This window comes from Sprattus sprattus (genome assembly GCF_963457725.1).
Source record: "Sprattus sprattus genome assembly, chromosome: 4".
Lineage (NCBI taxonomy): Eukaryota > Metazoa > Chordata > Actinopteri > Clupeiformes > Clupeidae > Sprattus > Sprattus sprattus.
In genome coordinates, this window is record NC_137923.1 from 40,040,159 (window position 1) to 40,112,247 (window position 72,089).

General features: G+C 43.0%; 2 protein-coding genes across 4 annotated transcripts; one reads left to right on the top strand and one right to left on the bottom strand.

The window, feature by feature from the left end:
- The first annotated feature begins 5,340 nt into the window (after positions 1-5,340).
- Positions 5,341-34,141, top strand: LOC308364836 (protein tyrosine phosphatase type IVA 3). 2 transcript variants are annotated; one of them, XM_080838101.1, is made up of 6 exons: positions 5,341-5,457; positions 23,471-24,047; positions 25,128-25,220; positions 30,084-30,214; positions 32,438-32,512; positions 32,724-34,141. In XM_080838101.1, exons 2-6 carry the CDS (start codon positions 23,943-23,945, stop codon positions 32,839-32,841), a joined length of 522 nt encoding a protein of 173 aa, XP_080694227.1. In that variant the 5' UTR covers positions 5,341-5,457; positions 23,471-23,942; the 3' UTR covers positions 32,842-34,141. The 2 variants fall into 2 exon arrangements, with proteins under 2 accessions (XP_080694227.1, XP_080694226.1); XM_080838100.1 differs by lacking the exon at positions 5,341-5,457 and adding an exon at positions 22,281-22,749.
- Positions 34,142-35,330: 1,189 nt separating this feature from the next.
- Positions 35,331-57,798, bottom strand: LOC308364835 (casein kinase II subunit alpha). 2 transcript variants are annotated; one of them, XM_080838099.1, is made up of 13 exons: positions 57,603-57,798; positions 48,300-48,433; positions 47,259-47,370; positions 43,766-43,867; positions 43,577-43,627; positions 43,417-43,476; positions 40,585-40,668; positions 39,297-39,407; positions 37,839-37,940; positions 37,460-37,560; positions 36,952-37,100; positions 36,106-36,195; positions 35,331-35,767 (listed from the first exon to the last, which is right to left on the bottom strand). In XM_080838099.1, the coding sequence occupies exons 2-13, from the start codon at positions 48,398-48,400 to the stop codon at positions 35,649-35,651; spliced, it is 1,182 nt and encodes a 393-aa protein (XP_080694225.1). In that variant the 5' UTR covers positions 48,401-48,433; positions 57,603-57,798; the 3' UTR covers positions 35,331-35,648. The 2 variants fall into 2 exon arrangements, with proteins under 2 accessions (XP_080694225.1, XP_080694224.1); XM_080838098.1 differs by lacking the exon at positions 57,603-57,798 and adding an exon at positions 52,025-52,111.
- Between the last annotated feature and the right edge of the window lie 14,291 nt (positions 57,799-72,089).

Genomic DNA, 72,089 nt, shown 5'->3' on the forward strand with positions numbered 1-72,089 from the left:
CCTTTCAGCAATTACTTTCTGTGGCTAACCTTCTTCATGGAGTGTCTTTTGGACAGTTGTCAAGTCAGCAGTCTTCTCCATGATTGTGGTTTTGTGTACTGAACCAGACTGAGACATTGAAGCCTGTGGAAACCTTTGCAGGTATTTTGAGTTAATTAGCTGATAAGAGCTCCTCTCAGGTTGACATTTCTGTATTTTAAATTCTTTATTCTAATATTTTGAGACACTAGGTTTTTGATTTCCATGAGCTGCAAGCCCTAATCATCAAGATTAAAACAAAAAAGGCTTGAAACATGCCACTTTATGTGCAATGATTCTAGAATACAGGTGTCACTTTTTGAATTTGATTTCAGAAATGTCTATACGATATTCTTATTTTTTGAGATGCACATGAACACACAATTTCTGACCATTCAAGACTTTATGTCTGAGTGACATATTTCTTGAAGGTTTTGTGGGGCCCTGATAACATACCCAGAAATGTATTTGGAATGATATATATGGAAAAGGTGTGCATATATGTTAATTTGATTTGATATGTTCAACAAACAAGATGTCTGTGATTTAACACAAACAAATTGAAAAAATCTCCTAAAGTTGGCACATAAGCGCAGCATTTTTTTTTAATGCATTACCAATTCTGACACCACAACACATTACAAGAGCATGTTCATACATTTGTTTTTCTTGTGTTTTGTCCATGAGAATATTAAGAAACACTAGCTTAGCTAACTTTACAATTAATTAATTATTGCTATTACAAGGAACATAGAACATTTCTAACCTTTCATTTTGCTGATCCGCCCCTATTATATCTAGGCAAACTGGCATTTTAAGAGGTGGATTGATCAAATCTTTGGGACGGGTGAACCTAAAGCTGTGAATTCCTAACATTCCACAGCAATTGTCTTTTGAATTGCAAACACAACTTTAATGTAAATGTAAATGTCAAAGTGAACTTTGCGTGAAGTGATAATGAGTGATGCAGCTTGTTGAAAGGAAGAGGGCAGTCTTATCATGAGTACAAGCCTTGGGACCGCTCTTTACAATTACAGAAAGACCTTCCATCATTGTTAATAGCTGTTTAAATCTCAAACAATGAATGGATGGTAGGGAACATAAGGAATCTGAGTTGTACCAGTTTGTGGTTTAAAAAAACGAAACACATAATTTACAAATGCCATTCAATTGCTTTTATAAAAATAAGATAAGTCATATGTAATGCATTATAAGATGATACTAGTTTCCAAGTATGACCTCCAGGATAATTGTATAGTGCTAAAACATTGAATCAGCTGCTCCTGTTCATCTCAGACCAACTCGCATCACTTACTCCCTCTCTTCTAGTCCTTACAGAAAAAGAGGATAGAAAAAGGACCAGATGGAACAAAATGTAGCAGGAAAAAAAAAAAAATCTATATTTGGCAGCAAAATACTCACATCAAAACAACTCACACATATATCTATTAATTCATTCATTCAGACACTGAAGAACAGTTATGGGTGTCAAGCGCATGCAGACACAAATACAATTTGCTGGTATCACACAAGGTCTTGCATCATTTAGATTAATTTGCCCGTGCAAAAACATACAAGGCTCAGAGATAAGGGGTGTTTCTCGTGTTCATCTAACTGTTCTTACTATTTGACTTGATCAGCACCATACAAGAAGTCATTTTCGTAAATGTTCTTGTTCTGTATCGTGGGACACAGCAATTGATCAACATTTTGAAATATGAATAACTAAAAATCAATGACCAAGACACACGGCAGTACGACGAAGGAAGGGTTACATTTGCGTTGCGACAAAATCACACAAAAAAAAGCACAAAAAAAGTGTAAGGTTCATTCAAGCTAAATTCGACAAGTTATGATTACGCAATTGAAGTTAATGTCGTAGCATTGGACCTAGAAATGAATTTGCTGCGGAGTGCATTGTTATACATAGATACAAAGCTCAATCAAAAATTCCTGGAATCAAATGTATTCGCACTGAGAGACCATCTCTTCAGGGCAAACATGTGCTCATGATTAAAATAGGGAGATATACCTGCCCTGGGATACACAACGATAGGAGGAGAGAGGCGCGCCCTTTTGCAGAGTTGGTCGGCGTCCTGTGTGTATCCATCACGTTTCGTGTCGTATGGGTCGTCGTGGTACGTCAGACAACCACGCTGTGGGTAACTGTGAATGTCATTCTCTGGAAAGTCTCCAAATGAAGCCGTGGGGTTGATACCCCATCTAAACTTCTCTTTCAGAGAATGGACACATCCCTTGCGTAAAAAGTTGACATCTTCGGTTGTATCAGTGTCTAGAGTGCCCGTAGATCGAATGTCAGGGTCTTTCCTAAGAAGCGACTCAATAGAAAACGAGCTGTTGAACTTTGCAGAGCGTTTGTCCTCCAATACAGGCGGCGTTTCTGTCGACTTGACGCTGGTCTCCACAGCATCTGACTCGGCTCGAATTCTGGAAGACAATCCTGTCCAAATGTCCCGCGTACCGCTGAAATGGCGGCGAAGCATCTTCGGCGTGATCCGACTTTCGTCGACTTTCCAGAAGTTCCGTCTTGCATTTGGGTATTCAGGGTTCACCGGAACCTGCATCAGATAATATATTAGGCACGGTAGATTACGTTATTTGAAGTAACCCAATTTTAATTGTAATAAAAAATGTGATGAAGTCAGTCAAGTAGCCTACATACCTTCACAAAGCAGTCGTTGGATGACAAACAAACACGAACGTTATTTTCCAGACCCTTTCTTTCACCGGCAACAAATGCGGTCAAACTCTCCATCAGCTGTTTAAATAAAGACAATCTTTTTAAGATTAAAATACAGCAAATTGTAAGTATCAGTGTGAGGGAGGGAAACATGTTTCCATTTTACCAGTTTGCGAACATCGTAAACTTACCTGGCCAAATGTCAGCATCTTGTTCGGAGAGTTTTGAATGACATGCGCAATTAAACCAAGATAGGTGCTATACTTCTTTGAATAGCGTTTATATTTCCTCTGTGGTGTCCAGGTGGATTCCTTTTTCAGAACTGGTGGTCTGTATGTCTGTTCCATGTCGTGGTGGATCCAACAAACAGCGGCAGATGCAGTGTCACAAGTTTGAACCTCGTCAAAAAGTGGACTGAATCAGTGTGTAACCTTTGGGTTTATATTCAGCCCATATAGCCTAGATCAGACCAATCAAAGGTGTGCATTCCATCCCAAGCGAGAGCTTTTCAGGCAACAAAAGGTGTTAAACGTCGGTGGCCAGGTGGGCATGCCCAATAGGTAAGCTATATAGTTATTTTGCGTATAAGTGCTCTTTAAGGAACACCTTAGTCAACATTTGCATGCGCAGAAGTAACGTTAATGTTTTACTCTGGAAATATTTGAATTTGAAATTATTGCATTTAGCCTAGTGCGAACCAGTGCATATACGAGAGCATGATTAAAGTACCATCTACTACCCCTTGTGGTTGCGTAAAGTGAGGTTCTATGGCGCCTGGTGCTTCCAATTAACACTTTTACATGATTCAGTTTACTATGAAGCATAGACTGCATAAAACTGAAACGGTTCATGAGAATTGAGCAAGGTCTGCCATATCAGTTGCAGTTTTAGACAAATATACAACAGTAACCTGCGACAATGTGTTATTTTGTTAACACGTAAATTCAACATATATTTACATTTAAAAAAAAAAAAAAAAAGTAAAACCAATTATACAACCTTCAGAAGTTTTTAGTCCTTGGTTGGTAATCTTGCAAATGTAAATGTCCAACACTCCACATAAATTGTCGTTGCTAATTGCTAATAGGTATTTAGGGGTGAGTTTGCTATTGTCCGCTGTATAAAGGGGGATAATGAGCAGTCTATCGTGTTGAACAATAAGGCTTTAAGGTTGCACAAGTTGGTAATAAAGCTGATATCACATTCAGTCAGATTAAACAGAAATCAACATTACATTATCTTGAAGGAATAAAAGTAGTAGGCAAAAGTATACGATGTTTATCTGGTATCATTTTGAAGAAATGTTACCTGATGCTGAGCATAATTTCAGATTATATCACTCCTGTGTTACCAGTACTCTTGGTTGTTTCGAGATAATAACATTGGACTGCACTGCAGCAGCCATAGTGTCATGCCAATGAAGCCTCGTGAAAGGTTTTCACTATTGGAAGAAAACAACTGACAAGCTGGATATGTGTATCTTAGAAGTGTGTAATTAACTTGCTCTTACAGTAGTTACATTCCTGCACTTTTTTTGTATTTCTTATAGTATTTATTGTTACACTAGGTCTCTATTGCTTATACGTCGACTGTTCTCTCCCTTGTACATCACTTTGGATAAAACTGTCTGCTAAATTACTAAATGTAAATCTTTGAGGACAATCATCTGACAGAGAATCAGGGGAACCCAAAATGTAATATTATAATAAAAATGCCCTCATCAGCAGGCGATTTTCAGAATTATACACTAAGAAATAATTCAACCACATGAATAAGCCTAATACATTTAGAATCTATTTCCTGTTTATGCACTTTTACATGCCATTTTGATTAAATTACTGCATGCTGTTAGTTCCTAACATTCCTCACTAATTGCCATGAGAGGTCCTATTTAGTGTATGCACTGTCCGCTCTAAAGAGGTGAAAATGGACACCATTGAAGGTCTGTCTGAATACCTTTAAGAGTTGATGGGGCTAGCATGTCTATACCTCACTGGGGGCAGGGGCTGGAGCTCAAACTGGCTTACATTTCACTGCAGCTACCCCTACTGGTGGTTCTGTTTGGCACTAATTAGTGCAAGTTTACAAGCCTTCTGAGGACAGTGATGAACTGATAGTTATTCTTGCTCCAGAACAGCTAATCAGCTTTAGGACATCAAGTTCAGATGCTCACAAACATTAAAAGTACAAGCACAATGTTCCACAGGGTGATCATCCTCTGGGCTTCTACTGTAGTGACAGTAACCTATCCTATAAAAAGCAACATCTCTTGTAACACATTCACATTCATTGACTGGTTAACGTGTAGGTGATGATGCTGGATGACGTAGGGCCTACTTCATTTGGTGTAAATTTCCTTAAAAATCATAAGATCATCAAACCCCATTAGAAATGGAGCTTCTTGACATCCATCAGTAAGGCTACATGGTAGGGCTCTCACGACTACCATAAGCATGCATTACAAATTAATTAAACCTGAAACATCGATTTTATATATTTTAAATAATTGTAATATAATGTTTTGTTATAAAAGTTTGCACTGTCTTGTAATTTTGAGGTTCAACCAGTGTCAGCGTTCTCTCGATCCCCACAAGGCGACGCTCCAACGTAGAATAGTCTTTCAGGGGGAGGAACCACATTTTCACCAAGACTAGTCTGCCAGAGCAATCACATGGGAAGAAGCTTAGATATTGTATTTGACAGCCGTTGTTTCAGTTGTCTGAGGAAACACATTGCCGGTAAGTTCTGTTTTTTTTTTCAGAATGGCATCAAAGTGAAGATATGTCACTATCTTGTAGTGTTATCCTAAATGTAACATGTACCTTGTGCTAGACTATTCTTAGATGAGCGTCTGTCGTAGGAGTTTGCTGTCTCGCTGAAACCGGTTTCACTAAGAATTTCATCGACAGTTGTGTCGTTAATCTGAGATGTCTCACCCGTGGGAAGGCTTTATTCCAAGCAGTCGACTGAAAGAGGTATCTTAGCTCTTTTGGTTGGCCATCAAAAAATAGGCCTGACGACAAAAGTAGCCAGATTGTTGTCAAAATCAAAAAGTAAGCTTATTCTGCTTTCTGTCTGACATTTCCCCTCTGGTACAAGGCTGCGCGAAACCTTGCTTGATGCAGATACGTACAATAGCCAGGTCTAATGAGGGGATTAGGAATGTCTGGGAAATGATATTTCTCAACAGGAAACGTTACTGGGTTAGTGTCTCAAGCAGGGTTTCCTTTGCTGAAATACTGCAAAGATTTTCACAACTTTTCATGAACATAACAACAGTGGTTACAAACGTCAGATTCCGGGTTTGTTTGCAGCGTCAGGTTTTTAGAGTCTGTATTCATGCTCACTTCAGTGTGATGGGGTATTTGAAGTGTGGCCAGGACATTTAAGGTCATGGACCCTTATGGCAGCTCAATTCAAGGACTTCGTTTTTTTTTTTTTTTAAAGGTTTGTGATTTTACACATGCAGTGCCGTTCCTCTGGTTAAAGAGCACCCTTCTGTGTACATTTGAGAACACTTGAAATCTGTTTTGCAGCAACAGTGGGCGGTGGCGTTCGGAAAAGTGTGATGTGTACATTTGGAGTAAAATAGAGGTGATGAATGTGGTATGTAACATAAATTGCATGTTTTTTGTGTGTAAACATGGGGATAGGTTCTCAAATGCACAGTTATTCTGAGCAAAATGACATACTGGTCATACTTAATTTGCTAGGTTTAGACAATTAAAAAAAGTAAATGAGTTTTGATGAAAATATGACTAACGGTTTGTGTCCACTGCCGTGAATACTGATTGGTTAGAGGTGCTGAAAGAAAAAACATTATTAGTGTGCTTGCCCGAAGGGAAGCACAGTATTGTTGTTGTCAAGTTTTCTTTATTCTCTCCGTTTTTTGTAACGCTAACTACTCCTCGCCCGTTCGAGGTACAGACGCCGTTCAAACACCGAAACGTCCGGCCCGATCCGGTGCAACCTGCTATGACTTTTCGTGGCGGTACTCCTTGCCACTCCTTTTTTATTCCTCTTTTTCCATCACCTTTTTTCTCCATAGACTTTTTTTTATTTGTTTTTTTATTGATGCTTAGTGACAATACAACAACATAAAGAATATCATACATTAAAATAATATAGCAGTACATTACAACATTCATATACAAATGATAATGAACAATGACAACAGGGAAAAAAAGCACATCACAAAACAAGGAGGAAAGAAATAATTATCCTTTAATAACCGTGTGGAGGAGACATAAGAGTCTATCATTTTTTTTGTTATTTTTGACCAAATGAAGAGATTTAAGAAGTGAGTCCATTTCCAGTTTAAAGACATGTAAGAATGGCTGTCCTTGTAGCCATTTTTGTTTGTGGAGGAAACATTTTGAATGCAAAGTAAAAAAGTTTACAACAAATTCCAAAGGGTAGTTCACAGGGTTATCATAATAAAAGAGAAAATCCTTTGCTGTAAGGGAATATGACAATTCAAAAAGATGATTATTTAGGTCATTAAGAAACTTTTCTCCATAGACTTGCATGGCAGAACTCTGCCATTATGACATCATAATAGGGTCATTAAACTGGCTTGCACCTGTGCTTCACTGACACAGAGCAAGCACACTCTCGCAGTTCGTTCACGAAACGCATTCTAGTTATTATATTCAGAAGCTTTTTTAAGGAACAGAAACCATTATACTTTAAAAATGGTCCGGCAGATGTTTGAGATCTACAAAGCCTGAGTGTGCTGACTGATTGCTTTGGCGTATTGTGTGCAGTGTCATACCTGCAAAAGCAGCATCTTGCATGATGGCAATACTAACTTCATGTCAAGACTGCATATAGTTGCTATTACAGTGTTTGTTTGTGACAGCCTTTTGGAAAACACTGTCTCAAAAGAGGTTAATTTGGGCTGCCGCTTGCAGTGTTGGAGCCCATTTTCCCCCTTTGTTGACACACAGCAGTTTATGAGAAGGCTTGCATGAAAAATATGATATTTCACCACAAGTGGGGTCTTTGAGCATTCCTCCTTTTTTTGTGGGGAACTGGAGGAAAAAAGCTAGTGCATTCTCAGGGCTGATGTGAATTCGAAAGAGCTTCCCTCAAGAGGACCCCCAAATAAATACTTCCACATGACCTCCTGTTCCTGTGCCAGAAAAAGCTCCCTCTCCCTCTCTCTCTCTCTCTCTCTCTCTCTCTCTCTCTCTGTCTCTCTCTCTCCCGCTTCCCTCTCTCTGTGCTCAGAGTGATGTGCTGGACTTTGACACAACTTGCGATGGTTCAGTTTGCAGACTGACCCTGAATTTGGGTCTCCCCCTTGGTCAAACAGGTCTGTCATTTGGCCTCCCCGTAATGAAAGAATCATGGCTAGCATGAAGATTAGGATTTGAAACGAGAAAATGAAAGCGCCAGTGCTAGACATGACAGCAAGAGGTAATTTCAAAACATATACTGCCCGCTGCGCCACTCTCATAGCAACATCCGCAGTTCTGTTCCCCCAATGACTCAGAACCAGCTAAGTAGCATCCTTCTTTCAACGCTTTAAAGCTCTCCATCACAGAAGTGACTTTACGTTTGGGAAACATTTGAATATGTTTAATAACATCTCCAAAGTTATTTTAGATTTACTGTGCCTCATTGTGCATTCTGTCAACATTCAATGATACTATTTCAGACACATACAATCTGTACTTCCCTGTATTGTGTGAATGGCATATGTAGACAGAACATTGAGTGAGTTCCTCCATTTCCTTATTACGGCACAGTTCATTACTTGTCAGCACATTAAATGTGGAATGGCTGTTTAATTAGAGTTGATATAGGCTATATAGTTTGCAGAGTAAAAACAACATTACTGAATAGGATAATGTCAACATCTGAAAAGAATAGTCTGTCTAATTAGGCTCAATATATTCCTACTGATAAGGTCACCGTAGGCCCTGCAATGAAATTAAGTATTATCAAATGACTGCCTATGGAGAACGATGACAGTGCTGTATAGTGTGGAGTTTTGGTTTGGACAAATCTTTTTTTAGGAAGCCACTGGAGATGTAAAATTGTGTAAACATGAGTAATGGCATCCCCCTTTCCCCCTCCTCCTCCACCTCTCCTCTCCTTCCCACTGTTCTTCGTGCCCAGGATCCTTATCCACCTCCATGGAGAGAGATTAAATAAACACACTCCCATCACCGCCTTTTGAAGGCCTTGCCAGAACTGATGAGCATCTCAACAACACTTGACCCGAGTCTGGTTTGAGGTCACATGATGGGATGTTGATAAACAGTTGTTAGCCACACACAGAGAGTGATGGGGTAGGTAGCTGCGGTGGTAGTGGTGGTTCTTTGCCCCTTGAATGTGCTTTGATCAAACTGCCAGTGCGGAGTTGCACGTAGTCCATAACCCACCGTGCGTTAATGAGGGATTTGGTGAAATGCATTCTCCATGTTCTTTCCTCAGACTCATAGATGTGTTTATAAATCAATAGTCCTGAAGGGACATGGTGGTTAAACAGACAAACAAACAAACAAACTTGAAAAACATACAAGCCCAGCAGATTGAGACAGTCTATGATTAATGCTACTCTGATTTGAGTTTGGTCCCTGCATAAGAAGGCCCCAATGCAAACTCCTATTTGTTGGGATAGTATCCAAGTGATGCAAGAAAATAACTTTCTATTTTGCTGCTGTTTTTAGATACCCTTGGGCAGGAAGTGAAATGTTAATGAAACATTACTTGATGCATATAGCTTGAAAAAGGTTTCTTACATGCATTTGGCTAAATGTATAGCCAGAAGGCATCCTGATGTGAGTATACTGAAAGGACGGCAGAGTAGTGAACAAATTTGTCCACACTCATACAAAAACATTAATGTCAGTATGAGGCAGGCTATTCAGATATAATGCATTTTGTATGAAAAATCTGCAATGGCTTTATGAATGTCCATTGATTCTGCCGTCGATATTTCCCACTTAACTGACGGGTTGGATAGGATGAACTGAGGGGATTGGTGTAGGTTTTTCTTGCATTGTCTATCCAACTGGCATTTATGTTTCTGTTCTGGGAGACAAACATGGTATTTCCGTATGGACATGAAAGAGTTAATCCCTCACACACTTGTATAAGACAGCGATTATTCCCCCTTCCCAGCACTGTTTAGGCGAATGTCTCAAGGCGGTAGTGTTCATAGTAACCGCGCTGGCTCTTGAGGTTTAGCTTCAGTCATACACCAGTGGGCTGAACAGTGGTTGCTGTTCACAGAGAAGAATCCACCCCAGCAACCCTAATTTGCTCAAATCTTACCGATGACAATTCTGGGTATCGTCTCCCTGAGAGAGTGCCTCTTTCTTCAGGAGAAAAGCAATTTTTTGAGAGGAACATATTCGAATAAGCAACTATCCGGGAAACAATTAGCATCGTATTTTACAAACTGCAGCCCAGTGTACTGCTTCTTATCAACAGCATCCACCAGCCCCCCTTTTCTACCTCTACTGGCATTAAAACAAATAGTTTTCCTGGTGTGGTTCAAAGGATGTGTGCACGCAGATATGCATGCCACAGAGCAGTCTCTTCGAGTAAAATGTGTTGCTGATTTTTGTTCCTTTTTTTAATATGGTGGGGTCCGTGTTAAGCTCTACTCCCTGATCCTGTGCTAATCATTTCCACCAGGGTAGATGTTTAATCTGTGCCCCACCTCAGCCAGTTGATGTGATGTAGGCTACTTTGTTGAAGCTGGGTGGTCTTTGCCCGTAAAGGGCAACAGGTGCGAGAAGATACCTCACTTCAATGCTTCTCCAAGGTACATATGGAAATGACTACTGAGTTGTCTCAGTACACTTGCACAGAAATCCCTGGGAATATGTGTGCAACTGGTCGATCCAGATAGAAGTATTAAGAGCAGGAGATCAAGTAAGTAGGTCAGAATTTTTTCCCTTTTGTTTCTTAGCAGAGGTAAGAACCTACAGTGTCAGCTCCATTGCTAATTTTTTTACTGGAGATATCTGATCAGGCCTTGGCTGTGTTTGCGACTGTCAAAACAGGTTACGTAGGAGTGGGGGGGCCTACAGGGAACATGCATGGTGTCAAAGTTGGAGAAGTAGTCAGGGCGATGAGACTTGTGGGTTAGGTAAGAGGCTGTTATGTAAAAGAGGGTCCCCCTGGAGAATGAGGCATCAACTCCCCCAACTACATTTAACCCCTTCACCTGCCTTTCCAACTGCAGAGCTGTAACAGTTCAGTTAAGCGTGGTGGTTGTTCTCTAATGCGGCCACAGTATTGAAATGAGAATGACACACGGATGTGGTTATGTTGGCCTGCTTAGGGGAATCAACACAGACTGCTCATGCTGAAAAACAAGCAATCCAATGTTGCCAAGAGGGAAAAAGTGATCTTGCTTTTGTTTTCGGATTTATTGAGGAACACGTCAAGAACTTTGGCAGCCGTAACAGAAAACTGCTCCCTTTGTTGAGTTTTCCAGATTAAAGAAGGGAGAATGCGTTTTTCGCTGCACTCTGTACACTGTTGCTTGGATACTGTAGCATCATAAGAAGTAGCAAACAATGAATGGCTAGTATGTTATATCCTGTCAATTCGGACGTTATTTAGACAGGTTTTGAATAGGAGACTGTTTGCAAAACAATTGGCTACTCGAAGACCCTCGAGATGTTGTGTTTTATGTGGCTGTTCAATGTTCCCGTCTCATGAAGTGTTTATAATAAAAATCCTTCTAATTAATCCATTTGGGGGCCATGGCTGGCTGCCCGATCTTTCTGTGACGCAAGTATGTGATTAAATCATTAGGAGAAAAAGGGGGGAAAATGGGTGGAAGCGTTCAAGGAGGCTGGATTAATTTACTGTACCCCCCCCCCCCCCAGCCCCTCATTCTCTAATTCTCTCCTCTCTGCTGAATCTCATTGGTAAAGTTGTCAATTATATAGTCATGGGTTCCGGTTCCAATTGATCAAGCACTAATATGTCGTAGAAAAATGTCTGCTGTCCGCAGTCAAATTGCAGCAGTTCTTTCCTTATTTTGGACTCGCCATCTGAAATGGCCAGCATCAGATCACCCCATTGAGATATTGAGATTTGTTCTGCTAAAGCTGTAAAGGTTTCTACAGCTACCCTGTTAAAAGGGAGTTTTGCACACCCACCATCACTTATGTGCTTGCTCTACGGGGTGCAGGCTTCATACTCTGTAAAGCAAAACCATGCTCATTAAAACAAACCAGATTGAAATTGAATGAAGTGTAACTATCTAACGGACCTTTTAGCCTTTGTTTGCCTTACCTCTTCAGGGTATGAACGTGTGCCCAATGAGAAAGTGGCTGATGGAGCAAATTGTGTTTAAGTTTATGAGGAAGGGGGTTCTGCGAAAATGTCACAAAGCTGTAAAGTCATTTGGCTCTGCAGGGGGTGTTAAACAACAACAGTGAAGATAGCATGCGTTGAGCGGAAAAGTCCTGCTAAAGCGAAGATTCAAGATTTGAGCTGCGGCCAATTAAACTACCCCAGCACAGAGTCCCTGTGGAGGACATCTTTTATTTTTTTTCACGCTGGCCTTCTAGGTCACTAATTGAACACAGACATGATTGTGGCAGTGGAGTTCGCTGTGGCAGTCCTGGAGAGATGCACAGACTCTCACCCCGAAGCTGGGTTCACTGGGGAGAATAGTGGCAGCGGAGAACATGAATGTTTGTGGTGAAGTGACCCACACACTCAGGGGAGACTGCGTGTTGACTGAGGAAAGGGCTTTGTGTGTGTGTGTGTGTGTGTGTGTGTGTGTGTGTGTGTCTCTGTGTGTGTTTCTCTCAGGAATCAGTATCGAGGTATACCCCACCCCCCCTTCCTCTTATTTTTTCACAAGACTGAAGGTCCAGCTGTGAGTCTTAGACAGGAAAACCTCTGACATCGGAATAACATTTGTGTGGCGTTTGAAACCTCCCAGCTGCAGATCAGGGGAATGTCCCAAAAAGCGTACGACAGGAATGCCCTACATACCACCCAGTTCCGTATCAGTTAAAATATGTGGGATTCTTTTGGGCCGGGAGTTTTATAGACTTTATAAAAGCCATGTTTGGCAAGGTTGCAAATTTAAGACAAACTTGTTTGTACACAGACACACACAACTATGTGTATGATGACTCACTGAAAGATAAAGTTGCACAAATTTGGCAATCCCCAATTCTATATGGCAATCAGGGAGAAGAGTCTGTCCTTTCACCAGTAGGTCAAAGCAAACGCTCAGGCTCTCATTCTGAGCGAATGAGCCAAGTTTTAGGGTTGATATGGAAGACCTTATTTCACAGCAGATGTTGGTCCAGCGCGGGTGACTCCTCCGGGGAACGGAGCCATTGGCCGTGACAGATGATGTGTCACTGACCCCTTCTGCTGTCAGGGCCGTCCCCACAGGTTTGAGCACGCTCAGTGAGTGTCAGCGATGGGGCCCTGGAGATCGGATACGGGATTTCCTGTGGCGGAATTCTCCATCGTCCATCCGCCACATTTCGGCATTCCTGACCTTTTGATTACTGTGGGAATTCACATTCTGTGAAGTCTGATGACGGAGAGACACAAAAGAGCAAGAAAGAGAGAGGGATAGAAAGGTTAATTTGCAGATTGTTCAGAGCAGTGGGACTGATCAGGATGTGATTTGCTCTTTACATTTGCTTGCATGCTAATGCAATTCTCTAATGGTCTCTGTGTGAAAATAAGAGAGAATGAATAAGAGCCAGTGGTGTCATCTGAGGAAGCCGTTGCTGGGCTGCTCTGCACCTGTACAGGCAGTGCTCACATCCTCCAAACACACAAAACGGTTCAGTGATCCCAAGGTTAAAAACAAATTCAGTACAAAAACAAGCTTTGTGTTATTTATTTTTCAAGGCTGACTCATGTAGTTTTTCATATTCACTTCTGCTTATCCAAAAGGCGAAGTGCAATATGAAGCGTCTGGTTAGTAATTGCTAGCTAATGGGTGTTTCTTGTGTGACCTCCTAAAAACATCTTATTTGCGTAGAGTGAAATTATATGTCTCGCACCTGGGTGTTTAAATGTTGGGCCTTGGCGTTTTTTTAATCTGCGATGGACATGACCACTCCTCTTCCATTACTGTTTCGGCTAGTCTGGAAACGCTCTCTTGACTCGACTCATGGCTTAGAGGTCATGGATTAAGACTTCTTTGATGGGAAATCTGCAGAGTTGTACGAAGGCCAAATGCAAAGTGAAGGGTTTGCAAGAGGAACCAGCCCAAAGCCATCTTGAAAGTGACCCGATTTTTTTAAACAATCAGACCTGCCCCGCTGTAAGTTTCACATCGGCCATGGCATTGTGGGATGTTTCTCGAGGACTCCCAGAAAGGAACATCTGGGAGGCCACTAAGAAGTGCACGTTTGAGGGGGCCTGGTTGGGGTACACTGTGATTGAATCTGACCGGCTTATTTCAAGTTTAGGCTGTGCCGGCAGTTTGTCATGTTGCTGAGATGGAGGAACCCAAAGTGCCCAGCTCAAAACAACCGCTCATCGTGTGGCGCTTTTCCTACCAGGTCACACCCAGGTGAAAATGCCAAGTGCAAAGCTTCAGCCCAGTTATTATGCTGACCAACAGTGAGCTGACATGAACCTTTGTATTTTCCAACTGGGGCAACACTTGTAGCTCCATGGTAATAATTTAGTGACTTGCGTTTTGCAGGGCATAATTTCTTTTAATCTGGCCCTGAGGTGTGGACCACTTATGACGTCCACAGCTGCCTTCCCAGAGTACAAACAGGGACAAACTGAATGCATTTAAATCTTGCATTGGCACCATAAACATTACGTTAGTACCAAGTCTAACCAAAAGTGAGCTGTTTCCTGTAAGGGCACATAAGATGGCCAATGTCTTTCTTCCCTTGCTCAGGGAATAATAGCCACTGTGTGACTTAAGGAAAGTGTGTGTTCAAGTTGACTGAGCCCATTGTAGTGGAGGATGTAGAGTCTACATTGTAGACTATTGCCCTGTACCGTACAAGGTAGGGGTGGGAATCTCTTGGCACCTCACGATTCGATTCCGATTCAGAGGTCAACGATTTGATTCTAAACCGATTATCGATTTTAAACCGATTATCGATTTTAAACCGATTATCGATTTTAAACCAATTATCGATTATCAATTCATTTTGACTTTTAAATCATTTGAGTTTGCAACTCAGAGTCTAAAATCACTTCCTACTTTGTGTTTGATATCTAAAGTAAATCAACAGATGAATTACCTTCTCTGTTTTCTAGAGAAAAAGCTTTTTATTGTCACAATTTTGACTTTCTATGAGCAATGCAATAATCGATGCAGCTTGCATTTCAACATAAAATGGATGTGTAAAAAAAAATATTTTCAAAATCGATTATAAACTTTTCTGAATCGAGACAGAATCGTTTTAGAGAGAATCGAGATAAATCGATTTTTCCCCCACCCCTAATACAAGGGTGTTTTTGCTTTGAACGAATAGAATGCTGTGAGTGTTAGCAGCTGCAGCTGTGAGACCTGTCATATGTACAGTATTATTTGGAAGTTAAACACCAAGCTGTTCAATAACAAAGACGGAAGAAAAACACCATTTGAGTTCCTCCCATTGGTTCGAAGTGGGGTTGCAACACTCCCTCCAAATGAGTTACTTCATCACAACAGAGCCGCATGAAACCTGAAGACCACGAGGCCTTTTAGGGAGCGCACACTTGCTCACACACGCGCGCACACACACAGACACACACACACACACACGCACACGCACACACATGCACACACGCACACTCATGCACATGCACATATAGCACCAACACAGTCCTATTTTCCACTGGCGGGAACTGAACTGAGAAGGTTATTAAAAGCTAATCTAATGTGCAGCTGTTCAACAGCCCAAGTATTTTAGGAGTAATGAGATTATGGCTTTTGGTGGCTTGTAAAGCAAGTGCACCTCCCCATTACTGCTTTTATATCTGAAGACAAGTGCTTTAAGCCACGTTGGTTGGTAAATGAGGTTGTCTTGCGCAATGATCTGTGATCAGACAGAGGAATTTCTCTTCCAAGTCGAGGTGATGAATTGCTCTGCAATTCTCAAGATCTCCATCCTTCCAAGAAACATGTTTACATGCTTTACATAAGGGGGTGCGCCCGCTTGCTAACAGCATGTCTGACGTAAACCTTGACATGCACACTGATGTCGCAGTTATGCTTGCGTTCGAAATTGCTCAGAGGCCAGCCGCATTCCGGCGGACCGGTGTGTATGTCGGGGCCTAAAAGGACAGGGTAGGACAGGGAGCTCCTCCGACGATAGCACACCGGGCCATGACCTTTCACCCCAAATGTTTCACAGTTTGCCACCACCGAGGGAGTTTGCTGTGTTTATGCAACTCTGTCTCCATGGGGATTTTCCAACTCCATTGCACCACAAAAGTGCCCTGTAGCCCTTGGTCCTAGAAATGTAGCACCTCCTTAATTGGAGCCAAGAGGACTTTTATTTTAGAATAGTGAAGACACTTTGATCAAGGTGGCAAATTATTGCTTCAACCACACTTCAAGAGTACAATACAGCCATTTTAATTTAGTTACATATTTAAGTCCATCAACTTTTGTCGGTGGGAGTGGAATGGCGAGATTAGCTGCAAACATCTTATCAGTCACAACAGCAGTAGACGTCTCATTTGAGTATCACTGGGCCTGCATGACTTCAAAACAAGACCCTCCTATGTCCCTACATCTTGACCCGGCTAAATGCATCAGAGGGCAGCTGCTGGAGCTATTTTTAGAATGCAAGTGCCAGAGAGCACACCAGGTCCACCCTCATCACCACCATGAAGTGTTTGCGAGAGCCTCCTGTCAAAACAGACTATCCAGGCCTGGCCATCATGTGCAGGGCCGAGCAACCTGACACATAGGTTAGAGGCAAGCGTCTGCCTGGATTGGACCAGTCTGCATCCAGCTAGGCTGAGCTGGGTTAGGGTCAGCACCTTGGTGTAACAGTGTTGGAACTTCATGTTCTTGTCTCTTCCTGAATTGGACTAAGTTCATAATTTTTAAGAGGACCATCAATATCAGCGAAGTCTAACATTTAAAGGTCAGTCTCAGTTTGTAGTGCAGTCAGTTGACTTGACATGAAAATAGCAACACGACCTATCGGTTCCACCATGTGGGCCAGAGGCATGCCGTTGTTGAGGTGCCAGATCCTGAGATCTTGGTGTCGTCTGGAGCATAGGAATAAACCCCAGGGGGGCCCCTTGGAACCGCTGCGCTAGGTTCCCCAACGTGACCTGAGGGGGCACGTGTACCGGGAATGGCTGTCTCAGCGCACAGGTGACCCTCTGAGACCAAGTTTGTTTTGCACACGTTGTCTTGCACACTCTTTGGCATTGGCAGCTTGTGAAGATGAGGCGGTGTGTGTGGCGAAGCAGAACCATTCCTTTGGGTGCCCTGAAGTAAACCCAACCCATCCCCATCTCTCATAATTCCTGGCTGTCAGTTAAACTCTACTGCTTCACTACTTGCTCTGCTCTTAGGCATTTATCCATGTAGGCTACTTTAATCAGTCTTATTTATTTAATGTACAACAGCACAGTAGGGAGGGCAGTGCTTTGATTTTTGATTTTGAAGATTGTCTGTGGAAATGTTCCCATTGTTTTTTGGGGGAAGAAGCTGCCTAATTGATCTTGACTTTGATGCGGTGGTATATCTGAAGACTCTGAAGAGCATATTTTGTTGACTGTAGTTGATATATGCCTGTTTACAGATCCAGTGCAACTCCAGTGTATAACCTGAGTACAGCCTCTCCAGCACAGTGTCACCCAATTAACTTCTCACAACACCTTTGTCAGCATACTATAACCTACAGGGATTTGTCCTGTCCCCCATCACCACCACCACCAAAGGATCACACTCTCTGATGATGGTGTCTTGAAGACCTCGGTGTGTTTGTTTACCTGTTTGCACTCACATGCTCATTACTGCACGGGTTGCTGAGGTATATTTTACCTCATTTTAGGTGGTGAATAACGGCTTGTCTGCTTTCTTAACAAGGCTGGGGAACAGAATGATTTGTTCGCCTTGGGGGGGGGGAATTGAGCTGCAAAGATAGAACAACCTCCATCGTGACATCCATTTAATGTGAAATACGGTTACAGGAGAGATTGGAAACCAATTGTCCATTGGCTATAATGACAAGAGTCCCACGCTTCAGGTGGCATCGGTGCTCTACAGCTGCCTTTTAACAAAGAAGTGAATAGTGGGCATTATCCCCAGTGGTGTAGTGGTCCCTGGAGAAGTGGGTATACTGCAATTTTTTTAAGCAGCCCATACAGCACATGATAAACGCCCTGTTTTGAGAAGTGGGTATACACAATGCTGGCTGAAAAATAAGTGGGTATACTCTGTATACCAGCGTATACCCTGAACTACACCACTGATTATCCCTCTCGACCTCATTAGGTTTCCTCCGGTAGGAGGTAACCTATTGTTATTAGGTTTCCTCCGGTAGGAGGTAACCTATTGTTATCGTAGGTATTATTATTATTCTTGTACCATGGGAGTCAATGGCAGCCCCTAGAACCATATGGTAACTTTTTGTGAAATTTGGCACACTCATTAAGGACAGTCCCTTCTTCATTCACACCAAGTTTCATGGCTCTCATTACACCACTCTAGCGCCACCAACAAGGCAAAGTTGGACTTTTGTAACACACACAACTTTTGAACCGTATGACCGATTTTCAAAAATGAGGCACCATTGGATTCCCTGGATCAAGACGAATTAAACCCACCCCACGGCGTCAATTTCCGGTTATATAGATTTTCTGCTATTTCCGGTTTTATCAAAAACCTTTGAAAGCCTACTCCTCCTACACTTTTTGGCAAATCTTCTTCAAAATCACCAGAGATGATCTTTAGACCTAGCCTCACAAAACTTGTAAACAGAATTTTGATCCTCACAACCGTTTGTCCGGTACAGCCACTCAAATTTAGCAGAAAAGCAGCCAAACAGGAAGTGAAGTCATATGTCAGCAAATATTTAAATGAAATTAACGCGACAGGATGTGTTTAATTCGTCTTGATCCAGGGAATCCAATGGTACCTCATTTCTGAAAATCGGTCCTGCGGTTCAAAAGTTGCGTGTGTTAACACAAGTCCAACTTTGTCCCGTTGGTGGCGCTAGAGTGGTATAATGAGAGACATGAAACTTTGCATGAATAAAGAAGGGACTGTCCTTAATGATTGTTCCAAATTTTACAAAAAGTTACCATATGGTTTGTCCGGTTCATCCACTCAAATTCAGCAGAAAAGCGGCCAAACAGGAAGTGAAGTCATATCTCAGCTAATCTTTGAGATATCAACACCAAACTGGTATGTCACTTGGAAGACACCACAACATGTTCCCATGTGCAAAGGCAACTTCATATCTTGAAAAATGATTGATATAAAGCAAATTGGATACATTGTTAACGCTAAAATAATGCTTTACACATCTGCATGTCAAAAAGTGAAACTCTGATTCAATCACAAGTTCATATGAAGACACTTGGGAATGTTTAGTACACAAATCTGAAAAAAAGTTGACTGTAAGGTGAAAAGTGGATTTTTGGTGAATATTTGAAACATGCCTGCTTGACTACTTGCTAGGGTGGTTCTCTATAGAATGTCTCTCTGTCTCCTCATCCGCGCGGCTCCTAAATCTCACACACGCAGTCTCCCCTTAACACACGCGCAGGCTTTGTTTTACGCACACACATTCTCACTGACACACAGCTTGCTGTCACACACATACATTCTCACAGACACACAGGGTAAGCGCACACACACAACCTCCACTCAGTCTAAACTTCAAGGCAAAAGCATTGTAAATGTTGGATTTGAAATGTAATATCCCATTGGCAAGTCTGCAGCATGGATTTTCTATACAGTGACAAATGTTTTTTTTTCCCCTGGTTCGCAATGTTTGAAGGAGGAAACCGCCATCGCTGCTTGCAGCTATATTTGTAGGCTTTTTTCTGTTAGTACCATGGGAGTCAATGGCAGCCCCTAGAACCATGTGGTAACTTTTTGTGAAATTTGGCACACTCATTAAGGACAGTCCCTTCTTCATTCACACCCAGTTTCATGGCTCTCATGACACCACTCTAGCGCCACCAACAGGTCAAAGTTGGACTTTTGTAACACACGCAACTTTTGAACCGTATGACCGATTTTCAAAAATGAGGTACCCTTGGATTCCCTGGATCAAGACAAATTAAACCCTACCCATGGCGTCAATTTCCGGTTATATAGATTTTCCGCTATTTCCGGTTTTATCAAAAACCTTTGAAAGCCTACTCCTCCTACAATTTTTGGCAAATCTTCATTAAAATCACCAGAGATGATCTTCAGACCTAGCCTCACAAAAGTTATGGAAAGAATTTTGATCCTCACAACCGTTTGTCCGGTACAGCCACTCAAATTTAGCAGAAAAGTCGCCAAACAGGAAGTGAGGTCATATCTTGGCAAATCTTTGACAAATCAACACCAAACTTGATATGTCACTGGAAGACACTGCAACATGTTGCCATGTGCAAAGGCAACTTCATATCTTGAAAAATGATTGATATAAAGCAAATTGGATAGATTGTTAACGCTAAAACAATGCTTTACACATCAACAGGTCAAAAAGTGATTCTCTGATTGAATCACAAGTTCATGTGAAGACACTTGAGAATGTTTAGGACACAAATCTGAAAAAAAATTGACTGTAAGATGAAAAGTAGATTTTTGGTGAATATTTGAAATACCCATGCTTGGCTAATTGCTAGGGTGTTTCTCAAGTCTGCCTCTCTGCTCCTGCCCCTCTGGTCTTGCGCGCATGTGCGCTCCAGATTCTCTCTCTCTCTCTCTCACACACACACACACACACACACACACACACACAGGGACAGGGACAGGCTTTCTTATTATGTTAGTACCATGGGAGTCAATGGCAGCCCCTAGAACCATATGGTAACTTTTTGTGAAATTTGGCACACTCATTAAGGACAGTCCCTTCTTCATTCACACCAATTTCCATGGCTCTCATTAGACCACTCTAGCGCCACCAACAGGTCAAAGTTGGACTTTTGTAACACACGCAACTTTTGAACCGTATGACCGATTTTCAAAAATGAGGTACCATTGGATTCCCTGGATCAAGACGAATTAAACCCACCCCTTGGCGTCAATTTCCGGTTATATAGATTTTCCGCTATTTCCGGTTTTATCAAAAACCTTTGAAAGCCTACTCCTCCTACAATTTTTGGCAAATCTTCTTCAAAATCACCAGAGATGATCTTCAGACCTAGCCTCACAAAAGTTACTTTTTAGAATTTTTATCCTCACAACCGTTTGTCCGGTACAGCCACTCAAATTTAGCAGAAAAGTCGCCAAACAGGAAGTGAGGTCATATCTTGGCAAATCTTTGACAAATCAACACCAAACTTGATATGTCACTGGAAGACACTACAACATGTTGCCATGTGCAAAGGCAACTTCATATCTTGAAAAATGATTGATATAAAGCAAATTGGATAGATTGTTAACGCTAAAACAATGCTTTACACATCAACAGGTCAAAAAGTGATACTCTGATTGAATCACAAGTTCATGTGAAGACACTTGAGAATGTTTAGAACACAAATCTGAAAAAAAATTGACAAGTAAGATGAAAAGTAGATTTTTGGTGAATATTTGAAATACGCATGCTTGGCTAATTGCTAGGGTGTTTCTCAAGTCTGCCTCTCTGCCCCTGCCCCTCTGGTCTTGCGCGCGTGTGCGCTCCAAATTCTCTCTCACACACACACACACACACACACACACACACACACACACACACACACACACACACACACACACACAGGGACAGGGACAGGCTCCTTTGACACGCGCAAGCACACACACACATCATTTAAGGAAATTTAGGGATGACCACACCCCTTCTCACTCTTAGCTTGAAGCCATGGCCCTTGAGGATCTTCAAAGTAATGCATTTGAAATGTAATATCCCATTGGCAAGTCTGCAGCATGGATTTTTCTATACAGTGACAAATTGTCACAAAAATACATTTTTCCCTGGTTCGCAATGTCTGGAGGAGGAAACCGCCATCGCTGCTTGCAGCTATATTTACATTTGCTACTGTGCACTGAAAATTAGTTTTTAACTTGTTTCTGTGAAATTTCTCTTTATTGTGCAGTGACTTTCTCAGGCACAGTAGACATTTTTGCAAGAAATAGGCAGTTGTTTAATTCTTCTGGGTTTTACCTAGGTATTTCGGCAAAAGGGATTAATATCCCTTACTTCCCAACTAATACGCAGAGCCAACTAGGTTACGAGATTAAAATCTAGACTATAACACCCCTTCCAGGCAAGATTTACCCCTACTGTCGTCATAACTTCTGCAGGACAAAAGAGGAACATGTATGTGGACACGTAGCCAACATAGGCTACTACATATTTATTATGGTCGCATGTAACCAGGCTACTCAATATTAAACTGCTTCAGTGAGCAATGGGTGTGCGATGGGTGGTCCTGTGCGTTCTTACAAGGTAAGGTAGACACCCCATCCATGACACCAGCGGATTCCTGTTAGCTTAGCCCCGTGTGGTGGAGCGGGCAGCCTCGACAGGATTTGTTTGTGTTAGAGACTGCTGCTGTTTAGTCCATATGGTTTCTCGTAGACAAGGCATGATCCCGCTTGGGAGGCTGCGTTACAATAGCCGAATGTAATTTACGGGAAAGGATTATCAAAAGACAGAGCACACTGCATGCAGCAAAAGAACCCTGGTTTGGTCACGTCTGCCGTAAAGCCAAGCGTGCCTTCGACCCTCCGAGCCCCGAGCCGGATGGTGTGTCTCGCCTACAGCTATGCCGCTGCACGGAGAAGAGTAGCCCGCCAAACGAAGAAGTTGTTTTATTATATCTCTGGAAATATTTTTCAGAAAGATTTGTTTTGTGTCCGTATGATTAACCAGGAGAAGAAGCCAGAGAGAAGTATCACATTTTCATGCATGATTTCTGGAAAGTCAAAAGAGGTGAGGATGTGAGTGGTGCCTGGGTTTCCGTCTGCACCGGGTTTGCTGTTGCACGGATTTCAAGTTCTATACCCAGATGGTTACCGCACCCGAAAACGCGAGTTCCATGTGGGCATTAAATTGTCTTGGCACTTAAAGCGAACCCTAAGAACGCTGAACAATGACAAATAACTTATTTAATTACATTTGGACAATTTGAACGATATGGCAACAATGTAGCCCATCCAGCCCGTTGAAAATCATAGTTCTTGCGTTAGTGACAATGACAATTTTATGAAACCGTTATTGCAACAAAATATCCTTTATTAGCAAGGCAGCCGCGTTGCCTATAAAGGATATTTTGTTGCAATAACGGTTTCATAAAATTGTCATTCTGCATTTGCAGTGTTAGCTGGATGTGTGGTAATAAAATTAGTTAACCAGTTAGTAATCAGCTATTTTGTTTGTTTTAGCCGTCTTTAGAGTATGAATTGAGAAAACAATTGAGGCATATAAATTCCATATAACGAAATACATTGTGTCTTAGTTTTAAATATATTACTGATTGCTGACAGAAATCATTGGTTTTGCCGCATTTGTTACAAAATACTTTTAAAATGTTCCTTAAAACCCCAGTGGTAAGGATTGTATTATTTGTTTCCTTGCACATCTGTACATTTTAGAACTATACCACTTATCTAATTCCCCTCCCTCTTTCCTCTACGCCCATGCCGCCCGGCAGTCCCATCCTCCTGTCAGTCTGTCGTAGATGGCGTTCCTGCAGAGGGCTGGAGACTACTGCCACGCGCAACATCCCCGGGTGTGACTCTGTGGGCTTTGTGACACGTCTGGCACCCCCCTGCACCCTGAATCTGTGGATCTAAAAACCAGCCTCAACCTCCCAGGACCCTGAGGAAGCTCTCTTCACACCCTCAGTGTCCTGCGTTCTCCCCGGATGGGGCCACTGTCCTTGCTGGCCAAAGACGTAAAAAGATAGAGGCCTTTTCAGCTGAGGGACAAGAGTCTCTATCTTAAGGACTTGGATAAGATTGTCTTTTTACCAGTCGAAGAGAACCAAAAAAAAAAAGATACTGAAGATCCAGAGGCGTGGTAAAGCCTTTTTTTTTGTCGGCCAACCGAGGACTTGCTCTGGCCAAACAGTCATCAGTGTTTTAACATTTTTTGGACGCTTTCTTGTTGCCACTGAAGCAAGCATGGCTCCAATGAACAGGCCAGCTCCCGTGGAGGTGTGCTACAAGAACATGCGCTTCCTCATCACCCATAACCCTACCAACTCCACCCTAAACAGCTTCATCGAGGTGAGGCGCTTCTCCTCGCTCTCCTTTGCCCTCTGTCCATTGCCATCTCCCTCCCCCTTCTTCCTCCTCCTCCTCCTCCTCTTCCTGCTGCCCATTGTCATTGTCATTATGATTTTTTCTCTATTTCTTCGTCCATTATGTGTTTTTTCTTCCTTCTGGTCCCCACCATTCACTCCTCTCTGCCTTGTCGTAGCTATCTCACTCTTTTTCTTTTTTTCCTTCTTCTTCATTTCTCTGTTTCAGTCTCGCCCTCCTTCTCTCTTTGTCACTGTCCTTGTCCATCCTGCTTCTTGTGCTTTGGCTTCACACTTCTCGGTTTTTGGCTGTACATCTGCGCTCACGCACCCACCAACTCCTAAGAAAAGGCGAGCTGCCGCTATCGCGTGGCCCTCTGCCTTTCCCTGTCCCTACTCCCCATACGCGTATTGCTTAGTGGAGAAGCCAGAAAGCGAGTCAATGCAGACGGCCACAGAAGGCCAGCTCTATAACAAACACGCTGCATCCACAAAGCCCAGGCTGTTGCCATGGAGACCCCTCCCAGCGCTGCCGCGGTCACATGGCACGGACAGGGAGAGGAGGGTCCAGTGGACAATGGGACCCCCACCCTCCGCCAACACACACTCTCTCACACACACACACACTCTCTCTCTCTCTATCACACACACACACACACACACACACACACATCACCCTCCTCCTCCTCCTCCTCCTCTTCACACCAGCATAGTTCAGCACAGCAGGGCAGTACAACTCGACTCTCCACAGCCAAGCACAGCAGAGGCACAATGGAGTTCAGCACAGTTCAGTCCTTTACATGGTCCTTCCCCTCTTCAGCAGTTCCCATAAAGAGCAACGCATCATAATAACCGCGCTTCCTAGAAGCACTTCACTCAGCAGTGGCCAATATCTATTTGTCTATCCGCACACGGCTATTTTCTTGCCGATATGTCAATGACGTTCTTATCCAGTCAACACTGATGTGAACTCTCATATCTCTCTTTCTCTCTCTCTTGCTCCTCTCCCTCCTTTCTTCCCCTCCTCTTCCCACTTCTCTCTCTCTCTCACTCTCACTCTCTCCAGGACCTAAAGAAGTACGGCGCCACCACGGTGGTTCGAGTGTGTGAGGTGACCTATGACAAGACCCCGCTGGAGAAGGACGGCATCACAGTGGTGGTGAGTGGCTCGCTGCTGCGCCTTGTGGCTCTCGCATGGCGCCACTGGGGACGTGCAGCTCGGGGGGGGGGGGGGCAAGGGTGCTCTTGTCAAAAACACACAGGGGGGGGGGGGGGGGGAGAGAGAAAGCGAAAGAGTGATATGGGGAGGAGGGAGGACAGAGATTGGTTGGGTTTGTTAACAGCAGTCCAGGCACGCATGTTGAAGAGCAGTAAGGAAGGAATGGAAACAGCATGAGAAGCAGGGGAATGTGTAAAGAAGGTGTTAGGGAAAGGAAAACAAGGACAACACAGACATGAGAGAGAACAACGCGAGGCCTGGTATAATAAGCCGGGGAGGAGGCACAAATGCAGCACGCGTGCTAAGTATGCCCACAGTGGGAATGCTAAAGAATTGAAATGATCAGCAGAGAGGCGAAGGCTAGGCAAACTTGGAGGTCACAGAAATGAGAGTATGTAACACCACGCCTGGAGATGCCCCCTTCATCCATCACCCTCCGTCACCTTTCTGTCGGCTTGTAACATTTCGTGAACAGATTTTGGGAGAGAAGAAAGGGACGCATGTAGACAAATACTTTTTGGTCTAAATTGTTGGCCAAATTTCGTTGTTGCAGTCCATGTGTTTGTAGTGTACCACATCACAGGAATGCTAGTGATGTCTCATCAGATGAAGACTGGTGGTGTGTGTGTGTGTGTGTGTGTGTGTGTGTGTGTGTGTGTGTGTGTGTGTGTGTGTGTGTGTGTGTGTGTGTGTGTGTGTGTGTGTGTGAGAGTGTGTGAGTCTACATACTGTCTGCTGGGTCTTCTCAATGGCTTTTGAAACTCTTTTTAACCCTTCGATGAAAACAGAAAAATAGAACTGCTTTGCAGAGAATGTAGCTATTTCCATTTGTATCAGGTAATGTGTTGCCTGAAAATGTTAAGAGGTTTTAATAAGCTGGTGGTGTCCATCTGTGAATGTTTGAGCTTAACAAACACAAGCTTCAGAGATGACATGCGGAAGGTCTGTTCTGTATTGTCTTGTGAGAGGATGAAGACTAAAAGGAGCAAACTGACAAAGAGAGACAAGGGTCTTTAAAACTCTTCAGCACATGCAAACAAACGTGTGAAAACATTTACAATGAGTGTGAGTGTGCGTGTGAGTGTGCATGTGTACGTGCGTGTGTGTGTCCTGCTCTCCCGGCCACTCTTCTTGTTTCATCACACGTTCGCAGGTTCTTGTGAGTCACATATCTGTGCTTGATGCTCCAGCATCAAGAGCCTCTTCTCTTCTCTTCTCTTCTCTTCTCTTCTCTTCTCTTGTCTTGTTTTCTCTTCTCTATTCTCCTTCCTTCCCCTTACCTAATTTCTGCTGTTTTCCTCTCCCCTCCTCTCCTCCCATCTCTTCTCCTCTCTTCTCTTCCTCTTCTCTCCTCTCTTCCCCTCTCCTCTCCTCTCCAGTCAGTCACACGTGTTACTTATTACCCCTTCGCAACGTTTCGAGGTTGCCATGGTAGCCGTGGAGCAGAGCCCGCTCTCTCCGTGTGGCCTCCACTTCAATCATTTTTTTTTCTCTCTCTCTCTCTCTCCCTTGTCCTTGCTTTTTCATCTCACTCTCTTTTCTGCAGACATGTTTTCTCCCAGTGTGTGCATGTGAAGTGTGAAAAGGACAGGGAGAGCAAATGAGAGAGAGAGAGAGAGGGCAAACGAAAGAAGGAACAAGTGAAAGGGAGGGAGATAGAAGGGCATGCTGTTGCATAAGCAACATGGAGTCACTGCCACTGTGTTTATCAGTGGAAGGGGAGAAACTGTGAAGTGCACTGGCCAGGCCTTGGCTGGCTCAATGAAGACCTCATCCTACACCCTCCCAGGGTTACGGACATATTAAAGAAACTGTGGGAAACGTCTGAGAGCTTCATTCCATTAAGACGAGGAAGGAAGTCAAACTAATCAGAATCTCCAAGAATAACTGAAAAAAGAGAGAAAAAATGCTAAAATGAGCACGACTCTGTCGTCGCTCGCCCCCCGGTAGCTTAATTGTGGGCGTGTTTTTGTTTGTTTGTGCTTCCAGTATAGCTAACCCAAACGGTGGGGTATTTCTGGACAAATTGAGACAGTCTCACAAAAACATGATATGTGGCAGAGACGGCAACTCTCAACTCACTTTTGAGACACACTTTCCGTCTCAAAACAACAGTTTCCAGCTCTTGAGAACTGACAGACGCAGACGCACACACACACACACACACACACACACACACACACACACACACACACACACACACTTTATTCCCCTCTCTCTGCCCCAACACCTGATTGAGCTCATCAGGTGGTTCTAAAGGCCCTGGTAAAGGGAATCAGGTGTTTGCAGCTGATTAAGACCATTGAGAGGGAGAGAGGTATGGAGAGAGATATGTCTCAAAAGTATTCGTAAATGCAAGTACCATGATCCACAAATGTTTCACGATTTACAAATGTGTTTTGCAATCCACAAAAACAAAATTCTTACTCGTGATTTGTAAGTTGGCATTTACATAAATGTGCTATGATTTGTACACATAGATGTCCATTCGTAAATATATCGTTTGTAATTTCTTAAAATACTTAACATTTCGTGTGTGCATTGCAGGCTTGTATTTGTGGATCAGAAAGCCATGTCTCAAAACCGAAAAATTTGTCTCAAAATTACGTCACAGGAAGAAGGATTGCACATGTGTATTGGGCGATCCACAAATGCAGATTCCACACTTCACACGCAAATTGTAGATTAACAAATGACAGACCATGAGAAATGCACACACGAAATGTTACGTATTTTAAGAAATTACAAACGATATATTTACGAATGGACATCTATTTGTACAAATCATAGCACATTTATGTAAATGCCAACTTACAATATCACAAGTAAGAATTTTGTTTGTGTGGATCGCAAAACACATTTGCAAATCGTGAAACATTTGTGGATCATGGTACTTGCATTTACGAATACTTTTGAGACATATCTCTCTCCATAGAGAGGGAGTGTGTGATCTAAAGTGTGCCGGGAGTTGGGTATGGAGAAACATGGCTCTGAGGGCTAAGACTCACAGGAAACATTTGGACACCACTTTGTTCAGTGCGTGACAGCAGTTGGTGGAGTGTGTGTGTGTGTGTGTGTGTGTGTGTGTGTGTGTGTGTGTGTGTGTGTGTGTGTGTGTGTGTGTGTGTGTGTGTGTGTCTGTGCCTAGCCCTTTCCTCGTGAGCTCCACACGTGCCTTTTAATAGTGTGCAGGATTCACGAGGCCACCAGCGCCGACGCGCCCCGCTGCTTTTGGAGGCGAATGTGACCCCCCCAACCCCCACATACATCACCCCCCCCCCCACACACACACACACACACACACACACACACACACACACACACACACACCTCTTCAGATTCCTAAGTAGGCCACGGCTGTTTTCCTGTCCCCATTTACGTCACAGCAGACACCCACCCACCCACTCCAGCATGCCCAGGGAAAGCAGAGAGGAGATGAGAGAAATCCACCTTTTGCCTCCCTGATCTCTACACGCTGTCTCCTTCCCTCCATGATCTCTACATGCTGTCTCCTTCCCTCCCTGATCTCTACACGCTGTCTGTCTGTCAGGAGCTGTCTCCTTCCCTCCATGATCTCTACATGCTGTCTCCTTCCCTCCCTGATCTCTACACGCTGTCTGTCTGTCAGGAGCTGTCTCCTTCCCTCCATGAACTCTACACGCTGTCTGTCTGTCAGGAGCTGTCTCCTTCCCTCCATGATCTCTACACGCTGTCTGTCTGTCTGTCTGGAGCTGTCTCCTTCCCTCCATGATCTCTACACGCTGTCTGTCTGTCTGTCTGTCTGTCAGGAGCTGTCTCCTTCCCTCCATGATCTCTACACGCTGTCTGTCTGTCTGGAGCTGTTTCCTTCCCTCCATGATCTCTACACGCTGTCTGTCTGTCTGCAGCTGTCTCCTTCACTCCCTGATTTCTACACGCCGTCTGTCTGTCAGGAGCTGTCTCCTTCCCTCCATGATCTCTACACGCTGTCTGTCTGTCTGTCTGGAGCTGTCTCCTTCCCTCCATGATCTCTACACGCTGTCTGTCTGTCTGTCTGTCTGTCAGGAGCTGTCTCCTTCCCTCCATGATCTCTACACGCTGTCTGTCTGTCTGGAGCTGTTTCCTTCCCTCCATGATCTCTACACGCCGTCTGTCTGTCAGGAGCTGTCTCCTTCCCACGCTGCCATCAAAGGCCCTTTGTCTAATAAGGCTCCATACACCTTCAGGAGGTGTGAATGTAGCAATTAAACTGGTTTACAGTAAATGACGCGCATCTGTTTGATGCTTGTGGCTGCTTTGGGTTGTTTGGGTATGTGTGGCTGTGTGTTTTGCCTAGCTTTCTGCTGTCCATCAGTAAGCAGCTACTGGCGATGAGTAATCTGCATGTGGCGTTATCTCTGTTGCCGGTGCCATGAGTAAGCCCCTTTAATCAGAGCAGGCCTGCGTCAGAGCTACAAGTGTTTGTGTGTGGGTGTGTGTGTGTGTGTGTGTGTGTGAGTGTTCATGTTGGTTATTGTGCGGTTTCTGTGTTATTGTGTGTGCCATGTGCCACTTCAAAGACGGTGCGGTGTAGTCTAGTGTGGTTGTGTATGTCTGTGTGGTAGGGTCAATGGTTTGGAATTCCCCCCACCTCATAAACGAAACAGCTTGACTCATCCTTCACCTTAGGGTCACAATAGCAAAGGTGTGTGTGTGTGTGTGTGTGTGTGTGTGTGTGTGTGAAATGCATGTACATATACACACAGACACAAACAAACATAGGAACACACACAACTCTATGGTGTCGTCCCCTTCCTGACTGCTGGTCTCCGTCTCCTGTGTCAGGACTGGCCCTTTGATGACGGTGCGCCCCCTCCTTCCAAGATTGTGGAGGACTGGCTGAGTCTGCTCAGGAGCCGCTTCCTGGAGGAGCCCGGCTGCTGTGTGGCAGTGCACTGCGTAGCGGGACTGGGGAGGTCAGTAACACTCTCTCACACACACAAACACACACCTGAGTCGCTCTCGTTTGACACACACATTAGGTATTGTGCACACGTAAATGTATGCGAATGCAGACAGTCACTCATGCATATGAACTGGCATAGTAACACAGTTGCACATGAAGCTCACACACTGTCACACACATGAGGGTATTGACATTCACTCAGCATGAAGAACACAATCAAAATGAGTTGCAGCTCTGCCATGCACTGTGGAACTGCTAAGTACAGAGCATTGCTGACCTGTAGTGTGGCATCTGATATCAAGGGTATAGGTGAATGAGAATGCATTTGAATGTCTACATACACACACACACACACACTCTCTCACAACTTAAACGTTTTTTTTCAGCATGTCTATGCAGTGTACTATTACCCTACATTTACACAGTATACACCCTGTCGCTGGCCACTTATGGGCGGTCCTGACTTGTGGTTACCAAGTAACGGAAGCAAACAACTAGGCTAGACATCAGTTGGCTCAGGGAAAGCTTGTCTGTAAGCTAGCTACAATGAGTGACACCATGCATATATCATTTGTTTCGGCAACATGGGTCACGCTGGCTTCTCTGTCATTGGTAGTCAGCCTGTGGCCTTGCTCAGTATTCGCATCGAATGGACCTCTAGACCCGTCCCGCTTAGTTAGCTTTGCTGCGGCCACTTGACTCTTAATTGTCGCTGCAAACCGCTAACCCCTTATTGAAGGTGAGTGGCAGCCGGGGGCTTTGTCTCTCTCCTGTGTCCTATTAAGTCTTCCAAAGGAGATTGATTTGATTATGGCCTCTACCCTGCTAGCCGCTGCCGGCGGTGACGGCCATGAGGTGCCTGCGCCGGACCCCTCGGCTGTGGCTGCCAGCGCCGTGCCAAAGTCAACAGCCCCCGAAGTGCCCCCGCTGGGGCAGTAATCCCACTGTATTATTAGCAGGAGCAAGGGGTGAGGCCTGAAGACGAAACAGGAAGAGACTTTCTTTTCTTAAAAAAATAAAAAAAGAGCGTTTGTTTTTACTGTCCCTCTTAAACACGTATGGCCTTTCTGTGACCTTTTCGCTCGGGTGCAGGGGGAGTGGGGGCAATCAGGGGTGGGCGGCAGAGGTGGGGTGGGTGGGGAATGGCCAACAGTGACTGGAGCTAATACTCTTTAATTGAATTTGGTGTTCCCAACCCATGTGTGTGTAATATATATTTGTGTGTGTATTACACACACTGACCCCTCTCCAGTCTCCTGCCAGAGTGTGGTTGTGCTTGTGCTGTGTCCTATGCATATTGTGAGGGCCATGCGAAAAACAAACGGCAATGCAGAAATCAAACTCAGCCAAGGGGAGATGAAGACCTGAAAGGCCATCTCTCTCCCCACCCCCCTCCCCCCTTCACTCGGTGTGGTATTGCATCAGAGCGCCTGTCCACACGCCTCCCACAGCTCTCAAAGAACACTCTTTTACGATCATTTTGCAACGCAGGGAAAAAGAGAGAGCGATAGAAGGAATGAGAGAGAGGGAGCGCGAGGACGGAGGGAGAGAGAAGCAGAGTGACGTTGGAAGGGGGAGGAGGCCTGCCCAGTGCTGTTCTCATCTTTTCTTCGGGGCGGTAAACCTCAGTCCTCTGACGCACTTGAGCCCCCTCCTCTGGGATTCGGGCCTCGGTTCTTGAAAGAGTGCCAATGTTTTCTTGGCCCAGCTTGTTTATTTTCATATTATTCAGATGGGAAACGCTCTGCCGTCTCTCCCCGCGTGTTGAGGTGAAGTCCTGTTTGCGAGCTTGTGAGATTCACAGAGGAGGGGGTGGGGGGAAAGAAAAGTACCCCACCCCCCAAAAAACAGCTTTTTGAGGGTTCTTAGAATTCTGTTAATTAATGTTCTTTTACGGATTCTTAGAATCTATTTGGGATCCTGTTCTTTTTTTTTTTTTTTACCTGCCCAGAACAAAAGATGATGACAAACCACCTTCGTCATCCCCCTTGGTAGATCGTGACATTAGCATATTTGTAAAAGCGAGTTAACAATGCTTCATCTAGTTTTCCAGCTCCTTTTCTATTTGCAAGCGTAAGCTGTGTCCAGAGAAAAAGAGAGAGCGAGAGTGAGTGGGTGGGAGAGGGCCAAAAACACACACACACACACACACACACACACACACATAAGAAAGAAAAGTTGGCATTCAAGTCAGCATCCCTTTTCCTCCATCTTTTCTTAAACCTTTCACCAGGGCTCCCGTCCTTGTGGCCTTGGCATTGATTGAGAGCGGAATGAAATACGAAGATGCCATCCAGTTCATTCGACAGTGAGTATTTTTTAACCCCCCGCTCCCTTTCTAGCTCCTCTCCATGGGAACAGTCCTCTGCGTCTGGTTGTGACGGGGACTTATTTGTGGGCTCCTCAGTCCACCACACTCATATCTTGAATAGTAAGTCCATATAATGACATTGACTGCTGCTGCTGTTGTTGCTGTCGCTGCCATTGAGTTTCTAAGTTGTCATTTCTTCTTATTCTAGAAAGCGCAGAGGAGCCATAAACAGCAAGCAGCTCACCTACCTGGAGAAATATCGGCCCAAACAGAGACTCCGTTATAAGCACCCACACATTTTCAAGAACAAGTGCTGTATCATGTGACCCAGTGGGCCGCAAGAACCCCCCTTCCGACAGACAATACGGATCTGAACCGATGTGGAAAAAAAAAATTGACTTGACAGCCTCCCGATGCACTTTGCTGTTCTACAATGACAACACAACTGGTATAGGATCTGGTTGAGCTTCCATGGGGTCTAAGCTTACTTCTGGAGAAAGGGGGAAGGGAGGGGATGGGGGGAGCAGTTGTGCTTGTGCTTCCCAGAAATTGGACTGCAGCCAAGAGGTTGGAGTTGATGGCGCTTCTGCCTTAAGCCATCCTGGGTCTTAGACATGCACCAACAAGTTGACCCTCCCACCCCCAACACACACAAAAACCTTACTTTGATCTTTTGTGATTGGCTGCATTTGAGTCAACCAACATCCCTCTTCCTGAACAACACAAACATAGAAGGAAAGAAAAAATGGACTTTTGCCTTTGATGAGTGACAGTAAGAGTGAGAGCTAGCTGTGTGACAACAAAATGTGAATCGTGGGACATATGGGAAATGTATTCTATTGTGCCTCTCTCGCTCTTTCCCTCACTCTCTATCTCTCATTTTGTCTATGAATTGTAAACAGTTGGTTAAAAAAAAAAAAAAAAAAAACGTTTTGCTCACCTGCTGTGGAGATGCTACGATGCTGCTTTGTGCTGGTATACTTCACAACGCTTCAGTGTTTTGTTTGTGAGCGTGTTCAGTACAGCCAGGTTAAGCACTTGAAGAGGACAAGCCCTGTGTCACATGACTGCAGCGAGGGGATTCTATGTGGGATGTAGTGCAACAATTTTTTTTTTTTTTTATGTTGATGAAACCAAATGTCAGGGTTCTCAGAGTGAGGGGTTATATATATCTATGTGTGTGTGTGTGTATGTGTGAGGGAGTTTCAGGCAGAGTGCTGACAGGTGTGCTTATCCATGTGGGGGTGCTTCTGAATTTATCCTTTCTGCTCTGAGCTTGGGTCAATGGGGAACTCTGGTTTTCTTGTTTGGTTTGTGCCTTCGTTGCATTGTGGTGTGTGAATGAAGCAAAACTTAAAAAGTAACTGCAAAGCACCCACATGGAGATACACACACACACCACACAAACACCCCCTTCATGGAGGCCTTCGCACCCATGAGCCAGCCAGTTTGAAACAGGCTGTCGCTCCTCAACAGCACAGATTTCTCCACTGGAGAAGGAGGACGTTGCTCATGTCTTCCTCTTGCTTCTGACTTGCCTCTTTTTCTGCCTTTATTTTGTTGTCCTTGAAGGATCTGCCTTCACTTGTATAGAATTAATAAAATAATAAAAGGATGCGCACCCTCCTTTTGCCAGCAGCACTCTTTTACTGTTTATGATGAGGAGGATGAGCACACCAGGAGCGGGCAAGAACTGACTCATGGGCGCGACGGTCTGCTCCACTACAGCGAAATACGCAGACATTGTCGCCCTCTGCTGGAGGAATTATTAAGGTGCCACGGAGCCATATAGGTCATAAGTGACTTGCTGAGGACAGGGAGATGTTTTCACCTACGTTCACTTTGCCAGGTCAACACATGGCGGTGGGTGTCACCATACCCCCTGCCATATGAGGAATCTAGGTCTAGTAGTATTGCGTTACCAAGTAAAGGTCTTCCATATCATATTAAGAAAATACCTCATAACGCAATCACTCTGGACAAGCTGTTACCATCGACAGAGAAATCGCCTCGGTCTGGTCAGCGACACAGCCAATTAGTCCAGTGACACAGCATTCCAAACATGTTTTGTCGCTGTTGATAAAAAGAGTTGTTCAAGTTCAGCGATGAAGGAGTGTTCTCTTCCTTTGGCCCTCCTTCAACTAGTGGTGTATCTGAGGAATGTGGACCAGAGGAAGGTTGCGATTGCTGAGCTGGTCATGACCTACCCACGTGGGTGAAAGGAGTGACAGGCGTCACTTAAACGGACATTAATTAAACGTTAGAGCTAGTTTGTCCCAATGGTTCTCACAACCCCACTGCTAGTAAAAGGTTTAAGGACCAAAGGCCTGATAAAGAATTAAACTTCCATTTAGAAAGAGCCAGTAAGGTTACACTTTTGATTGAGAAAATAGTTTCAGAAGTAAAAACACAAAACTATATTTTGAGAGCTGTAAACAAACCTTTGTGAGCTTGCTTAAAAACTATTTAATCATTTGATGTATGATACTGGACAGGTCAAGTGGTTAATGATGCAATTTCTCAATGTCCTCTGTACAACCAGCTCATTTAAAGATAAAAAATGCAACCTATTTCTTGGTTCATAGTGGCTTAAACTAAAAATGTACCAAGATGCTGCTCAAATGCCTCAGCTCAATGACAATATACCTATAGATCTTTAGAAGAGGAATATAGGACAATGATAATCCGTTATGGAGTCCCACCTCATTATAGCAACCAAAGAAACTAGCAGAGGAACCAAAACAAATGGGATCTAGTCATCCCCCCTAAACACCCAGACACGCAAGTCACAACCAAAAATGAAAAGGACTTTAGGGACATATAAAATAAATTTTATTATCCATTTTTCATTTTCTACATTGTAGTTGCATTTCTAGACACTGTCATCATCAAAGAACGCAGCTACACTCGTTTCAATCCGGACACAGACGCAACGTAATTCCATCTGCTATTTGCGCCCGAATTTCAATATATAATTATTGTATGGAAAATAAAACAAAACAAAAAAAGGAACCTAATTTTGTCTGTTCTCTTCTCTTGGTTCGGTATACTCGACGTAAAAATGTGGCCAGGGAGAGGGGGGTGGGGGTTTGGGGGGGCGGGGAGTTGACGACAGAAGCATCGAGACGGCGGCTCAGGGCTGCGCCCCCGTTGCCGCGGGAACCTGCGTGGCCAGAGCGCTGGGGGACGAGATGACCGGGGAGCCAGCCATGTTGCCCAGCGGCTGCTGAGAGGAGGACATGGACGTGATGCCTGCAACACAAACCAAGGGCAGGGGGGTTATCCAGCGGTCTTAACATTTAAAACTAGCTTACAGTCTTCCCCTCACTATGCACCTGCAAAGCTAGCAGATACTTGAGCTTGGAAATAAAGACCTATAGGCCTGAACCAATGGCTGTTTAAGAGCCTATACACAGAATGTATGGCTATCTATCAGCATGAGATCAAGTACATGTGCACCTTTCCCAGTTTCACTTTGTCAAAAACAGGAACTTAAGCTATTACTGACAAGTAACTGTAATGATGTGGCTGTGAGATTGTGTGTGTGTTTGATGTGTGTGTGTGTGTGTGAGATTGTGTGTGTGTTGTACCAGTCATCATACTGGACGAGCTGACGGGGGTGGAGCCCGTTGACAGTCCTGATGTGGAGCCCATCCTGGCCTGGTCTTTCACTATGGGATCTGATAGTAGACACACAATGCAGAACATCAGTGCGAGCAACACACAATCATCCAATGACAGCTATAGGCATGAACTAGGATAATGAAGATTAAAAGAAGTTAATGGGCTTCATCTGTTGATTTTTGAAGCGCTTCCATGGAAGATACTTTTGCCATAAACTACCAGGACTACATGAACTGCTCTTCTCCAGGCTCCACACGGAGTAGGGCAGGTACTCCAGCCAGCGGCTTTAAACACGCTGCAGAAGCCAGCATTTTAGGAATCTGGCACGACAACTTTACGTTCTTTGACATGATTGGACTGGGATGGGGGGAATTCTCAGTCCTGCTCTTAGGGCCAGCCTGCACGGAACATCTTTGAAATACTGCTCTTGAACCTCTCGCAGGAACACAAGTAGTGTTCAGCTGATTAAGATTGACCCTGAAAAGTTCAGTCAGGGGGTGGGGGGGGGAGATGGAAAGCACACAGAGTGGGGATGTGAAGGGTGGGCGACAGGAGCAAGAACTAAGAACCCTTAAGGCGCTTGAAGCAGTAAAGAGAGGTAAGGTGCTGAATCAATCACAGAGAAATAGGCCAGGCTGAATGACACAACAGGTAAACCATCACCTGTATTTTTTTATTAAACTGAACCGGATGAGTCCTAAAAGTTTCTGGTAAGTACTTCGCTCTCAACTGCATTATGGAACAGTTTTTTTTGTGTTTGTTTAGTATAGGGGGAGGTCACAGGCCAGGGGGTAGGAGAGAGGGAGACTCACAGAAGTATGGATGCTCCATGGCTTCTCTGGCTGTGAGGCGTGCCTGGTGGTCGTAGCGCAGCAGCTTGTCGAGGAAATCCAAGGCCTCAGTGCTCACCAGGTGCTGGTTCTCACTGTGCACAAAGCGCTCCCACCTCTTTCGAGAATGTCTGAAGACAGAGAGACAGAGAGAGATGAGCACACATGACAGAGAGGAGGCTATGCCAAGTTTAAACTGTTCAACTGCATTTTTGAAATTCTTCGGTACACAAAACTTCCAAATGTGAGTCACTGCAATGGTCTGATCAGAGAGACGCCTTACATTAGATTAATTTCAAGTACTGATGCAGAGTACTGGCACAAGGTGAAAAATACACTCCCATGGTAGTGACATTTATAAAGGCATCTTTATGTTACTGGCCTGGCACCCAACAAACGTTATCGGTCATCTGTGTTCTAGCAGAACTCTCACCCACAATCATTTGGGAATGTAGTTCTCACATGTGAGAAGGACTAGACACAAACCCACCTGCCCAAGATGTCATTAAAACGGGGGTCTAGTTCAATGTTGTACTTGTCAATGTAGTCGTACAAGTCTTCTGTGCCCAAGACCTTTGCGATTCGTACAAGCTGGTGGAGAAAGACATGGAAGAAGAGAAGGTGAAGGATGAGACTCAGACAGCAGGTGGCAGTAACAGACAGGTGGCAGTAACACTGGTTCTACCTGTTCCACTGAGGGAAAACGACTTGGTGGCCGTGCATGTTTGTAAGCGAAACAAACAGAACCAGCGGCGGAATACATATAACGTTCTATAGAACGTCTACAAATAAAACCAGTACAAAACAAAAGCTCTGCATGGAATAGGGTGTGTGTGCGTTTGCACCAGTGCACACGTGAATAGGCGTACCTGGTCATAGTTGTCATGTCCGTGGAAGAAGGGCTCTTTCCTGAAGATCATACTGGCCAGCATGCATCCTAAGCTCCACATGTCTAAACTATAGTCATACATCTGTACAAAAAACAAAAGAGAAACAAATTAAAATAAAAACTGAAGTGTATTCAGTGTTTCCCACACTTAAGCCTTAACTAGGGCGAGCCACCCGGGTATATTAACGGCTGTCAAAGCATATATGGCAGGACATTTTATCATTTTTTTTAATCTGTCGAAGAGAATGTAGCCTTCTGCGATAGATTAACTAGTGCACAACGTCACCTTCTCTACCACACCCACACCGGTTCGTTCTACCATCACGAGAATGGTCTACAAACAATCGCACATGCTTGGAACACAGAGAGAGGTTCTCAGGTATTACATTCGAAGTTGTGGACACGAAAGATATTTTACAAGCACGGACTAGAGAATGTTTTTCTCAAAGAAAGCTGCAACTTTGCTGCGTTGGCAGCTAAAAGACTCATGACTGTATTCTGCACACGTGACCCTTGGGCAACATGCAGCGAAGTTGTCCTGGCTAAACCCAGAAAGATTATATTTAGTTATTTTTCCTTTCGAGCAGTTAGAAAGACTAACTTTACCTAAGGCAGGTTAGCATTTAATGTGAATTGGCAATAAATAAATGCATACGCCTCAATCATTACATGTGTCAGTTAATTTAACGTGAAATTAATGGCATTCAACAGACACGAAATGAAGAGGCCAAATTGGGTTCAAGCTTCTTCTCAAATCCAGCCAGTCAGTCAGTGAAGCTGCTGGCACAAGTGGTGAGATGCTGAGGGAGAGGCAGAAGCATCATCATCATCATCATCATCATCATCATCATCAGCAGCAGCATCATCAGTAGCAGCAGCAAGCAGGTCCAAGTGCGCTAGAAACAGCAGCAGGTGACCAAGCAGCATAGTTCCAAACAGTGGCATCTTTGTTTTTATTCTTTGTCTTACTCTTCCTATGTGGGTAGATGGAAGGAGGGTTGGTTCTGTGAATTATTACGTGACATTAATGGAAATATTCGATAAATCGAAATATTGCGTCACGCATATTTGTCGTTCGTCGCATGCAGTTGACCATTTTTGAGCCAGCAGGTAATGCCGGCCCTTTCAAACAGCTTCCATCACAAGTATATTTCATACCGAGGGGGAACACTGTTATTTAGCTACATTTTGTTTTTGTTTTCTAAAGCAATGAACAATGAGCACCCCCTCGAGGCATTTTGAAGACCTCAAGGACAAAACATCCAGTGGCAAGGAAAACCATTTAGTTTACAGGAAGATATATGAGCACAACCTGGCTCAGAGAGGGGACCCATCTACCTAAGGATGAACACTGTGTAGAAGGGAAAGGTGGCAGTAAGACAGCTTTTTTTTTTTTTTTTTTAGTGCAAGTGAAAAGGAGAAGCTGTGAGTGTCTGACCTGGTAGTCTACCAGCAGTTCCGGGCCCTTGAAGTATCGAGAAGCCACTCGCACGTTGTACTCCTGGGCAGGGTGGTAGAACTCTGCAAGACCCCAATCTATCAGACGGAGCTGCGACCAAAGAACAGGGATCAGTCACGTCAATGAACCATTAAAGGAATCATTCCATTCCATCCACATATGCTTCATCAAAATTGAACCCATGGGCATGTTTAAAAAACAATTACACTGCTGCTGAAAAAGTATTACGGTCAGTGTGTTACATTCACTGTAACAGAACCATGTCAATCTTCCAATATGTGTATATCTATATGCATGTATGAGAAAGGGGACTTTAATTCAGATAAAATGAATACCAAACCAACAATTAACAATTTTATCCAGGTCATGTCATGTCATGATAAAAACCACACTGTAAGTCATGGGCAAAAACCATTTTGCCATTTTGCACCCATCAAATTAATGTGTTATTGGTTCTCTGGGTCACTTAATGATGGATTAGGGAAACAAACTGTCATTAAATTAGTCTTACCTGAATGAAACAGGATTACCCTAACAACTGAATGAAAAGTTACAACTAAACCCTCAGTAATGGTACCAATGGTTTGGTACCAAGTTTATGCCAAAATTCTAAAAACTGACTACTTGTTTTTCTACAGTACCGGAGATGCAATTCCTCCAGACCTGACGGGGGCGGCATAAACTCCTACAAGTGATGGTGCTTGCACTTAGTATAAGGAGGCGTATGTGTGTGTGTGTGTTAGTATACTGTGTATGCGGCCTATGCCGTTTCCTTAGTCAGTGATGACTGAAATGTCATTTTACCTTTGGGCCCATTTACATATTTTTTTATTAGGTACCTCAACTGACATGCTGTGCCGTCATAACACGTTGATCGTAATTAAGCCCAGTATTGTTCGTTTTAAATACATGAAGGCTACACGCCACTATCCTTTTTTGTAATGTTAGTTGTTTCTTTTTCTTTGTTACTTGAAGGCTACATGGATCTGTTGATTTTTGTGATCTTCAAATGTTTTTCATAAAGGAGTGGATGTTGAAGAACATGGTATTTATGTTTTTCTGTTTTACTGTGGTATCGAACTAGGTATTGTGTTCTTGCAGATATTGGTATCGACTACTACATTTCTGGTATTGTGACATCCCTTGTACCAACACAAAGCGCTGAACAAGAGAGGATATGTAGAGAATCTTCACCACTGACAAATCAGGGCTACAGGTTTACTGTGACACAGATACTAGACTTAAGCCAATCAGGAGAGAAAATTACCTTTCTGTGTTCGTGGTCGATCATGACGTTGTGTGGCTTAACATCTCTGTGCATGATTCCCATACTGTGGCAATAGTCCAGGGCCTATGAACACAGAGGGCAAAAAGATGGATTTCAACGGTTCTCTGCCAAAGACTGTAAACTTAGAAATGCTCCTCCCATCAACATTAAACTTTTGGTAAAAGACACTGACAAACTGCTCAAGTCACATTCTGCACAAGAGAAGTCAACTGAACACGCTAAGGGGGGCGGCGCTCCATTTGCCATCTGCCAATATGGCACATCAAGTTCCATGTCTAACCTTAGCAACCATTGCTACATCACATATTCAGGTGACAGAGTAACTGTATACCAATAGGTGTGGATGGAGGAGGGGCTGACCGACTGCCTTGACCCCGTTACCCTGGGCTTTCAGTGATCCAGCTTAACACACCTGAGTCTGGCAGAAGTCATCACCCTCCCCACCACCACCCCCCCCCCCCCCCCATTCACCGCCCACCAAACCCCCACATGACCAATTAACCAGCCTACCAATGGGGGGGGGCAATTTTGTCCCTCCCAGCCAATGACATTACAGAAAAAGCACATTGGAGCAGAGCAGGAGACTACTGGAGAAATGAGATTAGTGAGGGCCTTGTTTCCTTACACGCTGCAATACTGGAGTGTCATACAAACTGGAGCCTTTGACATGCACCAGCGAAACCAAGAAGAGTAAATGGCTAGCCAACATGAAGGCAGCTGGGGAAAAAAGGAGTGTGTGTGTGTGTGTGTGTGACCGTGACCGTGGGTGTGTGTGTGTTCGGGGGAGTATAAATATAAAGATGACCAGTGGTGCCGATTTCGAGCACTTCAAACAAAGAGCAGCTGAGGCTGGAATCACGAGCGCTGGGGCCCCAGAGTGAGGGAGAGAAAAGGGGAGGAGAGGCGAGGTTGAGGAGAAGAGGCGACCAGGCGGGCCCCTGTCCACAAATAAGTCCTCACGACTTTAACATATGTCGGCTCCATATGGGGTTAGCAGGCCTCTGCGAAGCCCTCGCCATACGGCTAAATCCCTGTGGCTAACACTAAGCTAAAGCCAGTGAGACGCCGGTCCCTTGCACCCATGCACAGCATCCAAGGCTTCTTAGCCGTAACCAGTGACCATTCATATAGGCACGCCTTCATGTGTACAAAGATCTGCAACTCTCAAGACTTTATCTTTACTCTTAACACTCTCTCAAGTAGGGCTGGGCGATTTTTCGATTTCGATTTTAATCGCGATGTAATTTTTTTCTACGGTTTTAAATGAGACGTTCGATTAGACGGCGCCTTCAAAAAAAAAAAAAATAATCAATGTTTTCACAGACCCGCGAATACAGCGCCGCACGTAGCCCATGGGCGTCGCGACAATGTAATTGGGGGGGGGGGACAAGACCCCCTCACTTTTCAAAACAAGTCGTTTCGACTCCCCCACTTTTGCAGTCAAAATAGTGCGTGCGTGACTGCTGGTCTACTAGTCCATTATTCTTTCCATTGCTTCACAATTAAATCCGTTCAACTTTATCAGTGGGGAATACCCACAGCAATATAAATCCACTCCGCGTTTTCCTGGTGTACTACGCAGCCTCATCACGCACGCAGATTCAACTGTCATTAATGTTCATTCATTCTCTGATTTGATCGGAGCGTCGCGCTAGAAGCAGACCACAGAAATGGACATACGGATTTTTTTTTTCCGAAGAAGAGGAAAGTAAGTCAGAGTTGCCCAAGTTTTACCTGTAGTGGACAATTAAGGACCACCCAACGGACATTATCTGGCTATAATCGTATTGTTATTGCCATAACAACCGTGAGCTAATCTAGCGTTAACGTTAGCTAGCTAATGGCAGTTTTTCTAACGACAGCAGCGACTAAACACACACTCACCAAAGAAGATTTTTTTTTTTTAATGTGTCACTCACTTGTATATCTCTCTTTGACTGACACACGAAAGATGCTGTCAATGCCACAAATAAAATGAACATTGGTGTGCTGGGCATGCTGTCAAGCTTTGCCATGTATGAAAACTATTTCCCCTACGTGAACCGTTTACTTCTGGCAGCTTCCATCCTTAAAGACTTTGGGTTTCAATACACATTTGGCCATTTCTGACCTGTACAGTCATACTTTAATGAGGTGGTCAGTTTGAATGTAGCCAACATAATTATCAGGCCACCAAACCTATATCAATTGTGAATTTGATATGATGATAACATGATTTACATCTCAGAGAAAAACATGGTAAAATGCACCAGAATGCGGGTATGCATGTACGTTTTTCAAAAATTTTGGGGTGATTTTGTTCATATCGTGATATAAAATCGAAATCGAAAATTTTGGGGGAAAAAAAATCGAAATATAACTTTTTCCCATATCGCCCAGCCCTACTCTCAAGTCCTTGTGCACTTCCAAGCGTGCATGAGTCTTATAACTCAGTTTAGACTCATTATAAAGAGGGGCGGGGTAGCTGTGTGGTAAGGAACAGGACAAATTTGATAAAAACATAATTTACAACTGATCGTTTTCATTGGGACTATTCGGGCCGGTATCTGATCGTATTTTGGCGTCCTGATCATCTAAGGCAGGGGTTACAAACTTAAATTACCCTGGGGCCGATGAGCGTCCAGTCTGGTCATTGGAGGGCCAGATTTTTACGGTAAACGTTGGGGTGGCCCATTAAAATCAATGGAACTTTTCTATTTTTGTTTTAAATCAATGGAACTTCGAGGGCCGGATAAAATCCTTTGGGGGGCCGGAATTGGCCCACGGGGGACAAAGAGGCTGGTAAAGCAGACACAGAAAGTCAGAACTTACCTTTAATATCTCGTACATGTAGAACCGTATGTCGTAGTCTGATAGCGTTTGATACAATTGCTGGGAGAAAAAAGGGAAAAGGTTTGGTTATTTCAGTCACGTGTTGGGAGTATAGAGTACAAAAAGAGCACAGGCACACAATAGAGAATGTAGCATTTACCTTGAAGTCTGTGTTGTTAACGTGTTCAAAAACCAGCGCTGGCGTCCGAGACTACAAAGTTCAGGCGCAGACAGGGAAGGAAGGGGGCAAGAAAGGAGGTAGATTAAATCACTCATTTCAGCCGACTGCCACCAGGTGACCTGATTACTGATAGTAATGTTTATTTGGAGGAGATCGTGGGGCACTCACCACAGGGTCCTTGACGATGTCTAAGAGTGTGATGATGTTGGGGCCCCCTCGCAGGTTTTCTAGAATTTTAATTTCTCGCTTGATTTTCTTCTTCTTTACTGGCTGCATGGCGAAAGAAACAAAACAAATTCAAATCAAAGGGACAAGCTGAGCCTATTCATTTGATGATCCTGGATAAAACAGCACATTTTTTTTCTTCAACCATAAAATTTCACCAGGGTTAGAAACAATCATTGGGCTCAAAAAAGCTCTGCCTTAAAGTGCATATGACACCTTAATACAACATTTTTCAAATAAATAAAACAAAGGAGGTATTACACAATCGATATATGCGTTTACTTAAAATATACTTGTTAAAATTAACATTTGAATTCCGCGCCACTGAGCTACCAACTTCCAAAATGTCTCACTTCCGCCCAGCGTTATAAAGTGAATATGACTGCAACGTCGGGACTCGGTCACTGTTAACAAGGTCAAAGTCGTCCTTACCATTCGGTGTTTTGCAGTCTCTGCATATCTCTCGGAATTTCGCCTACCGCGTTTCCGTGCGCCCCATCCACATGCACATTGTCAGGGGCGGAGAGGGACACAAAAATCTACCAGGACAATTTTGTCTGCACCGGCCCACCACAAGCTCACAGCGAGCCCATCTGGCCCAAGTTACGTTCACTGTACAAAGGCAGAGCGATACGCAGGTGCCATTTCCCATGAGGCTTTGCTTCGACCATTCTAAATGAATTTTTGAACAAAAAAACCTGCTGTCTAATTTATATGTGTGGTCATGAAAGTTATAGAACGTCTGAATAAAAAGAATTAGATCAAGATAACAGGTTAAACCAAAATCAGTAGGCTGGATTCATGAAAGTGAGAAGTGAGATCACAAATACCATAGGTGAGTGGATCGACAACTAGTGTTATAAATATTGGTTGGACTACCGCAGCATTCAGTTGTTGGAGAACATGGCGATTATCACGGGAATAAAATTTGATTGAAAATTATTTTAACTCAATGGGCCGCTCATGAACTTTCCACGGCTGCGTGCAGTCTTCAGGCTGCTTCTCGTGAGCTCATTGGCCTGCCGGGACCGGTCGTCCCGATGGCCACTCGGCCTCTGGACATTGTCATCGTTTTCAGACCTCGCCTCTTCTGCTGGCTTGTCATCCAGATAGGGCTCGAATCGGTACGGCTCAATGGCCACAATCTCGTGTACTAACTGATCCGGATCATAGCAGGGTTTTTCCTGCATAGAGAAAATGTGGGCGCGCGCCGAAGCCGTTTTGCCTAGCGCCTATGAAAAATCCCGACCGCCTAAAGGTAAAAAAAGTGCGCGATGGAAAAAAAAATAAAAAAAATAATGAATAAATAAATCATCTATACGTCACGCATGCAATGCCTGTCAGGGAATAAGTTCTCAATATTATATTTCAAGAGTCCTACAGCCGAATTATCGTTCTGCTTTGATCAGTAAACGAGTTGATAAGTGTGTCTTTTTCTTGGCTGATCAACACGCAACTGTGAGTTGCGCGAATGGACAGAGCGGCCAGCTGCCAATCACTCAATCTGCGTATGCATCCTGACTGTCGGTCGGCGGTGATTTTGAGCATAACATTCCATTTTCGGTATTCATGGCTTTAAATTTAATAAAATATCTGTTATGTTGAGGACCTAATGGATTTGTCTATCCGTTTGAACGAGTAACAGTAGACTCCGGGACCTCGGGAGAGGCAGACAACCGCATTTGTTTATCAATGAAAGCTCAGCTCGTTCTGAGGAGATTTGTGTTGCATCTCGAATATAATTCAGGGCTCTCAAGTGTCAAGCATTGAGCGTGACAGTCACTAATTTTGGTCTTTAATAACGCACTCCCGCCACACATCGTATTTCTCACGCTGAAAAAAACCTCTAAGCTATTTAATGTGCCGCAGCGCGCAAACATGACCTGGCCACGCTGCCCTCACCATGGAGGAATCAAGCACGTCTCCCTGAATCCACTGTAGGACTGCCGTGAGGTGCCACTTATCAGCCTATCAAAAAAAAAGAAATGGGCTTCACAATAGCCAATCAGAAAAACCGTATCTTTTTTATCTGTTGTATCTGGGTAAGATTTAATCCAGCAACCAATGAAAATAAAGCATCCTGGAATTGCGCGCAATTGAGCTTCTAAAAGCTTCGTTCACCTGAGGAAACCACTACAAGGAGTAAGTCGTCTCCTGTTTTAATGTGACGACAAATTCACAATGGTTTGACACAAGCAATGACAACTTGACTGCAGTTAGAGACTATTTCCCAGATAATTACCATCGGTTTTTAATGAGTGTTTGTAGCCAACACACTTTTAGGCTACATCCTGCCTTTTCACTATAGCTTTGACTCTGAACTTCGTTAATAAATAAAATTCGAGTAGGCCTATTAAAGATATATGTAGGCTAAAATTACCATGAACTTGTTAAATCATTTTACCAGGGCACCAAAAGGCGGAGGGTGGAATGTTCACAGGCTGGTTGTGACCTCTGTACCTGACTTTAAAATAAAATAAATAATATTTTCCCGCAATTGAGTCCTCCTTGGTTTACACACATCAGCACTTTACCATAGCCTCAATTATTTCTGAAATGGTGAAAAAAAGTACATAAATATATACATAAATATCTACTAATAAGCTGTGACGGTTAACACAGTGCAAATTTTTTTGGGGGGGAGCACCGAAGACCCATTTCGACCCAGGAAAAACCCTGCATAGTCTTCCTCAATTTCTGAATCTTCGCTCAAGTCTGTGAAAGAAGCTTGCTCAAAATCGCGGACTTCACCCTCCATCACTAGTACTAGAATGAACTTAAGTATACCGACGATGACGTCACGGGACCACCTGACAGATTTCAGGTAAGCCGGCAACTGTTTTATGATAAGAGTCGCGACAACCACACTTTGAAACTCCGTACAAACTTCATTTTTCAATCTTTGGGTTTAAACATGACTTCAAAGTACTATGTTTTATGTATAGTTTTCATACTTATATGCCCTTCACCTTTTTTTTAAGGTGTCATACGCACTTTAATTCATAGTTCTAAAAAGAAAATGAGTCAGGCGTAGACACACATCCATCACATGCTTGACTGAAACAGCTTTGAGAAAAGCAGAAACACAAAAATCTCCTCTGGCATTTAGCAAAAGGCTAAAGAAAACCCCCTTCGTCCTTAAAACGTTAAAATCAGCATGTACAATGGGGTAGATTATGCAGGAACGGGAAAAGAGCTTCATTAGGTTGCTAACAGAAGGATTTTCTCTCTGTAGACATCTACCCCCTCAAAGCCTGCAGTCACTAATAAATAAAAATAACAGTTTTTTTCTCCATTTCCTGCTCCTCCATGTCAGAAGGAATAGGAACATGATACAAAAATTCTGTTTCTGACCAGGAGGCGAGTTGAAAAGGGTATAAAAAGCCTCCAGCCATGGTCAGGCATGGAGGCCATGCAATGCTTTTGTTGTTTTTACCTTTAGTATTTTGACAACGACTTTCTCATTGTTTGTGATGTTGATGGCCTCAAACACCTCGCTGTATTTGCCTCGGCCGAGCTTTCGCACCAGCTGGTAGTCATCCTGATTCCTGAAGTCATGGAAAAAATGGGAGACACAGAAATAGAGAGAGAGAGAGAGAGAGAGAGAGAGAAAGGGACACGGAGAAACAGAAAGTGGTAGGAAAAAGAGGGGGAAATACAGATACATAGAGACATACAGATACACAGAAAAAAAGAGAGGTAGGTGGAGGACAGAAAGTGGGAGAGAAACGGAGAGAAAGTGTAAATGTTAGTGAGTGATCTGCGGCTGTTCGAATGAAAGCCCTGCTGTAGTGAAGAGGCCAGTGCATTCCACCGGATCCCTGGGTTAGAGACGGCCCATAAAACAAGCACACATGGAAGAAAATACCTGCAGCAGTCTCACTCTCAGCCTCAGTGGCAGGCAGTGGGGAGGGTGTGGGAGGGAGGACGGGCATGGCTGGGGAAAGCACTGCCTAACAGCACAGGCCAAACCACAGCCAATTCCATCTCTGCAACCGTCCCCATCAACCACTTCATCCTCTCAATTCACCAAATCAATACTGCCCTCTACACACACCACTGCCCCCCCACCCCCCTCGCCCTGCTATCCCCCAATCTCCTACTGTACAACCCCCTTCTGTTTCCATTCTGTACATCCCCAAATATGACGTGATTTCAGGGCTTTTTGGGTGTATTGGGAGAGATTGAATAGGATATGGCCCAAATCCATATCCCCCACTGCTGCGGCTGCGTTAAATGGAGGCGTGCCCCCTGTTGTGTCCCAGCTTTGGCATCAACACACCTCATACTGAATAAACACTCATAGCATTTCTGAACACACGCCACTTACTCATCCCCTCAGTCACCTTCATTCAATACCCACTCACCTCACCTCACCATACCATCCATCCATCCATCCATCCATCCATCCATCCATCCATCCATCCACTCACTCACTCACTCACTCACTCACTCACTCACTCACTCACTCACTCACCCCCATTCCACCACGTGCGACTCATAGTCCCAGTACTCGCGCGGCCTCTGTGTGTTGACGTCGGGGTAGACCCGGGATCGGCTGGTAACCGGACCAGACATGACCAGGAGGACGCGGTGACTCTGTGCTCAAGGCTGGATGCAGGAAAACAGCAAAAGAGAAAGAAAGAAAAACATCTGTTAGTTTAGAATGGTGCCTGACTATGCACGTCATCGTCCCATGGAGCGCCACGCTACGGCAACATCGCTGAAGGCATGAAACTCATGACCTACTTTGCATGCGGCCTCCTCGCACTGACAAAAGCCACCGTTGCACATGTCGTGCACAAACTAAAAATACGGGCTACAAATAAAAGACTCACTTTAAAAAGGGATGGTGAAGAAAAGAAGAAGAAAAAAAGAGAAAGAAGTATTCCACACCTCAGATGAAAGCATTTCCTGTTTTCAATAGTTCTGACACTGCAGAGGTGGAACCAATGCGAACCCTGTTCTTGTTGCTGGACCACAGGGCTCCAGCTCACACAGCTTTTTACAACTTGAACTTAAACTACACCTTGTTGCATGTTTCAGAGAATAAGCTCTCATACACTGCAGGAACTTGCTGGCCGTATTAAGGGGGCCAGCACCTTTCCACTGCGAGAACTGCCCCTGTAGGACCTCTTTCAGGGCAGTTTTCCGGGGCAATATTAGTGCCCACTGCAGGGTAGGTACTTCCATGCGGCCCTAAATCAGCTGGGTGGAGCTTGCAGTGATGGTTAATGCTTATTGGTCAAGCACAATGTGAGGGGAAGAGCAGGTGCCATTTTTAAAACCTAGCTAGATTTAACAGGTTAGACACGGCATACAGATAAATATATTGTAGCATTACGGCCACTGAATGAACACCAGCAAAACATCAGCTGAAAAATAGGCTTTAATTAATAATTGTGGTGCTGGTATATTCATTTACCAAGTAATTACAACTGCCCTGAGGCAATTTAATTGAGCTTCAGCAATTTTATAGCAGAATTAATCTCATCCACCTTGAAGTAATCCGAACGCAATCTAGAAAACGTTCCTGCAGAGGAAAAGCGCCTTATAACCTAGAGATAACCAACAGTTCCAGAGTTAGACAAGAGGTCTCCTGATCCACTTTCATACAGGCTGCAGGACTCATAAATAAATGTCACTGCCTGCTGTGATCGGTCACAAGGTCTGTGCCACCTCCAGGGAAGAGCAGCTTTATTTACCTGGAGCTTAGGGGGGATGTGAGGTGGGAGCTGGCACTCAGCACAAGAGTAGGTTACATCCAATTACTCTACATACAGGAATCAGAAGGCCTAAGAAGAGCCGTACTCAACAGCCGTATCTGAATCTGAGAGGCAGCAAAATGTTTTCCCTTCCCATTGAATCATCTTCCAAAGCGCATCAATTAAGGATGTTTCCAGAATCACAAAACAGAGATTCAACCACCCCCCCGAATCTCGTTATCTTTGGTTTGCTTGCCACTCTGAACCACTATGCTAGTGATTTTTTAGGGGGCTGAATGCTAACAATCTGGCAGCAGCATGGAATATTAGACCAAGACAGGGGAGCAGATCATCTGTGAGGGGGGTCAAGTGAAAGTAGAGCACACAACAATGGCAGGCTGGTCTGTGTATGGTGACACCCATCCTCACTTGAGAAGTAAGCACCGGCCTGCAGGTGGGGTAGGACAGATGGGAACTAACTAACTTATCAGTGTCTAAACTAACTAAATATTTATTACAGAAATTTTGAACAGGCTACATAGGCATTATATTACATAGCCTTATTCATCTTCGCTGAAACGTTGGTTTGGGGAGATTTATAATTTCTGAAAACCATCAAATCCAATGCTTTAACAGGAGACGTGAGGCAAACAGGGAAGCCAAAATAAAATCTGGTCAAGATTGGTCGTAAACGGTATGGATCGAACCTCTGGTTTATTCCCCATCCAATACCCAGAACAAGTTGTCTACAGATACGTACTCTCGTAAACAAAGCTGATTTAAGTCTAGGAAATGTGAAGACCATGACAAAAAGACAAACTACCCATTCCTTGCCCATCTTATGAGAGTTGGGTGGATCGATCGGTGCTCCTGATGTACACTCGAGTTCATGGCTGGCATGATCAATACCTGGCCTCACTCTGGGCCTCAGTGGAGTGTCATCACGTACGCCAGAGCTGAATGAGCTGGCTCAACAGGAGTCACCGGCAGAGAAACAGGGGTGGTTGATAAATCGGGTGCACAGCCCAGACAGTAAATAAATATTGCCCAAAAGCGTCACCAGAGGCAAGACTTTGTGGAGTGAACATGAACATTAGTTATATCATCCATGTGTTAGACGCAATTTACATGTGGTGGATTACATTTGCCACAAAGATAATGGCCTAGATCTTCTCCAGCCTAGTGTTTTTTTCTATCTGTTCGTTCAGAATGAGCAATGTTAGATGGTCTTAAAGAACACAAGAAGAAACCACTTATTGCGGCTCCTGGCACATAAACCTGGAGGGCAGATCGGTGGAAAAATGTCACGCAGAGTTAGAGGTAGATTTGCAATAAATTGACCAGCGTGATGAATGGTTGAACTAATTCCACCTACTACATGAAGGAGGGTAACCAAACACTCACTCTTCCACAAGTGGCTTCTTTTTTTTTTTTTTTTGCTTCAACGCAACTGGCTTGTTGGGTCACTGTACCTGCTGTTGCTTACCACCATAACCTAGCTTACTAACCAGTTACGCGTCAGCACTGCCAAAGATGCACTTGCATTTTTCGTATCGAGGAGTTAGCGCCAGCTCACACTGACTTCAAGACGATACAGCTGGCTAACGTAGTCGTCTCTTTATCGGGTTAATTGTTCGGCGTTACCTACGTTAACCAGCATAACTAAACTGCATAAAAATACACTGGAACCATCGGCAATGAGCGAGACGTTATTAACTCTCCACTTAGACCAAGCTGGCCTCAAAGCTAGGTGAGCAAGTTAGCTTGCTCAGTAAGGTGACTAGCCATCCAACAACCAAGTGAGCTACAGATAAGTTAGATAGGATAGCTAGGCTAGCTACCAGATACCTAACGTTAGCTAGTTAACGTTAATGTTACCCAGTAGTAGTCCGACCATCTCTCGTCGAACGATACGGCAATTGTAGTTAATGTTTGAAGAAATTATACGTTCAACAAAAATGAGCCACATGCCTTTAACCAACTTGTCAACATTACTGACTGACCAAGAAAAAATTGCAACGTTATCGCTGCTTGTGAAGAACATGATTGACTGGAGGATCTGGCTTTGGGGGATGCAGCCATCTTCAGATGATGAAAATCGGTTAAAGTCTAGGATAATGTGTAGGCAGTTTACTCGCCATTGCTACACAATAATCATTTGAACTAGAATTACATTAACACGATGTATAACTTTAACTAGTGCTGGTTCTTCAATAGATCGCTCGTGCTATCCGGAATGTAGAGGCACAATCTAGAAATCCCAGGCTACGAGTAAAGCTCCAACGCCTAGCTAACTGGATAGCTTGCTAAAAGCGCCACCGCGGTAGCTTGCTGGTTAGCGCATTAGCTGGATGCCCACTAATTTTAAACGTTCGGAAATTCGCACGCACCGAGTACTGATACTAGCGAAGCTTCACACACCAATAACATCATTCATATAGTGCTAGGCGGGGGGGGGGGGACATCTATTACAAGTCTGAAAGACACCGTGAATTACCTCTCGTTTCTTCAGGGATGACAATATGGCGGCTCCCGCAGACTAGACCATAGACTAGACTCCGGCAAACAAGTTTTATAATGAAAGAGATGAATGCACTTGTGTTGAATGGCCTCCCTAACTCATGGTGGCGCAAGCACAAAAAAAACACCTAAGTTGTACTTGGGTGGAGCTTTGTGTAAAATAAGCATACACATGTTGTACATCATTTTAATATATTTTTTGAACAATTCGAAATGTTTTAGAAGCTTCTTATGTTAGAAAAAAACGTTCACTTTGCAAGTTTTACACTGAAATTTGAAATATCTTAAGAACAACTCCACATTGATGGGGAAAGGGACCTCATCCTCACTACAAAAAAAACAAACTAAAAGAAAAAAAATAAAGCTTTGTAAGTCACAGCTTAGATACAACACATGCCTCTACAATGAAACAAGTAGGCCTACTCTACATGAAAATCATAATTTATTGAAAGGAATGTTTCTCAAATTGCATTGCATACTGTATAAGAGATTTATCCTATTGAATATACTTGTCTAATCAGTTTAAAGGCACCCAGTGCAACTTTCGAGGCTTACAAATAAACATTCAATTTCTAGTCTTTTTTACACTTAGTAAGTTTCAATAACTCCATACCATTACATATCGAAATTCAAGGAGCAAAGATGAGACGTTGTTGTGTGGTGTGGTGAGAACTGATAGAAAATCGATAAAAACAACAATCACCGCCATTTTCTTTATTTATTGGTGCCCACAATAAATAAAGCAGGATTCCAGTCAATGGAAAAATGGCCTCTCCCCACCGGCGATTGTTGTTGTTTACGATTTTCTATCAGTTCTCACCACACAACGACGTCTCATCTTTGCTCCTTGAATGTCGATATGTAATGGTATGGAGTTATTGAAACTTATACGTGTAAAAAATACTAGAAATTGAATGTTTATTTTTCATTGAATGTTTATATAAAGTTGCACTGGGTGCCTTTAAACTTGGCATGAAATATCAAGTGGGTTCACCTAGGTAAGAAATTGTCTCAAGACTTACAAAAGATCTTTCACTTGTTATCTTTGGGCATTGTTCAAGAATCTTGGCCAAAGAACGTTTATGTATTCAAGTCTACCAGATGTCCTGCTGTAGATTCCAAGAGTGCATGGGCTAAGAAAGCCTCTTATCTGACTTGGCAGTGCCACACTGCCTCACATGGCTGACAGAAGAGCTCCGCGGTTTGATATAGGAAGTCTCCAAAACACTGAGTTCATCAGCCAGTGAAGCTTGACAGATCAGCTGTCTAGCACCAGATCTGACAGCACTTTGAGTGCCTGTCCATAGATTATTCCTCCCACACTACTGGAAACACAAAGGCATCATGTGTGATACTTTATATTAAAAAGCCATCCAATACCATCGGTGCTTTAATAAATCCTGTCTGGTATGTGCCTGTTATGGGGTGTCATTTTTCATGATGATGGAAAGTGAGGGAAATTGCCTCTAAATTATTACGGTTAATTTACTAGGTTGGCATCAATCCTTAGATCAAGTGCTGGCTCTGACAGACTGCCTTCTTCTCAGACCTTGACAGTGTTATGCATTTATGTCATCACACTACAAAATGTAACACAACTCTGAATCGAATGTGGAATTTGAGCATGGGAGAAATAGTGATGGCTAGCTGTCTGGAAAACATCAGCCTTTAAAATGAAAATTTAGGACAAATGTATATCAGCTTTCTTTTTTTTCTTCTTCTTCAAACAAACTATTCTGGGTCTTTCTCAAGATGATATGAATCTGTACTTTTGTCATTGTAATAAGTTTCTATTCAAAGTCGGGTGCTCTGTTTACAGCAAATATTAAGAACTAGACAAGGTCAGTCTGATGTTTATAAACCCGTGAACTTTTCCCAAGTGGTTAAACGCTATGATGTACAGGATGGAGTTATGGCATTTCTTCTTATTTTTTTTTCTTCACTGAATAAGAATCCTGCCAATAACTTTGGAATTCACTTCCTTTCAAAAGTGCTGCTTAAGTTGGAACTTAAGGAGGCCAACCTACTCATGCAGATGTATATCTGACATTACCAGCTTTCAAAGGCTCTCCTCCCGACTATTTTGTGTGAAAAGACAGCTAAACGGCTCGGTTAGCCACACCACAATGTGACAGAGGGAAGGATCCTCAATGGTTAATTATCCTTTTACACTTACAGAGAGAAATCCTTTTAGTGCACAGACAGAGGGCTCCTTTGATACGAGGCAAAAAGCAAAGCCTAAATACCAGCCGCACTGGACGTGTAAGATGTAACTCTATTAGCCTACAGAGGACCACTTTCTCCTTTTATCACTACCTTCACCCTGGTCTACTCCAGAGAAGACCCCTTCATTTTTGCTCCAGGTCTCCATACAAACCAGGGAAAGGTAAAACCCAGATGGGTAGACTTCCTGTCTTGTCTGAAGACAGCCCATTCATTTTTTCCATTGGCATTTGTTCCGTCTGATAAAGAGCAAAAAGACCCGGCAGATCGGGTGACTAGTGCGGATGAGGTTGTGGAGGAGACTGTACACTACAAGGGCATTAGTCTTAGCTGCGTGAGCCTGTGAAATCGACCATGTCTACGAAGACAGGGCTGGATTTCTCCTGCCTCTTTTTCCAAATGCGAAATCGTAAAGGAGGCCGGCCACCAGGTTCAAAATTAAAGTCACATTCCCCTCCGTCTGCCAAGTTTGTTAATGAGTTCCCAAATTAGGTTCAGTGGTTTCAGATGTATACCATCACATGAATGTGATAGACTGGCAGTGCACTGCTAAAAAGTGTATAGATTATCTGACATTTACCCAAAACTTTCCAAACAACCTTTTTGGTCTTATGATCGTACTATATTGTACAAAGCCTACAATACTCAAAATGAGTTCAGGACACAACACTTTTTAGATAGCATGAGTGATGGAGTATACTCAGTTTTGTATAGCTCTTCATGCTGGCTAAGACACCTGAAAGTGTCCTTCTAGAAGTAGCTATCACATTATATGTTAATGAAGTTAGCATTTAGCAGCACAATTGCAGTGGTGATCTGGGGATTCCCCCTCTCTCTCACGAGACTGTCCCACTTTGATGAGAAGTGCTTGAAAGAACACCCAATCCCCAAATGGGAAATGGGGGCATTCACGTCAGTCCAGCTGGTTCAGACCTCATCTCAGGGTTCAGAGACCGCCGTCATCAGCCACCGCCATCAGCCCAGTGTGGAGCTGTGACCTTGTTACCTGGCACCGGCTCTTAGCAACGTTTTAGCCACTGTAGTGTAAAAGGGTGAACTTTCAAGAGTTTACCCACCCTCCTCTCCCCCCTGCTCTGAAACAAATAGGGTATCAGAAGTCACATAAAACATAAGATAGTCACATAAAGCAAGCAAAAAATGAAGTGACAGCCACTTTCCCTGGCTTTGATATGCCCTTTGGGATAAGAGAAATTCCTCGGAGAAAAAAATGTATACTAGAGACATATGAATCGTTACATTAAGGCTAGCAATTAATGAAATCTTAGATGAGGTTGTGTGTGTGTAGGTGTGTGTTTTTTCTCTCTCCTCCTCTTTCAAAAGCCCTCCACAATAAGAGGGCCTCCCCCTCCCACGTCCCCGATGGCCTTTGGAAAGGTATAAAAGCTACAGGATCGTCCCATGCCACACGACCAGCCCAGGTGCAATATTCAACCCCGTACTGTAACCATTCAGGACCTGGATCTTCCAACATGATGTCCAGGTGAGCACAGGAAATCTTCTCTCATCTAGACCTCAGATACCACAAAATAATGTAATTTACAACCTGCTAGTGGGGTACAATGATGACTGTCAGTGATGACTGCTTTTGCATCATATTTCATATTTCATAGTAGCATCTAAGTGATGAACAATGCTTAAGTATTGCCTGTTACAGAATACAAATAAAGTTAGCCGGGGAGTGCCTACTAACATAATTCCACCTTTGGCAGAAATGGGTTTGTACAGTTTTAACATAACATAAAAGGCAGGATCCATGAAACCGCATCAGGATAATAATTGTATGAATGTCATAAGTTGCAATTTTGTGTGCATGATGTAAAAATAAATACTTACATGATAATGATATGGACTTTCCTAACAACTTTGAAATGGCTCTTTGCCATGGTATAGGGGCCACGGAAGGCATTTGGCTGGGGAAAGGCAGAACTGTTAAAGTCTCTTTAGACCTGGGTTCTGACCCTCAACATAAATCACTGTCTTTGGTTACCACATGGGAATATGAACTCAGAGTAAACTCAGGCTATTTCTGTGCTTCCTGGTCTGCAATGTTGCCTCTCATTGACCAGCTCAAATTAAATATGGTCCTTCTGTGCCTTATCACAAACATTCAGCATCTATCCATATTTCATTTTCTCTTTGCCTCAGGAATATTCTCATCCTCTGTTCTCTGGGAGTCCTACTAGTGAAGGCCGACCTTGAAGCAGGTACAGTTAGTGCCCTTGGACGACTAGATACTGATTTAACATGCCCTGCCTTCCAAAAACCACAAGCACTGAATGGAACATACAGGGCGTGAGGAATGGATAGGAGGAGCTTGACAAAGAGAGTTAAAATGAGCTAAATGTCAGGAGGCCAGCAGGAATGAACACTTTAAGAGCTCTTTGAAGCAAGTGTCTTTTGAAACTAATATGCTTATTTTATGTCCGCCCTATAGGCACTGATCCTCAAGCCATGTCCACAGGTAAATATAAAGGGTTGGACATTTTCCAAACCATTTCACAGTGTTACTAATGTTGAGTTACTAATTTAGCAAGAATTCCAATAATTTTTGAAAACAGCACAACAAAAAGTGTAGGCAAATACTACATGATCATATATAACAATCAGACATAACACAATTAAATATAGTAAGACATACTGTGTCATGTGCTGTGACTGCGTAATAAAGGCCTTGGCTTTCCTCTCCCACAGACCAGGACTCAACCTCAGATGAGGCCCCCACTGGTAAGTGGTTTTCAACAGTCGAACAGCGTCTGTTACATGTCGCTGCTTGTGGTACAGTGTGTTCATGCCAGTCACCACCATGTTGTATCCCTTCTCTATAGAGAGCATGAATGCCGTCTCCCCCGATCTGCATAACGGTGAGTAGAGATTCAGAATGCCAGGCCCAGAGTCAGTCACTATTAAATAAAATAAAAAGATCTAAAGGGCACAGGTTGATCCCTGTGGACGGATCAAAGCTTCTTTTGTGTGTGTGTGTGTGTGTGTGTGTGTGTGTGTGTGTGTGTGTGTGTGTGTGTGTGCGCGTGAGTGCGTGTGTGCGTGTGTGCGTGTGTGTCTGGTAGTGGCCCCCACTCGACCCACATGAAACCTTTAATGCAAATGCATCATCCACACCCTCCTGTAGAATGACTAGGAGTGGGGGCCTGTATCGTTGTCGCCATGGTCAAGTCCAAACAGGTTTAAAGACAATGCAAACAGGGGTAAGCCTCTTAACCTCCAGCATAACTGTTGAACTGTCTGTTTGTTAAATACACGCCTGTTTGCTTGTGAGAAAAAAGAAACAGAAGAAAAAAGTGAACCTGACTCACACTTTGGCAACGTGACGCGATGATCTCCACACTGCCTGATACCAGACAGCATGGTGATAATTCTCGGGAAAGAGAGAATGGTTCTTGCTCGGCCGCATTCCTGGCGTTGTGAGTCGCTCTTCATTCATTTCATGCTGTAGGGCGGCACGCTGGTTCTTGAGTGGCACCCGCTAGCAGCAGGGTGTCTCCGCATCCCGCCATGTGTGCAGGCAGGCAGGCAGGCAGAATACTTTTATTGGGCTCAGAGTGGCACATTCCTCAGGCGGGACGGTGGCCAGAGACACTCGGTCCTACAGCGACATCTGGAGGCCCATTTGATTTTTTGAGAGCTAAACATTAGCATGCACTCTTCAGCTGTGTATATGTAAACCAAACCTGACAGGACATATAAAATATTACATCACGCTCTGCAATAATCCCACATCCGGTTTTTCTCTCCAGATGAGCCACAGTATTACAATAGAGCCACTGCAGGTAAGTACTTTACCCTGCCCTTAATTAGCATGTAGCATTGCAAGAAATTATATTGATGTCTTACTGACTTGAGTGTTACTGTTATTACATTTAGACACAAGCAGCACAAGTGCAGAAGCAGGGAACAATGGTGAGTCTTACATTCTCTACGGTTGTTTACAGGGATGAGAAGGGTATGAATAAATGGGAGGATAAAGTGAATAAACATACAAATAAATGCCCTCTGTTTTCTTTACCAAAGGTGCACAGCGCATTGACGTGATTGCAGCTGGTGAGCATGAATTCAGTTGATCACCTACAGTTCAGAAAATTGTAAAATGTGGGCCACAGACCTCAGCATTACAGTGTGGTGGGCTAGGTGAATTGTGTTGCCAGCAGCTTTTGCACATGTCTAACCGTAGCAGGTACATTTAGAAGTGATTGTTATTCCACATATGAATTGTAAGGCCTTAGAAGCAATATCTTTTAGTTTATGTTGGTTTCATATCTGATTTAAAGTGAGCTCTCAGTTTCATTCGATCCCTTCTTTTGCCCCCAGATTCCACTAAAACCAGCACTGAGGAACAAGACGGTAAAGACAAATCGAGACACACCAGAGATTGTTGAGATTGCTTGCTTAGGTAGTAAATGACTGTGAGTTACCATAAGACAAACACTGACAAAAACCTGCCCCCCCCCTTCTTTTCCCATTACAGAAGACGAGAGTGCAGACTCTGACGAAGCTGTGAATAACGAAGCTGTGAAAAACGTCCCAGTTCAACGTTCAACAAAGTCTCAAAAGCAAGCAGCAGTCGGCAAACGGCGCAAGCCTGCCGCCTCAAAGAGAAGATCCCGGCCCCGGCGTGAGATATGAGGGGTCTGCATCTGAGGCAGGTGTAGGCTTGAATGGCTTTGGCTAAGGCAGTCAAATAGGGAAGATGATCATGTACCGTACGCTCAGAGGCATTTATGTCTGAGGAACCTTGAATTAGAGAACCGACTGTGTGACATTTTGTAGCCATCGAAGGGAACACAGAAGTATGCACATGCACGCGCACGCACACACACACACACACACACACACACACACACACACACGCACGCACACACGGACAAACACACACACACACTGAACTCACACAGTCTGTTCTCACAGTCACTCCTTTCTCTCTCAGTCTCCTACAAAACATCTATATATTTCAGAAGGCTCAAAAGCATGTCCAAAGATCTGTTTCATCTTAGAGGGTCAAGGCTGTTATTTCTGTACTTTACTTTAGCCTCAACAGTGAACGGTTTCCTGCTAACTAACTGCAATTCCGATTTGAAACCAAATGGTGGCAATATCGAGTTGTGAGCCTACGGCACACCCTGGTGAACAAAGCAAGTGCTTCCTTAATGTTTCCAAAGCTGATACAGTCATTAAGCTTTCACTTGCACACACACACTCTCTTTTACAAGCAGTACACTAAACACTAAATCTCATTATATTCAGAGTTGACTAACTTTCATTGGTGCTGGCAACCTGGAGATCCTTATGCTCAGCTTTAATATATACATCTATGTGTTTTATATAGCCGGTAGACTAAATATTGCTTTCGTCACAGATACAGTGTTTCAATGAAAAGTGTTTCTCTTTTTTATTGAAAATCATTTTTATACACAAAGTATTTAACATTTTAAATAATGTTTTCAAAGAAATCACAATGTTAAATGGTTTTCTTTCTAACATTGTACCTCTTTTCAATAAACTTCTCTAAGCAATTGAATGACCAGTTTTGTTTTGAATATTTTTTCTTCTGTTATTATATTGTTATGAATATTGTTTAAGTTTAGAGATGATGAAACAACACGACTGCGTAAGTTACTCTTATGAAAAGAAAGTATCCATTTTAAATTCTAAATCAATAAATGTCCATTTAAAGGATTTTGGACAATCCCTGAATGCAGTTCTGTTACCTGTCACCATATATGCACCATGGGTTGTTCACAAGGACATATTTATGAGGATTTACCAGGCAAATTCATGGTGCCAAACTTTTATGAAATGTTTGTTTTTACTTTTAACGTGTCCTTTTATTATTTTATTATTATTATTTTTTTAGTTTGACCTTACTTTGGATCACACCATTAAGTATATTAGCTTATATTAACAAAACTAAACCTGTGTATCTTTTCCATCTGACCATGAATCCATAGGGATCTTCATGGCCTCATTTAGGCGCTCAGTTGTAAGGTGTACTCTCTATCTCTAGACCTGCAAACTATTTCCACTTCTCTATTCACACCTGCATAGCAGTAAAGGTCACCTTATTTCCATACTAGGTGCCCTCTGAATTCAGCGTGACGTCTGCAGACACATTAAACCCCTGGTACCATGGGGCTCCTGTCGTATCGAAGGGATAAGCTCTTGGGTCTGAATTTTGTGGAAAAGGTGTGGTGATCTTATTACTATCTCAGCCCCCACAATCCCACTTCAGCGGAAGGTTAAAGAGCTAAAATCCACCACAACTCATGAGGCTTTGTTTCTTTTCTCGCCTCCGCCCGTAATCCACGATGGTCGTCTGTTTTTTTGGGCAACTGCAAGTGCCCGATGTATTGTGTGACACCCCAGCCACCAAACACACTCACACACACACACACACACACAAAGGCGGGAGAAAACAACACTCGGCCTCGTCTCGATCAACCTTTTTATGGTTCAGCAGGCCCCGGTGTCAACTTCCCCTCGGCTCCCCTCTTATCCCACTACAAATGCTCCTCTGTTGAGACAACGCACCACCCAGGATCCTTTGCCGCTGTCCTGAGTCTTGATCAGCATCTGAAACGGTTAAATACAGGGTTTGGTTTCAAATGCCAACCAACTGAAGGCCAATCTGTGGAAGAAAGGTTATATGATTCTACAATGCTACCAAAATATCACAAGCAACATGATTCAGTGTTCTGGAAATGTGGTTATTCAGGTCTCCTTGGTCTCACCAGGTGTGGAGTTCATGGGATCGCAGATGCGTTTTTATGGACTTTTCACATTTGTCATGTTCAGCAGCTTTCAATAGATCATATATTCAATAGTGTTTAGACCACACACACCTTTTCCCAAGTCTTACACCACTCATGGTAATGGACGAATGGTCATTTAGATCAATCTGTACCTAAAGTACCTATATCATATTGCATCCTGCTTGGCCAGAGAACTCAATGTCCCAAATAAAAGTCACTCTTGGAGGGGGAAGAGAGGAGGGGTGCCGTGTCTGTAGGAATGGGGTCAGGTACCCCTCACGTGGGCCCTCTTAATAACTAAAGTGTGAGTGGACCCAAGCAATCTCATATGTGTAGAATGCCCGACTCCATCCCTCATTCTTAAAACCTTAATCTGTACTTGAGGCATTCATGTGACCCACAAGACATTCAGCTTAAGCCAGTGGTTGAATTGGTATCAGTTGGACCCAGAACACTGACAGAAAATGGAACCCCCACCCCCACACCAACCACTAAAACTGCCTCATATAGCATAATCAAGTTAGAAACTTGCTCAGGGGTGCCTCCTGAGGGCAACAAGACAGAAAGGACAAAGCCTCAGTATTATGTCATGATATAGCAAGGCCTTGCCATCAATGTGAATTCTGCTCCAATCTGACTTTGGATCAGAATAATCTAAATTAATATGTTTACTTGTCCTGATGAAAGTAATGAAGGACACAGATGTTGAAAAACTGAGAAAATACTGGGAAGACTGACATGAAGATGTTTTGATTCTTTTGATGCTTAGGGCCTGATTTACTAACAGGATTGCGCCCATTTCTGGCGTAAAATAGCGGTTGTAAACATAAAACGGTATTTACTAATGGGCCGCAGCGCATATTAACGCCTGTGGGTGTGAACAGGGGAGGTAACTTGGAGGTGGGTGGTAACGTAGGCGTGAGGCGCAATTTACATGGGTGGAGACAAGGTAAGTGCGCCTAATGATGTCATGCGTGGTATTTACTAAACTGCCTGTGGAGCGCACGTCTCCAATTTGCAGGATAATTCTCCGCCTCATAAAAGCACGTCTTAACCAGGAAGCGCAATTTCATTGAGTCTGAAAACGTTGATATGGCAGCAGTGATAAGAGAAAGGCGAAGAAAGAAGACAGAGACCGCGCACAGAAATATTTTTTTCAACTCGCATAACACATTTTCAGTTAAATGAACCACAAATCATTAGACGGTACAGGTTAACCAGCCACGCAATACTTCAATTACTGAACCAGATCAGAGATGACATCTAACCCTCCAACCGGAGATCACATTCCATTCAATCAGTTGGTAAACATTGCAAATATTGGCACCGGATCATTTCAAACAGTTATAGTATTAGCAGTTGATATATCTCAGCCTTCACAAATATTCACACAGGTACTCGAAGCATTGCTATGGCGCACTGGTCAATACATTTCCCCACTGCCACAGCTGAAATTATATACATCAAACAGGACTTTTTTTGAAATCGCAAACTTTCCGAACGTAATATGAACCATTGATTGCACCCACGTCCATATATATTGTAGTGAACCCATGTCCCTTGTAGAAATTATTAATCTCGCCATGTACACATCTATATTGTTATAATAGACAGTTTATGCATTAATGCCACCAATAGCATATTCTTTATAATCGTGTTCTTTTAAACATCTTGCTGTAGGTGATGGCGGGAAGAACAACATTATAGCAGCGCACACATTGAATCAGGTTCAGTGATTGAGCGAACGTGAACCAATATATCTATCTCCACTTGCTGAAGCTTCATTTTCTCTTCCTAAATAAATACCACGGAAAATGCGGAAAAACACCGTGCGTTAATGTGCGAACGCAGTTTAAGCAGCGGTCGCAATGTTAGTAAATCAGGCCCTTTATAGGGCGGAGTAAACACAGATTGCCCAGCGCGATCTGGTTTGATAAATACCAAGTAAAATGCGCAAAAACACCGTGCGTTAATTTGCGAACGCAGATTAAGAAGCGCTCGCATATTAGTAAATCAGGCCCTTAGTCCTTTAAATTATGATGTGATTAACATTACATGTCAATGCTGCAGCCTACTGTTCAGAGGTGGCATTGCAGTGAGAAAGGTACACAGGTGTGTCGTGCCCATGTGAGCACATTGCTCTTTTCATAACATTTCCAAGTTAAATCCTTGCATTTAAATACATTAGTGATGCAGTGAATGTAGTGAAACAGAAAGGGAAAATAGAATGAAATGACAAAGCACGTCAACCCTTGTAAATGCAGATCTGAGTCTTTTGCCTGTGTGGTGTGAGTCAGATTTGAAAAGAACTGTCAGAAAACAAAATGAATGTCTTTGCGTGACTTTGCAGACACCAATAGCTACAAACAAACTGTAGTGGGCACACAGTTAATGTCAAGAAAAGAGGGATTTGCAGGACAACACCAAACAAATAACTTTCTTCTGTACCTAGAAGCATTCCTACATCTCCAAACACTGTTGCTATTGACTCCTCACCAATCACAAGGGCTTAATTTGGTCAGAACCTTTATCATAGTATACTTGCAAAAAGTCAGGAAAGGTCCTCTACCTACACATTCAATGTTATCCCTTGATACTATAAGTCAATGACCCAGTTAATACTCAATTTAAAACTGATTTACGGGAAAGCTTGTCAAAATTATTAGGATTATACACTAGAGGGCGATGTCAGGGACACTAAGTATGCTCCCCTTTGGTTTCTATGCTTGAGCTCTGTAAGGAAGAACAATGCACTTCAAAGACCAATGGCGGAACCCTGGCTGGGAAGCCAAAGGCATTTTCGGTAAATGGCCTCCATCTTAAAACGAGACGTCAAGTGGATTTAAATCTTGGGCCCCTTCTTCTGGGAAGTGAACTCTGTTTACCTTGCCTTTCCTTAAATGACCTGACTTTGTGGTCCTCGGTTGTTGTTGTGTTCTCTTAACTTCCACAAGGCTACTGCTGCCTCTACCCTTTTCTGCCTTTTGGTTAAAACAAGGCTACTTTATTCATAAGGCCGCTCCTACAGTTGATACTTTGTAGATCTGTGAGAAATGTCTTTGTCTTTCTTCACATAAAAAAGTAGTTTTGAAACATTGAGGGTAGTGGGGAGTGCAACACTTAAAAAGTTACTCACTAATTACATTTCCATCATATCACTGAGCCAAGGCAAAAAACAATGAAACCATTTATCAGTGACTGTTAGATAGTTCCGCATGAATGTTCTCCTTTAATATGGACATAATGTGAACAGTCCTCAATCATTTAAATGACATTAGATAAAAAGATATAGTGACCACTCAAAAGCCGTTCAGTTGGTGTAAATGACACAACCTTTCAGATACTTCCTGATTGGTGACATGGGCATTGAGTAGGAACACAAAATGACGACAACATTTCGACCAGGGCCATTGTCTTCCTTCACAGAAGTTCCAAAGTCATTTAAGGAAGAAAAGCGTTACACTAGTGAGATCACACATTGGGTAATATCTTAAAGAAACACAAAAGGAAATTGAAGTTGTTTGAAACAACAACTTGCTTATTAAATTACACCAATTTAAAGAATGAATACATCTCTGGCTCACATATAAACAGTATTGTATGTAGGATTGACATTTGTGGTATATTCTTACAATTTTGAAAATCGAAATAAACAGACTTGCCTGTAACACAAAGTGTTCTGCCTTTAAAGTCATTTAGGTCAGCAAGTTCAGCTTGAACTCTCACAGGTGGGTCTACTACTGCCAAAATGAAACAATACAGAGGATTTCAAACTGGAATTAAACCTGAAGGGCTAACCCTTGATTACCTGTGGTTGTGTTTGACTGTTGGTGCTACTCATTGGAGAAAATACAACTTCCATACCTAAGTCTAGGTATGTTGCCTTTCAACTGGATAATTCATGGATAATTAAAACATAGACACAATGACACAACATAGTTTTTTTTTTTTGTAAATAACAATTGCATTTTCAACTATCAGTTGGTGGTCCACTGGTGCTTTGACTTCTCTCTGTCTCTTGTGGCCCATCTCCTTGTCTGCATCACTGCTGTTTAACTGTACTAGCATGGAAAACAAGTCTATGGCTTAAAGAGTTAAGCCTTGAAAAATAATTGCCCTGCTGGACAGAGAAAAATCACTTGAAAATACGCCAGAAAATGCGGCATAATCAACTGTGTGACAACAACGGGAGAGAAGCATTATCCTGTTCCAGCATTCACTCACTGACTCAGCCTGAGCCTACCGTGCCCCCCCCCCCCCAGACTCACAATGGGAATTAGCAAGAGAACGAGTCAACTGCCAATTTGCCCAACGTTTCCAGCCGAGGGGGACAAAACACCTCCATCACCCCCAACTTGGAAACGCTTTAATCTGATTGACTTTAAGAGGAAGACATACGAAAGGGATTACTGTTGAACCTTCCTGGAGAGTTTTCCATTACTGACAGTAACAAGTCAGTGATTAATAAAAAGGTTTCAAAACCAACTTTACTATCGAGGGAAGAAACAAGCATTCAGAATAATTCCTCAGTTGATGATGCATAATGATGGGACCTGACTTATTTTTGTTAAAGCTTTAAGCATTAAGGTGGTTATGAATGGTCTTTTTTCAAACATAATCTACAACCTTATTGGTCTACTTGTCGAGAGTGAATACATTTGTAGCCAAATAATTTCGTCTGGAGGTCCTTCATTAATAACCCTATGTTCCACACCACCCCACTCATCAGCAGTCCAAACATGACTTTAATGGAACATTTAGAACTCAAAAGAACATCCTGGTAACATGGGTTTAGTACAGCTAAAGACAGTACGGGTGTGCACAGTAAAGCACAGACCTGAGGCAGTATTACATGGGGCAAAGGATCATATGCATTGGATGTAGGGCTACTACATATTCACTGATGACAGTGTCAGAGGTTATGATTCCCATCAAAAGAAGTCAAGGAAGTAAATTATTACCAATTGACAAGAAGAACCAGGAAATTCAGCACGTATGAGCTGTTATTTATCATACTTCACATTTCACAGGCTTGGAACATTTCCTGCTTGGTGACTTTTGAGTTTTTTGCTGTCTGGAGTGACGTGCCTTACCCATCGGCCCAACCCATTGTCAGCATCAACCAAAACAAAGCACAATGCTATGCAAAAGGTCAACGAACATGTCTATGTCTCTCTCTAAAAAAGATACAGCAACATCACATTTTGTGGGAGGGACAGGGTTTGGGGTATTTTGCGGGATTTTGGGGGCGACTGACGAGACAGGCCAACACTTACAAGGGCTGTTTGAAAACACAAACAAAGCTTTGCACGGACCCCGACTCTTAACCCCGTTTTAATGAGCGTAACCTTAGAAGTGCCTTTGTAACGCCTCTGTTTGGCAGTCCGGCCCCCCTCAGAGCCAGGGCATGCAGGGGAGGGTATAAAAGCACCGTGGCTCGTTCCAGTTAGGCTTTAGACCTACGGGAGCGCACACACAAGACACAAAAGTGTTGTTCCTCCCTAACCTTTTTGCCTTTTAAAGAATCCTGCCAAAATGTTGTCGCGGTAAGTGTAACGGTTACTATGAGGGCTATGTGGTGAGCGGTGTGGGGAGACAGGTTTTTTTTTTTTTTTTTTTTACTTCCTCATGGTGTCGGCCACCTGAGAATATAGTAGTTGTATTGTGACTGTTTACTAGTAATTCTTTTGAAACAATTTAAGATATGTGGTCTTCCCTGATTAAACGGTTTCTTAATTAATTCAATTATGACAGTGATAGAATTGCTGTGTATTTGTGGCCTGCACTACTTTATGAAATCCTATGAAAGATCTGTTTTGATATATTCCATTATAAAAATGCAATTCATTCAAATACTATAGTAAGTATTCATGTCACTTAATATTCTGCAAGTGTTATACACTGCCAAAGTATTTTATGAAGATTAAAATATTTGAATGAAGAGAAGGTAATCTTCCTTTTGTGTTAAATTGTTTACAAGGATTTCAGACCACCATGCCAACATCCAATCTGTCTGACAGTGTGCTAAATAAGAGGCTTGTACGCTGTATGGCAACAGATATGGTTGACATATCAAGTGATGGTGCAATGTGATATTACCTCAATGGTTATGTTTCCCAAAGTGGCAAAAATAGCTCACAAGAGTATAATGACTGAATAGTTAAAAAAAAATACATATAATGGCCTTATGCTATACATTTAAAATTAATTGATTGTCCACATTGCAAATATGTTAATTATTTCTTATATCTTCAGATACTGTGGTGACATCTCTTTTGTATGTTTTCCTACACAGGACACTTGTTGTTTCCTTGCTTTTTGCTGTAGCCAGTGTTGTTTTATCTGCGCCAGTGACAGGTAAGGAAATACTGTGTTTAGTGAGCGCTGATAACAGCGCTGATATTCTTGAGCGCTGATAACACTGTGGGGATAATCCCCACACTCTCCTTTGAGCGGCCACTTTTTGAGATGCTACCCTGTGCTCGTTTGCTAGCCTGATGCACAACAATCCCCCGCTTTCAATCACTCGCTCTGCTCACTGCCTCCCATGCAACGAGCTTGTAATCAGAGCCCAGGTTTCTCTGAAAGACACAAAAGAGTTTTGTTCCCTTGTGCATGTAGGATTAGAGAAGTAAGCTAGGCCTCTATAGGAGTACCTTTCAGTCAGCATCTCATCAAACATGGCTAACATGTACTCTCTCTTTCACTTCCTCTCTCTCTCTCTCTCTCTCTCTCTCTCTCTCTCTCTCTCTCTCTCTCTCTCTCTCACCTTCCCTCTTTCACTCTCTCCCCATGATATTGTCATATAGATGGACAAGACTCAGATGGTAAGGGCAGTTTTGATGAACATATCACTCCTCTTCGTTTTATAACATACATACCAATCTACTTTTGCTTACTACTTATTAAAGTTACTTGTATCAAACCATTAAAAAGAAATGCTGTCACATAGCTGTTGAGTGACAATCCCATCCCTTTTGTATTGCTTCAGACAGAGCAGCTCCAGTCATAGCATTCATCAATGGTAAGCACCTACATCATCAGATCTCTGATATAAGATAGTAAATAGAGTGGACATAAGTGGACCTGTAAAACTGGTCAGTCTATAGAACTAGGTAGAGCAATGAGGCTTAAATGAATTCGCCACTTTGATGTATTTTACAAGCTACACAAAGTGTAATACCTTCCCGATATCTTAATCAGGCATACATAACATCACTTCATGAGTAGATTAACATGACAAAGACCTATTTAGATGGAGGGTCAATATCTAAAGAGGTAAGTGTGCAGCACACAGTGAAATAATAATAACATGATCCATTGCTTCCTCAGGAGAAAACCATGATGGTCAGACCACCGCAGGTCCAGCCCAGGGAAACTCAGGTTAGTCTCTGTCTTCTAAACCAAAGCCAGGACAAATTCTGACCCAGTTGTGGTTTCAATAGACGTGCTTATGGTGTCACACTTTTACAGGAATCACAGATGGGAAAGACTCAGCTGAGGACGTTAAAGGTATGACACCTGTTTAACTTGTTTAGCACATAGTTCCAGGAAGAAGGAAATATAGATTTGAGCCCTGAACACAACTAAAACACAAATGAGTTCCTATGTGGTGTCACAAGAATGAGGAAAAGCTATCATGAGAAACAATTGATGAGGATGTGATGTTTCTGTTTTTTTTTTGCTTAGGTGCAGACTTTGCTGACACCACAGATCAGCCAGGTCAGTTAGTAATGAGTGTTTTCATTTTGTGTGTGTGTGTGTGTGTGTGTGTGTGTGTGTGTGTGTGTGTGTGTGTGTGTGTGTGTGTGTGTGTGTGTGTGTGTGTGGTGTGATCATGGATCTGAATATGAACCACAGCAATGAACAGTGTCTTGTTGTTGTAAATACACAAAACACATTTCACAGTGTCAGTTGACTTTTAAGAACTACTGACAAACTTTAAATGTCACATAATTTTTTGACTCTAAAGTCATATACTGTATGTCGGTCTCTGATATACTCATCTGTCAGGCTTTTAAACAACAAATATGTCATCTCAGTCTTGGCCTCAAATGTTCTGGGGGAAAAAAAACAGTGGTATTAGCCTCCCCTGACACGAGAAGTTAGAAGTGCAACACAGGCCACACTGAGTATACAAATCAACTCATCTAACCTCTACCTGTCTCAACACCACCAAAAAACTCAGCCACTGACCATAAAAATAAACACTTTGCAGGGACCTGTTATTCCTTCATTATTACTTTGCTGGGTACAGTCACTCACAACCAACTGAATTGTATATATGGTCATGTTTTAGGATCAAAATATTGCCCACATATCTCTTTTGCCTGTGTAATTCATGTGTGGGTGACATAGCCCCTTTCACAGTTGGTTCACTCTTTAATATGTAGTACAACGAAAGGTTTACTTCGTAATAATTTCTTTACAAGAAACAAAAACACTCACTATTCCCATGTCTAATAGATGCAGATGCAAGTGTGGAAGACACTACCACTAGTCCCGATTCCCAAGGTGAGACCACAGAAAGGTCCAAGGTTACACACAGCACCTGTCAGTATTGACTATATGATCCGGAATTGTCAGTTATGATTGTTTTATTTGTCAGATTTTCAGTCTGAACAAGAATTCAAAATGTTTATCTCAACTGCCCAAAAGAAATAGAAATAAAAATAAAGTAATGTCAGATGAACGTAACTAATTAAACCTAACAAATAACTGAAATGTTTGTGCTGTTATGACTGACTAATAATGATTTATAATATGTCAGTACTGTCATGACTGATTTTTATTTATCATTTTTATAGAGTCATCTGAGAGCGTGACTGAGAAGAATGACTCCACTGATGCACAAGGTAAGACCAAATCGACACTGGAAATCGACACTGGAAACCAACACTGGAAATCGACACTGGAAATGAACACTGAAAGACACACTGTAGGATTGCACCAGATCTGAACACATTTCTGAATTCCAACTTGACATTTCACAAACTGAATATTGTGGAATTCATTTCAGATGGAGATGATACATCTGAAGAAATGGCAGTGACAGACGTCAAAGGTAAATGTCTGCAAAATACAAATAAACAAAACCGAGAATTTAACTTCACTGTATATTTCTATGAAGATGTTATGGTGGTACACCAGTTCCTGTTAGGTCAGACTTTACAGGCCAGTGGGATTGGCTAATGGAAAATACTTAGCCTGCCAAACATTAACCAACGCCTATTAAAGAGTCAATTCAAGCAGACTCCTTCTGCACCAAGGATAGATGTCTGTTTTAAATGTTGATCAGTAGAATTGCACAGGAAAACCTGTCTGTGTTGAAACCTAGAACATTTAGAGGTCCACTGTGAGTGGTGGTTAAGATAGCTGACAAAATTCCAGCCTGTGAGCCAATTTGGAAGATAACAATGTAGCCAGATGGTCAATTCCTGTCTGAAACCTTTTGGCTTATCCTAGCGCCTTGTCTATCTACTTCAGTTACCACTTCACTGGTCAGTTCGATAGCTACGATTAGGTTTCCTTGTAGAATTAATTTCTTTCTTACCTTGTCTTTTTTTTTGTTTTTCTTTTTAGAGACATCTGAGGCCGACACAATCGAGGAGTCAGATAACTCAGGTTAGCATATATCAAAACGAATGAATAGGCCGTTGAGACAGAGCCGCCCACCACCATTTGTCGGGGTCACATTCCTCCCTCACCAATGGGGGAAAAAACCTTAAGTTTAGTTTTTGTTCTAAAAATGTTGACATGAAGAATTTACGTGCTGAAACGGCGTAAATTTAATTAAATACAAAAACAGCCCCGAAACAAAATGTACAGAAGGCATTTACATTTTTTGAACTATAGAAGCAATTTAGTTTTTGACAACAAAAATGACATAGGACATCTGTAAGAGGTATTGGTTCCTGATCAAAGGTCCTGGACTGAAAATGATCATGTAACTTTGCCGGTTCTGTGGAAATTACGAGAGACAAATATTTAAAAATTTCATGTCCATATAATACTTCACAATTGCTTTATTCGTCATTAAAGGCACCCAGTGCAACTTTCGAGGCTTAAAAATAAACATTCAATTTATAGTCTTTTTTACACGTAGTAAGTTTCAATAACTCCATACCATTACATATCGACATTCAAGGAGCAAAGATGAGACGTCGTTGTGTGGTGAGAACTGATAGAAAAAACAGTCGCCATTTTGTTTTTCCAAATCTTTATTTATTGGTGCCACCAATAAATAAAGCAGGATTCCAGTCAATGGAAAAATGGCCTCTCCCCACCGGCGATTGTTGTTGTTTACGATTTTCAGTTCTCACCACACAACGACGTCGTATTTTTTTTGTGTGTAAAAAAGACTAGAAATTGAATGTTTATTTTTCGAGTCTCAAGCCTATAAAGTTGCACTGGGGGCCTTTAAACAATACAGTTGTTGTCCACATAGATGCAAATCTTTGGCCAACCAAAAAATTGTCAGAACATTTAAATCCTGCAAATTTGATCGAACTTCATTCCAACTCTGCACTCCTTATATATAATGCACATTCCTAATTAACCCTTTGTTTACAGAAATGGACAAAGACACCAGTGCTGTCGCCGATAAGGATGACAACAGTGAGGAGGTTGATGCCAGCGAGCAGCAGGATTCACCAGAGAACGTCGACACCGAAAGCGATGAAGCTTCTCCAGATAAGGCAGACAGTGAGGACGACACAGACGAAAACACAATGGAGAAGGAGGAGCAGACAGTCAATGACGAGGTTGATGGTCAAAGTGAAGCGGCCTCAGAGGACAAAGAGAGCGACGAGGCCAAAGACACTGACGAGGAAACTGCGGACTCATCACACGAGGAATCAAAAATGGTCGACAATCAAGACTTCGACACAGAGTACGCCACCAAGGAGGAGAGTGACGAAGAGAAGAGCGCTGAATCATCAGAGGACAAAGAGAGCAATTTGAGCAAAGAGGTGGTTGATGTCAAAGAAAACAGCACAGAGATAGACAGCACATCCAATTCAGAGGAAAAGGACACAG

Bases quoted from the DNA above. Each gene is read 5' to 3' on its own strand.
- LOC308364836 (XM_080838101.1), top strand. From the start codon at position 23,943: ATGGCTCCAATGAACAGGCCAGCTCCCGTGGAGGTGTGCTACAAGAAC. The intron at 25,221-30,083 runs GTGAGTGGCTCG...CTCCTGTGTCAG, and splicing joins AGGACGGCATCACAGTGGTG to GACTGGCCCTTTGATGACGG. The intron at 30,215-32,437 runs GTCAGTAACACT...ACCTTTCACCAG, and splicing joins TGCGTAGCGGGACTGGGGAG to GGCTCCCGTCCTTGTGGCCT.
- LOC308364835 (XM_080838099.1), bottom strand. From the start codon at position 48,400: ATGTCTGGTCCGGTTACCAGCCGATCCCGGGTCTACCCCGACGTCAAC. The intron at 36,196-36,951 runs GTGAGTCTCCCT...GTCTACTATCAG, and splicing joins CATGGAGCATCCATACTTCT to ATCCCATAGTGAAAGACCAG. The intron at 35,768-36,105 runs GTACAACACACA...TTTGTGTTGCAG, and splicing joins CTCGTCCAGTATGATGACTG to GCATCACGTCCATGTCCTCC.